Source organism: Argopecten irradians, chromosome 15, assembly GCF_041381155.1.
Source record: "Argopecten irradians isolate NY chromosome 15, Ai_NY, whole genome shotgun sequence".
Taxonomy (NCBI): Eukaryota; Metazoa; Mollusca; class Bivalvia; order Pectinida; family Pectinidae; genus Argopecten; species Argopecten irradians.
In genome coordinates this window covers 15263282-15335370 of record NC_091148.1, presented here as the reverse complement: position 1 = coordinate 15335370, position 72089 = coordinate 15263282, and the positions used below count along the sequence as shown (strand labels likewise).

General features: G+C 36.5%; 2 protein-coding genes and 1 long non-coding RNA gene across 3 annotated transcripts; 2 read left to right on the top strand and 1 right to left on the bottom strand.

Moving 5' to 3' along the window:
- The first annotated feature begins 20109 nt into the window (after positions 1 to 20109).
- LOC138309237 (uncharacterized) lies at positions 20110 to 24418 on the top strand. Its single transcript, XM_069250392.1, has 3 exons — positions 20110 to 20231; positions 21100 to 21158; positions 23886 to 24418. Exons 2-3 carry the CDS (start codon positions 21120 to 21122, stop codon positions 24294 to 24296), a joined length of 450 nt encoding a protein of 149 aa, XP_069106493.1. The 5' UTR covers positions 20110 to 20231; positions 21100 to 21119; the 3' UTR covers positions 24297 to 24418.
- A 17016-nt stretch (positions 24419 to 41434) lies between these two features.
- On the top strand, positions 41435 to 45567 carry LOC138309419 (uncharacterized). The gene is made up of 3 exons (XR_011206269.1): positions 41435 to 41603; positions 42064 to 42122; positions 45429 to 45567. It is a non-coding gene; the product is annotated as an uncharacterized lncRNA (long non-coding RNA).
- A 21077-nt stretch (positions 45568 to 66644) lies between these two features.
- On the bottom strand, positions 66645 to 70759 carry LOC138309222 (uncharacterized). Its single transcript, XM_069250377.1, has 3 exons — positions 70623 to 70759; positions 70061 to 70119; positions 66645 to 67179 (listed from the first exon to the last, which is right to left on the bottom strand). Exons 2-3 carry the CDS (start codon positions 70097 to 70099, stop codon positions 66769 to 66771), a joined length of 450 nt encoding a protein of 149 aa, XP_069106478.1. The 5' UTR covers positions 70100 to 70119; positions 70623 to 70759; the 3' UTR covers positions 66645 to 66768.
- Positions 70760 to 72089: the final 1330 nt, after the last annotated feature.

Here is a 72089-nt window from a genome sequence, read left to right as displayed (position 1 = left end):
GAAGGATCAAGGATTATACCAGGACATTCGCATACAGATAAGTAACACTTTAAATCATCGTATTACTCTTGTACCACCACCAATTACTTTAGATATTGTAAACCATCTCTGTATAATATTGTATATATAATTAAATTGTGTTTTGAATTTAGCTGCTGGTTTCTCATTTCTGTTATTCGTTCATGTAACAGGAATTGGGGGCTCTTGTCCGAGATCGATATTCAATTTGTGAAATCTAACTTTGAAAAATTAATTAAGAAATTTTCAAAATTTGTGTACAAACTTTGAGTTTACATTTGAAACCAACAGCTAGATAAATATGACTACTATGCAGGTAGAACAGTTTGTTAAAGCGCCATCCCTGGAAGTTCTTTTGCAAGTTAGTAAGAAGGATTTACTGTTATTGGGTAAACATTTAGGCCTTACTATCAAAACTAATTTGAGGAAAGCTGAAATTAGGAATGTAATTATAAGATATTTTGTTGACAATGGCAAATTTGACTCTAGTACATTAGATAGTATAGAGGAAACAGTCAGTTCAGAAATTCAAATTAGACAAATGGAACTTGAACATGAAATGAAACTAAGACAAATGGAAATAGATAAAGAGAAAGAAATGAGAGAAAGAGAAATAGAAAAGGAGTTAAGAGAAAAAGAAATAGACAAAGAAAGAGAGTTAAGAGAAAAAGAAATAGACAAAGAAAGAGAGTTAAGAGAAAAAGAAATAGACAAAGAAAGAGAGTTAAGAAAAAAGAAATTGAGAAAGAATTAAAAGAAAAAGAGAGAGATCAGATGTTAGAGCTAGAGAAGCAAAAAAATTCAAGCTGAAACAGAACTTAGAATGAAAGAATTAGAACTAGCTTCTCAAGACGGTTCAAGTAATCTAGCTTTTAGGGGTTTACAAGGAAACAGGTTTTGATGTCAGTAGAAATATTAGGTTAGTTCCTCCTTTTCAAGAGAAAGAAGTTGACAAGTATTTTCTGCATTTTGAGAAAATAGCTGATAGTATGAAATGGCCTGAAGATAAGCTTACAATGCTTCTTCGGAGTGTCCTGATTGGTAAAGCTAGAGACATTTATTCTTCTTTATCTGTAGATGAGATTTCAAATTACCAAGTAGTCAAGAAAGCTATTTTGAAAGCTTATGAGTTAGTTCCTGAGGCTTACCGCCAGAAATTTCGAAACTCGAGAAAGAGAGATGAACAAACTCATGTAGAATTTGCCAGAGAAAAGGAACAATTATTTAATAGGTGGTGTGATTCTAAAGAAATTGATGAGGATTTCGGTAAATTGAGGCAATTATTGTTGATAGAGGAGTTTAAACGTTGTGTCCACACAAACATAAAAACTCATTTAGATGAGAGAAAAGTTGAAACACTTAGTGAAGCAGCTACAATGGCTGATGATTACGCTCTCACCCACAAAGGCTCATTTGTTAAAAACAGTTCTCAAGACAAAAACAGTACCACAGGTACTAGTAAATTTGGTCAGCCTAGGAACCCAACCTTTAGTGGCCCTTCTAACGACAAACCTAAATTAGGTGATAAGACTAAGTCTGATTTTAAAACAGATCATAGGGCAGGTGTGGGGTCTCCTTCTGGTCCTGTTTGTAATTACTGCAAGAAAGTAGGGCATACTATGTCTGAATGTTATTCTCTCCAGCGTAAGGAGCAAAGGCGTAAACAGTCAGTTCCTTCTGTGTTAGCTATGTCAAAGCCTAGTCAGAAACTTAGTGATATTGTGGAAGATTCTAAAGTGTCTGTTGAAATTAAGAGCTCAGAGTCTGATAGTGTCTTGGAGAAGTACTCTCCCTTCATTTCTGAAGGTTTTTTTTTCACTTACTAGTGATATTACCAACTTGAAACCTGTGAAGATTTTGCGAGATACTGGGGCTTCTCATTCTTTGATATTAGATGGCGTAGTGCCTTTGTCTGAGGAGACCTCATGTGGTAGTAGTGTTTTGCTTCAAGGTGTAGAGTTAGGTTTTGTTAGTGTGCCTCTCCATTCTGTTTATTTAAAGTCAGACTTGGTTACTGGGCCTGTCACCATTGGTGTTAGACCGGAACTTCCCATAGAGGGCGTGTCGCTCATTTTAGGCAATGACTTGGATGGAGAGAAAGTTAGGGTAGATCCCTTAGTGTCCAGTATCCCTGATAAAACAGATGATGCTGAGACTATTCAACAGGAATTTCCTGGTATTTTCCCTTCTTGTGCTGTAACTCGTTCAATGAGTAAGAAGGTTTCTGATGTTGCAGTAGTTGAGGATCATTATAGTCCAGGGTTAGGTGACACTTTCTTGGCTCATGATATAGAGGATGTCGGGAGCAAGTGTGATCTTTTGAGCAATCCTGTAGACTTTGATAGTGATAGAGTTGTTCCTAACAAGGGTACTTCTTTGTCTGACATGATGAGCAAATCATCTTTGTCTAGAGAGGAGCTTATAGTAGAACAGGAAAAAGATCCTGAAATCTCCTTACTGTGTAATCGGGCTTTGAGTGAGGAAGAGGCTGAGAAAGTCCCAGTTTGTTACTTCCGTAAGTCAGGCGTGTTGATGCGCAAGTGGCGCCCCCCTGATGTGTCTCCCGAGGAAGACTGGAAGGTTGTCAATCAAATAGTTGTCCCACCGAGGTATAGGCAAGATATTCTAAGTTTGTCTCATGACGTACCTATGGCAGGGCATTTAGGTGTGACCAAGACTTATAACAGGATCTTAGATCACTTCTTTTGGCCCAAGTTGAAACGGGATGTGGCTGATTTTTGTAGGTCTTGTCATACGTGTCAGGTGGTAGGGAAACTTAATCAGAAAATCCCTGTGGTACCTTTGCATCCCATTCCAGCATTTGAGGAACCATTTAGTAGAGTCATTATAGACTGTGTAGGTCCTCTACCCAAAACTAAGTCTGGGAATGAGTATCTTTTAACTATTATGTGTGCTTCCACACGCTTTCCTGAAGCCATTCCACTCAGAAATATTAAGGCCCCTAACATAGTCATGGCTTTGGTTAAATTCTTTACATTGGGTGGTCTTCCAAAAGCTGTCCAATCGGACCAAGGTTCGAATTTCATGTCTGGTATTTTTCAACAAGTCATGTACCAGCTCCAGATCAAGCAGTATAAGTCTAGTGCTTATCATCCAGAGTCTCAGGGTGCTTTAGAACGTTTTCATCAGACTTTGAAGAATATGATGAGATCTTATTGTTTTGAAAACAAAAGAGATTGGGACGAAGGTATACACATGTTGTTGTTTGGCGTTAGAGAATCTGTACAAGAATCTCTTGGCTTTAGTCCCTTTGAACTTGTGTTTGGACATACTGTACGTGGTCCTTTGAAAATTTTGAAAGACAAAATTTTGGACGAAGATTCTAAAGTGAATCTCTTAGAGTATGTGTCTAACTTTAAGCAAAGGTTGACAAGGGCATGTGAACTGGCAAAAGAAAATTTGGCCGTTACTCAAACCAAAATGAAAACATGGTATGATAAAGATGCCCGTGCAAGAAGTTTTGATCCAGGTGACAAAATTTTGGCTTTATTACCAATACCGAGTCAGCCTTTGCAAGCTAGATATTTTGGACCTAATGTTGTTGAGAAAAAGGTCGATGATGTTAACTACATTGTACAAACTCCAGGGAGGCGCAAGAAAACTCAATTATGTCATGTTAATATGCTTAAGAAATATGTAGATAGAGAATAGAGCAAGACCTCTCAACCTATTGCTACTTTGGCCTCTGTACCATCACAAAGTGAAAGTACAGATGATATTTGTAAATTAGACTTAGATGGTGGTGTACAAGATGTAGGTTTAGACTGTGGTGTTAAGTTACGGAATTCAGATGTGCTCGCGAACTTGGACAAGAAACTGTGTCATCTATCAGAAAAGGAACGCAATGAACTGAAAGATTTGATACTTGAGTTTAAACATTTGTTTCCGGATACACCAGGCAAAACAGATGCTATCTATCATGACGTGGATGTAGGCGATGCGCCACCTGTCAAGCAACATCCTTACCGTGTCAATCCTTTGAAAGAAGAACACTTAAAGAAAGAAATTCAATACATGTTGGACAATGATATTATTGAACCAAGCAAAAGTGAATGGAGCTCTCCATGTGTTCTGGTGCCAAAGCCAGACAAGACATACCGATTCTGTACTGACTTCAGAAAGGTAAACTCTGTCAGTAAAACAGACTCTTATCCAATTCCAAGGATTGACTCATGTATTGACAAAGTTGGCAAAGCCAAGTACGTAAGCAAGTTTGACCTGTTGAAAGGATATTGGCAGGTGCCTTTAACAGAAAGAGCTAAAGAAGTGTCGGCATTTGTAACCTCGCAAGGTTTGTACCAGTACAAAGTTATGCCATTTGGTATGAAGAATGCCCCGGCAACATTTCAACGTCTTCTTAACAGCGTGATATCAGACCTGGAAGGCTGTGATGGATACATTGATGACGTCATCAACTACCACGACACGTGGGAAGACCATCTACGCGGGATTCGTGATTTCTTCGAAAGACTCACTACCATGAAATTGACTGTAAACTTATTGAAATGTGAATTTTGTCATGCAACTGTTGAATTTTTAGGCCATGTTGTAGGACAGGGGCAGGTTAAACCTGTTCAGGCCAAAGTAGAATCAATTATAGATTTTCCAGCTCCTGGAGGCAAGAGAGAGCTGATGAGGTTTCTTGGTATGGCTGGATACTACAGAAAATTTTGTCAAAATTTCTCTGTTATAGCAGCTCCACTTACTGCTTTGTTAAAGAAAAATGTCAAATTTGTCTGGTCAGACGAATGTAAGTCTGCCTTTGAGAAATTGAAAGCCATACTATCAAACTCACCAGTTCTGACTGCTCCAGATTTTAATAAACAGTATAAACTGTTTGTTGACGCCAGCGATGTAGGTGTTGGTGCTGTTTTGATGCAAGAAGGTACTGAACAAATTGACCATCCAATTTGTTACTTCTCGAAAAAATTTGACAAACACCAGAGAAATTATTCCACCATTGAGAAAGAATGTTTAGCGTTGATTTTGGCCTTGAACCAATTTGATGTGTATCTCTGCACTACAGTTGTGCCTGTGTTGGTCTTCACCGACCCCAACCCTTTGACATTCATTGGGAAAATGAAAAACAAAAATCAAAGAATTCTCAGGTGGAGTTTGACTTTGCAAGAGTACAATCTTGACATCAAACATATCAAAGGGAAAGACAATACAGTTGTGCCTGTGTTGGTCTTCACCGACCACAACCCTTTGACATTCATTGGGAAAATGAAAAACAAAAATCAAAGAATTCTCAGGTGGAGTTTGACTTTGCAAGAGTACAATCTTGACATCAAACATATCAAAGGGAAAGACAATACTCTAGCTGATGCTTTATCAAGGATTTAAATATTACTTGATATGTCAAGAAAGTTTCCTTTTCAAGAAAACTTTCTTTTCTTTAAGGAGGGGTGTGTTATGTATGACACTGAATACATGTAGTTATGAGATAAGGGAGATAACTCCTATAGCTTTTTTATCAATACATCCTATAAAGGTCATATCATTAATCTAGGTTATAGAACTTTCTAGAATATAATCATGTATAAACAAATATGTTTGTAAACATGTTGATTTTAAGTAGAGATCTAGAATGATCTATTTCCAGAAAGTTATGTGTGTTTACTTGTTTACTGTTTTTGGATAGATATTTCTAGAAGTAGAAGGTTCTCCAATATTCTTGAATTAGGGTTAAGCTATATATACTCCAGCTGCCCAAGGCTAATCAGAACTGTAATGAGACCTGTAATGAGACATATCAAGAATTGTACAGTGCCATATAAGATTCTATTGGGGGAGCTATTGTGACTTTATCTGTGGATTATTACAACACTTTGTGTGGATTTATTCATATTGCCTGGAACTTTACAAATCATCGGTGGACATTCAATTTCCTTGTGGATTTGTGATTATTGTTAATTTGAAACCTGGAAGGATCAAGGATTATACCAGGACATTCGCATACAGATAAGTAACACTTTAAATCATCGTATTACTCTTGTACCACCACCAATTACTTTAGATATTGTAAACCATCTCTGTATAATATTGTATATATAATTAAATTGTGTTTTGAATTTAGCTGCTGGTTTCTCATTTCTGTTATTCGTTCATGTAACACAGTAAACACATGAAACATGTGGATAAATAAGTCTGGTTCCATAGTGGCACCCGGCATCGAGGAAACCGAAACCATAGATACCATAAAATATTTCCTCAGTTTTGTAAATATAATCTGCCCATCAATTGTATATATTTTGTGTATTTTCCATATTAGTACTCGTCAAAAGTATATTTCCAAATTGCTGTGACCAGTGTTAACAGGGAATTCGTCACAATTTTCTACTATGGGATGCCAAGAAATAGGTCGGAGCGGTGGGCTTGACGAATAATTGTAGGTGGACATAAATTGAAACATTGACAAAAATCGACAACATAGAGATATGACGTAGTATATTGTGTTAAGAGGAAATCCGTCACCATATTTACTATGGGATGCCTAGAGATAGGTCGGGGCGGTGGACATGACCAATAGACGTAAGTGGACATAATTTGAAACAGCGACTTTGACAAAAAACGACAACACCGAGACATGACATAGTATACAGAGTGAACAAGAAATCCATCACCATTTCCTTACTATGGGATGCCTAGATATAGGTCGGGGTGGTGGAAATTACCAATAGACACAAGTAGACATAATTTGAAACAGCGACATTGAAAAAAACCGACAACATAAAGACATGACAGTATACAGTTTTAACAAGAAATCCGTCACCATTTCCTTACTATGGGATGCCTAGAGATAGGTCGGGGCGGTGGACATAGACAATAGACGTAAATGGGAATAATTTAGAGATGCTCCACCGCTGACAAATGTTTTTTTTTCACCATCAAAAACAGGAGTAGACGATTTAGTATTTTTCTTCAGTTACAAAAGTTATCTATTTTATACCATTTCCGCCATTGAAAAGCTTGAGCCTCCAATTTTACTTCAAGTTAAAGATATGAAAAATAATTAATTGCATCCCGAAAAAATTCCGTGTCACTATATCCTATATGGAACGAAGTACTGATTGCGCATGCACTAAAGGGGGAATACATCATTTTATATTATTTTTTGTGTTAATTAGACATAAATATACACGATTAAACACTAATCATTGTTCAAATGATGAATATCATTTATGCTCTGTCGGCAGTGGAGCATCTTTAAAACGGCGACATCGACAAAAAACGACAACACCGAGTACTGTGTGAACAAGAAATCCGTCACCATTTCCTTACTATGGGATGCCTAGATATAGGTCGGGGTGGTGGAAATTACCAATAGACACAAGTAGACATAATTTGAAACAGCGACATTGAAAAAAACCGACAACATAAAGACATGACAGTATACAGTTTTAACAAGAAATCCGTCACCATTTCCTTACTATGGGATGCCTAGAGATAGGTCGGGGCGGTGGACATAGACAATAGACGTAAATGGGAATAATTTAAAACGGTGACATCGACAAAAAAACGACAACACCGAGTCATGTGTGAACAAGAAATCCGTCACCATTTCTTTACTATGGGATGCCTAGAGATAGGTCGGGGCGGTGGACATAGACAATAGACGTAAATGGGAATAATTTAAAACGGCGACATCGACAAAAAACGACAACACCGAGTCATGTGTCAACAAGAAATCTGTCACCATTTCCTTACTATGGGATGCCTAGAGATAGGTCGGGGCGGTGGACATTAGCAATAGACGTAAATGGGAATAATTTATAAACGGCGACATCGACAAAAAACGACAACACCGAGTCATGTGTGAACAAGAAATCCGTTACCATTTCCTTACTATGGGATGCCTAGAGACAGGTCGGGGCGGTGGACATAGACAGTAGACGTAAATGGGAGTAATTTAAAATGGCGACATCGACAAAAAACGAGAACACTGAGTCATGTGTGAACAAGACATCCGTCACCATTTCCTTACTATGGGATGCCTAGAGACAGGTCGGGGCGGTGGACATAGACAGTAGACGTAAATGGGAGTAATTTAAAATGGCGACATCGACAAAAAACGAGAACACTGAGTCATGTGTGAACAAGACATCCGTCACCATTTCCTTACTATGGGATGCCTAGAGATACGTCGGGGCGGTGGACATTACCAATAGACGTAAATGGGAATAATTTAAAACGGTGACATCGACAAAAAACGACAATATAGAAACATCGCATAGTATAAGGTTTAAACAACATTTCATCAAATATTTCCTCGGTTTTGTACACATATAATGAATATATATGTACAACAATTGTATATCTCAAAAAGACATTGATATTCGTTTTTGATCACAATATTTCATTTCAGGAAAATAAAAAAGGATAAAAACTAGATATTTAGAAAATCTTTGGTTCCATAGTGGCGCTCGGGATCGAGTTGACCGAGCCAAAGATCAACCATTCTATACTGTTGTATATTAGATCTAGAGGAAACCGAAACTAAACATCTATCAGTAATAGAAAACTTCTTGTAGATACACGAGTCTTTGGTTCCATAGTGGCACTTCGGCATCGATGAGACCGAATCCAAAGATCTCATCGAATATTTCTTTATCCCATTCAGATTCAATCTATATCTTTTAAGATTGTCAAAATAACAATAATAACTTCCAGCGTTCTTTATCACCCTTAAGCATATAATATCTTTGGTTCCATAGTGGCACTCGGTATTGAGTTGACCGAGCCAAAGATCACATATTCTGTTTTGTTCTATTTTAGTTCGAAGGAAATGACAAATACATAACTATAACACATTAATCACATAAACCATATGGATAATTAAGTCTTTGGTTCCATAATGGCACTCGGCATCAAGGAGACCGAAACCAAAGATACCATAAAATATTTCCTCAGTTTTGTAAATATGACTACCGCATATTCGCTTTTACATTTTTTTTATTTCAGGGTTAGCTAAAATATTAGATGTTTTGATATATAAAAAATAAATATCATCTTTTTTAAATTTGCTAATGTTTTATATCTCTCAATATCAGATCTTTGCTTCCATATAGTGGCGCTCGGTATCTATAAACACAATAAATATATAGATAAATTTCAATGTTTTTACCACACTCAAGGAAATAAGATCTTTGGTTCCATAGTGGCGCTCGGGATCGAGTTGAGCGAGCCAAAATTCAACTATTGTATACTGTTATATATTAAAACTCGAGGAAACCGAAACTAAAATGTATATATCATATATAATTAATAGAAAACTCTTAGTGGCACTCTGCATTGAGGATACCGAATCCAAATATCTCTTCCAAGTATTTCCTTTTTTTAATCAGTTTTAATACCTCTTTTTTACATAAATAAATAAGGAGTAAATTTCAACTTTCTTGATCAACTTTTAGAATAAAAGTTCTTTGGTTCTTTAGCGTCACTCGGGATCGATCGCGAGTTGACCGAGCCAGAGGTCAAGTATTCTTTTATGTTCTATGTTGAACCTCGAGGAAACCGAAACCAATATATCAAACATGTATTATTAATTGAAAATTTCTTCCATAGAGGCACTCGGGATCGCGAGAACGAAATGAGTTCAAAAATAACTCTTGTTTTTACTGATATATGAAAAAAGTTCACTATCACCCTCTAAGATATTCTTATCATCACTACGTTTGATAAGGCAGTGATAATAATGACCTGTATTTTAATCAGATTGGCATGTATACTTCCGATTGAATCAACCACACCAAAGATTGGCTAAATGTAGGGGTCATGCTGAGTATGACTACAAACTGGGGATTGTTTGATCTTTTATTGGATCGTAACGTTGAGAAGTGGGCTGGAATTTGAAGTCCAATTTTAATTAGATTGAGTACAGATTAACCATTGACGATGTAAAAATCAACATGAACAGTGACACCGACGTTTATCGAAAGATTGACTGCTCAAGATATGTAGCTGGTCACTAAACCTAGTCGCCTGCCAGGATTATCTGCTGAATCTTAAAACAACACATTGCGATATCGACTAGGAAATTCTTGTTATGGAAGGAAACAAAATTGTTTTTTTTTGTTATTGGTGTATTGGTGCAGATATGGACCAGCGTAAATAAGAGAATGTATACGATGTCTCTGGGATGGAGTTATTTTAGTCAATTCCAGAAGAGTGACTATAAGGAAGCGGACAAGTAAGCACTCGTTAAAACACCTCACCTGTGGCTAGGATGTGAGCACAAAAGAACTAAGACGGACACTGACAGGGGCAAAGAGTAGGGTGCATATCAAATATATCATAATAATAAGAAATGTCAAAAAACTTCTGAGAGGTGACGAGTCAACAAGCACCATTGGACTAGCAGTAGATTCCCGTACAATAGAATATTTGGCAGTGCCAGGTACACAAATTGAATCCCGTTTCGTTTCAGTATCCCGGCTAGGCCGTGATCTGCACAACGAATGAACTGCTAATCACCCTGACAGTGCATGACCGAGTACGTTAAATACGGAAATAACATCGGAGACCATGAAAGAACCAAACCCCAGGTGGAGAGACTAGCTGACCCAACACATACACTGGCTGGTAGTGTCACATGTATCGTTATGGTCTTATCCAGTGTCATAAATGTAAGCACATCACCAATCGAGAGGCCGACCTAGGAGACGACAAAGTTACACAGACAACTATCATTACCACTAGCAACGAGGTAAGTGACTTGGCGTCTTGAAATTACATAGCCTTTTAACATGGCAGGCAGTGTCTTCTTGATCAGATAGGAGTTTTCGGATATTCTTTTCTTATATAAGGGACAGGAACCTTTTGATGGGGGAGATATTATTACTAGTTTGTAGTCACAATTGTAATATGATTTAATTAATTTTATAAATAAGACGATATAAAGAATGCAAAGATTTAAAGTATACCACATTGCCACATTAATATATTTTTTTATCAAACTTATTTTAGGTTAAGTCAAATTCAAGCCAAGCAGATTGTGGTTCTTAACAAAGCCGAGCTCTTCCCATTATTACCTCTTGCTTTATTACAATATCATAACATAGTTCCACAAATGTAAAAGTGATGCGACTCCATGTTTCCAAGTCGTACCCTACAGATGAGCTCACATGAACAGAAGACGTAAAAGCCAGAAGAAGACTTTTCAAATCATTTATTCAAAACACATACGGGTACCATTTCGAGCCTCTTATCTGTCGTGCTTACTGGTACTGTTAGTTACTTAACTGGTACATCGATAGGTTCAACACTTCCACTTCAAGGATCATCAGACGTTCGGAAGAAATGATATGAGAAGACTATATTCTGACGCTGAACAGTACAACAGACGGTAAAAAATTAGCAAAAATCAATGAACTCAATTTTGAGCGACAAACCACGGGCAGAAAAGAAGTCAACATGGAGCAAGCGAGAAATTCTGCTCGGAAGTCTGACTACAGGAGAGGTCAGCTAGATATAACCATTTACCAATGCGAGAAAGACATTTCACATTAAGGCCACTTTTATTTCAGAGGTACTTTGTCATAAAACGAAACAATCTGACTAAAAAATAGAGATAATCAATACCTATACCTTAGTGGTTAGAATGATCTGTAAATTCACTAAAATACACGAAACTTGTATAAAGTACAAAGTAGAAAATTCAAACGAGGAACCTTACGTGATATTTATGAGAAACTCGGCTGGTAATCTCCCTATAGGCATAATCGTAAAAAACGAAAAATGCTTGATGTGCGAACGCTCTATGAAAAAATTGCTCTGGAGTAAACGACCCACACTCGTCAGGAGAAGAACATGCTTGTACTCATTCCGTTACCATAGGACCCCGTATGTGAAGGAAATGCTGACCGAACACAACATGCAATTGCCATCATATCCGGCCACATGACTAACATCATACAACCTCCCCCCTCTCCCCCCGATCGTATCTTCGTATCTTATCATTGTTGGAAAGAATTAGCTCATGAAAGTCGCCCTACGTACAGCATGGACCGAGTTGATGATGGACAATGTCATGCACACCAAGGGGAAAGCAGCGAAAACCACAACTCACCGACACTGGATCAGCCTAAACCTTGAAATCATCAAACCTTCATTCCTGAAATGTTCGAGCTCCAATCAGCAAGAACGCGTACGGCATTCAGCTGATGGACGAGGCCGCTTCAACCAGTGAATGTGCAACCGTAGGAATAAGTATCTAAATATATAAGGACTGTGCAAGTGAATCGTGATGGTTCATAAACTTGTGACTGTGTGAAGCAGTGACATGGACTTCCGTGTTGCGATAATGGTCCAAATATAAACGTTTATTAATAATACGTTTTCGAGATCGATAGTTGGGGACATGTTGGAAAAATTAAACGCATGAAAGTCGCCATAGTACAGCATGCAACGAGTGGATAATGGACAATTCTAAGCACACGAAAGGGGAAAGCAGCGAAAACAAGTGTGATAGTGCTCCAAATATATACGTTTATTAATAGTTCGGGTTAACCTTGAGTACAAACGTTACATAATTAGTGCCTATGATCAAGATCAATATGCTTATTTACCATCGTGTTATGATCGTATTATAATATATAACGCACGTTAAAATATTCAAAAAGGTTATCTATTGTTTTTATTATTACTTGATTTTTTCTTATCTGTAAAGGGAGATCCTCCAAAATAGCGGACGAAAATAACAATATCTCAAACACCTTATTCTTGCGCACACCCTTTTTTGACATTCCATACTTTATCTAAAGAGTGCGCAAAAAATAAGGTACATACAATTTGATTGGCGTATACGTTTAGGTTCAGTTTAACAGACATGCAGTCTTCTCAGAAATTAGATCATTTTTATGAGCAACGTCAACAATACATGTAATTTGTCAGAATATCTCCTTTATTCTGCGAGTATTTATTGTAATAGTTATGAACGAGAACGTAAAACTATTTCTACAGTGACTTGTTCAAGATTCACCTCTGCTACAGTTTCATCGTTGATACAATGATTTAACCACATAAAAGTCTGATCGATTGTACCTTAGTATCATAGTTTAACATTATATTTGAGTATGATATCCAAGCAAATAGTGGTATTGTTTACTTTCTAAAATGTGTTTATTTTACATGTAAAAGTCGGTAGATGTTTTCTGAAATACTCCGTATATGACTGCCTAAAGAGGGAACCTCGACGTGGTGGCAGTCGGGCAATGTTGTGTCATCGGGCATAACAGCTAATACCCTCAAATCAAATCAAATCCATGACCTTCAAATGACCAAGGCATACAGACGAATATACACCATACTGTGTATTATTTTCAATATCGTGTCATTTGACCCTATTCTTAACAGTGTTTACACATAAACTATTATAACATAAGGCAGGGCAATCAGCATTCTTTTTAATTTTCAAATGTAACACAATCACTGCAAGCCTGTATGAATCTATCTTTAACCAACTTTCCCGTTCTTGATCAGTGATCCTTTCAAAATTCTGCACGGACAGCCGTCCAGGTACGAAAGCCGATTGGGTTCATTTTGATAAAAGGGAAAAAAAATTGCGTAAATACGCGAAACTAGTATCGAGCTTATTTATGGAGTCGGTAAACATATCCGTAAATCCGTATCTGTCAGGAAGATCCTTGATTTGACTTAACAAAAACAATATGTACTTATTATACCAACGCGTGATAATCCCATGTAAATCACCAATATAGGTAAGAGTCACTACATCAATAAAACCTTTTTTATATCTAGTGTAGCTTCTCTTTACCTTGGGGTGAAATCAAAGCAACCTCGCATCGGTAAAATTACGGATACACCTGTCCGGGGAAAAATAACCATGTATCCGGACCAGTATATAGTGTCCCCTGAACTGTTTCCCGTAACACACAATGTACCCGGTATCGTGTTACCATGCTATCCACCGACCATCCAATAAGCTAGTAGAGTTATCAGATGTCTAGTACGAAGGATGTCCCTCGTGGCGATAGCGTGATATCTGAAGCGTGATATAGGTAATTATCTGACCTTGGTGCTGTGTACATTGTTTTGTAGCGCACTCGTTACACTCTATACAAATATGGTTGGCAAGAGAGTTGAAAACGTAATTGAAATTAGGGCCTATATCAAAGGTAGGTCTCTACTTGGCCTAAAGCCGGTTGATATTCATCGTCAGGTGTGTGATATATATGGGAAGGGTCAAATGTCATATATGACTATTTGTAAGTGGGTTGCTCGATTTAAGTCGGGACACCAGCAGCTTAAAGATGCTGCCCACACAGGTCGCCCTGCAACAACACCAACAAAGCATAACATTGAACTAATTCGGCAAATCCTTGAAAAATATGCAAGGTACACTGTCCGGCAGTTAGCTAAAACGACAGGCTTGTCTTTAGCACGTATTCATTGCATTTTAAAGAAACATCTTAAGCTGGGCAAGATCAATGCCAGGTGAATACCCCATTTACTAACTGACAACCAAAAGAGGTCCCGGGTTGACATGGCCAAATCCTTATTGAATACTACCCAAAATACAGCAAAAAGGCTTTTGATAATTTGGTCACAGGTGATGAAACATGGGTTTTTTTCGAACCCAAAAGAAAATGCTCATATCGAATCTGGGCAAACAAAAACGCCAGGCGCCCTAGCATTGCTAAAAGAATACGCACCGTGAGGAAGGTTTTGTATGTCGTATTCTTTGATAACAATGGTCCAATCGTTCAAATCCCTGTTCCAAAAGGCAAAATTGTCACAGCGAAGTATTATAGAGACGTTGTACTTCGAAAACTTAAGAAAGTCTACAAATACCGCCGTCCACAGACAGGTTTGAAGTACCTCAGGCTCTTACATGATAATGCGACTGTCCTCCCCCACCCTGCATATTCACCAGACTTGGCCCCTTGTGACTTTTTCTTGTTCCACAAGCTAAAATTTCACCTGTCTGGAACAAAATATAAATCAAGAAATGCCCTTGGCATTTACCAGTATCTTATGAGTATACCAATACAAGAGTACGAAAACTGTTTCCAAAAGTGGATCGATCGGTTGAAACGATGCATAAATACAGAGGGGGGTACTTCGAGGGACAGTGCAAAGTAAAATGATCAGAATTACTTCTATCAAAGCGAAATCACCAAAGTAACAATAATTTTGGAACACCCCTCCTAGAACGTTAAATCTAAACATTCAACAATCCAATAAATTGCTTCCCATGCTATGGTTTACGATTAAACTGTTACCTTAACAAATACATTAACTATTATACTATATACATGTGAATAAAATGGTATTCGGAATACGAAATTCGTCCCCCAAATGTCAGTGATATTAAAGTAAATCATTGCTATCGTTTTGTTTACTATCAATCTGATTTAAGTACCGATATTTTATTATCACTCGGCTTCAAAAACCTTCAAAACGGACTACGAATAAATAAAAATGTATTATAGTTAAACAGTGTGATGTTATTACGATAGAGATGTCGCTCTTTACTGGTAAACCTTAAAGAACACAACAGTATGATAGTATGGAATCTCTATAGTGCAAGACCTATCAAATAAATCCATGTTATCTGTTTGCCAACTTCTATATGTAGTCTATATTAGATAAAATTGAAAATAATTATTGAAGGAAAACGAATACTTAGCCTAACATCAAAGTGCCAAGGCCACTCATAGATGCTGTGATTGAAGGATCCAAACCAAATAATAAAGAAATTGGTTTTTCATTTAAATATTGCATTTAGTACTTTAAGTGTGCAGTGTTGAATTTCGGAGTTTAACAAAATATATTTACAGTATACCGTATTTATTTTATGATATTTAAAGTTTTTCAAGATTAATAAGCTGAATAACTCATTTTCCTGAAATAACTGTAATAAAGTTTATATCTAGATTATTTCTGAAATGACAATTTCGACACCAATGAAACCGTTCATAATCTGAGCATCATTTTTTGTAATTCTTTTTAATTACTAAATTATCAATTTCGTCAATGTCTCTTCAATGACAAAAAATAATAAGTAAACATATCCGTATCTTAATATCCACTTAACATTGAAGAATATTTTCGGAAAAATATAACATTAGAAATATTACCATTTCCGGACATATTTTGGTTTCCTTTTTAGAAAACTTACATAGGTTGCTTTGACGGCTTTTGACTAATAAATCATGGCCAGATACTTTTGCCGAATAAAAGGTACATTATTTCATTACGTATATTACTCGGATTTCTTTTAAATTTACAAGATCGCTAGCCGTTAACATCAAGAAACTTCATGTAATGTACCGGACTTTAGCAAGTCTTCGTAAGCCTAACAGTAACTGGTTGTCGAGAAATTGACGTGCAGAACATTATACCGTGAGACGTGCTTTGCCGACTTTTGACTCATGGTGAAACACGGCGATATACTTTTGCCAAGTAAAAGGTACATTATTTGGTTACTTATAACACTAAAAATTCTTTTGAATTCATAAGAACGCTAACATCAAAAAAACTTCATACAATACATCAGACACGGCAATATAAGTTTATTTGTCACTTTAAAATGCTCGTACATATATAAATCTATATCATCCTTATATTTTGTAAGTTTATGTTGATAAATTTTGTACCTTTCCCCTTTCAATATTACGCAGTTGTCGATAAACAAAAAACATAACTCCCAGTGACAGACACATACTCAAAACTATTAACTTTTACTGCGCAATAATACAGTGTATCGTCGGATATAGTTCGTCAATGCAACCAACACAAAAAAACTTTATAAGCGTTATAAGAACTTTCTTTTGTAGTAACCTTCCAAACATTTGATTACAGTAATCGATCAGTAGCATGAATTACGTAAAATTTAAATAAACATACACAATCCATAATCCACCAAAAGCCTGCCGCGGAGGAAGTCAGCGAAGGCGTTGTTCGTGATTTTTGGGAGACTACTATCTCGGAGTAATACCAATATCATAGAGTCCCAACGGAACACTTAAAACACTCCATCCATGGTGTATATGTATGTACAAATTCAATGACTGTGGTTTTGAATATTGGGGTTTTATTTTTCATACCATCAAGTATTAAGTGAATTGAACAAAACAACTTTTAATTTTCATCGCGGAGTGGTTTCATTGTTGTGATGTGCACAGGCTCGCCGAGCGTACCTAAGAATGCTGTTTCACAGCATCAAAAAACTAAACAAGAAACACATTGACTATTTAACAACTTCACTTTTGCTTTATTTAACTTTTACTCTTGTTTAGCGACGCATTAAGTGAGTGGAACGATAGGCTCTCTCTCGTAGTCAGTATAATGTGACAGGGTGGAGTGTGTTGCTTGGTGTCTACGGTGGTATGTTTCAGTGATATAGCACTATAAAAATGGTCAAGAAGAACACGAACATACCGCAGTGTCCCAAAATAAGCACCACACACTTAACACACGCTACACACTGCATACATGAGAGGCCGTCCTCACGTGACCCTGGCTGTTTATGTTTATGGGACGTTAATTCAAACAAACAAACAAAACAATTTGATGATCATTTTCGCTTTATCGGCAATAGCCAAGAAAAGAAAGCACATGTCGGGAATACATTAATTTGGGAATCACTGCTTAACAAAGTTATTTTTTTTCAAGGAAAATTATGACATAACACATCCGCCTGTCGATCGTTTTTTGTGGATGGATGTTTCACCCTTCATGTTATGGTTGATGAAGAACTGATTTCCTCCGTGTCCACAAGTGATCTCTAGCGAGTTCCCCTTAATGTCGTAAATAGTTACTGTCGCATTTTTCCAAACACCTGGCTTTTCTTTTGGTAGGTAGTCGATTGCCTCCTGAAGCAATCTACGCATGCTCCCCTTTTCTTCATTGTCGATTGAACCTTCATTTCCACATTGCTTGAGAATGATGCGGCCCAACTCCCTTTTATTAAATTCCTTGATCTTGACTTTTTCGTCCTGAAATATAACAATGATTCCTTAATTTACCACTAAACTTGTCTAAAATCTGTCTTAAAGACCAACCAAATGACGATATTTGTATTGATATACAGTCGAGACTGTCTTATGTGGCTTTCCAAGAGACCATCACAATAAAGTCACATAAGACAGGGAGTCACTTAAGGCAGTCCAAGTTCATCCGCAACATCGCTGAACAAAAATCTCTTTAATTGTCTGAAAATTTATTCTTCATTATAGATATATCAATTACCTGATTTTTTTTAAAGAAAGAAATAAAAAATAATAACAATTTTTTTAAATGAGTTTTTTTTTCAATTGAAAATCATTTAGATCTAGTTATAAATTAAAAGCAGACATACATTGATGCTTGGTTTTAAACTTTGTTGAAGAAAAAAATTCTTTCTGGAGGGGTGCAATTTTGGGTTAAAAATCTCATTTTTTGCAATTAAAAACATATTTGTGTGTCATGGTTTTTCAGGCTTGAAAAAATAAATACAAAAATCACACTTGTCAGAAAACAACCAATGCAAAACAATTGCAGATGTTGTGTAAATTAAAAAACATTACTACTGTACAGTAGAGGTACCATTTTAAAAACCTGGGCTTTATTTTGCTGAATTTTACAAATCTAGGTTCAATAATCATTATTGCAAAGGGCAATACATCTGTAAATAAGTTAGAGTCGAATCAAGTTTGTTTTCGAACTTGTTAAAGATATATCCAATGTAAGTCTATATGCAACGTTTCATTAAGCTTAGATCATATTTACTCAAGTTATCATGTTCACAAGATTCAATAATTATTACGATCTAATCAGGTCGATTTTCGAACTCGCCCGAGATCTTTCCAACTTAGTCTTGATGCAAAGTTTCATGAAGCTGAGTGCATTTTATTCAAGTTATGGTATTCACAAGGTCCAATGATAATTATTAATGCAAAGGGCAATTTATTCCGTAAATTACTGTCGAATCAATTTTCGAATCGTTCAAGATCTTTCCAATGATAGTCTGCATATAAAGTTTCATTAAGCCCGGTGAATATCTACTTAAGTTACAAAAGACTATCGCAATAGGTCACTATGACCTATGGCCAGGTCACCAAAAATTCTACTGTCGTATAATCATTTTATCGTACAATCATAATATCATACAGTTCTTCTACCATATAGTGCTTCTACCATACAATCATTCTACAATACAATCCTCCAACGACACTACAGTCTTTCTAACAAAAGTCTTTTCACCATACTGTTCGTCTATCCTACCATCTTCTACCATACAATCTCTCTACCATACAGTCCTTCAACCATAAAATCCTTCTAATATACAGTCCCTTTACCACGCAGTCCTTCTACCATACAGTCCTTCTACGATCCAAACCTTTTACAATACTGTTCGTTTATCATACCATCTTTCTATTGTACAATTATTCTACTATACAATTCTTCTACTATACGATTCTTCTATCATACTGTTCGTCTATCATACTATCATTCTATCATTCAGTTTAATGTAACGGGAAGGGGTGTGTTGCTTGGAATCTTCGGTGCCATGATTCAGTGATACAGCATTGTAAAATTTATGCAAGACATAATACGAATAAACCACACTAGGGTAGCTGTCATTACATGACCCTGGTTTTTAAATGGTACGTTAACAAATCAGTCGGTAATTCTATCATTTAAGAAGCAGGTATATACAGTCAAACCTGCATAAATGGCCACATCCAAACACCACATGTTTGATAAAGACATCTGTATAAATAGGATAATTATATCAAATATTCAGACATTTAAAACGAGTCGTTTTTGATAAAATATATCAAAGCAATAAAACTCACCTTAAAAGACTTCTGGTCAGCGCTCTGGTCCATAGATTGTACATTTCTCGTTGACATTTTTTGTGTGTGAAATAATCGATCTTTGATGTATTTCCGATGACGATGTGATTAATACACCACTATATGGTTCCGGGTACAGGTTGTCATTGTTTATAGAGAAAAACATGTTACAAATTACATGTACCGTTTCTTGGAAGAGTTCCATATATAGCGATGCGTTAAAACTGCGCAGTTACTTTTCATTACTCACGTATTGCAATCTGCATTAGCAGGAATTTTCATATTCCAGGAATAGGTCCATGTAATATTGGAAATTTACAGACGTACTCACTATCCCGAAAGTCATTCCTTTCCGTGACTAAGGGTAGAGGTTTGGTGTTGTGAAAGGTGAGTGGACAAATGCTCATATTAAGGAATGAAGTTCAACAGAATAATTGTTTAAATATTTATTTATATCATTAGTTATCAAAGATGCTCCACCGCTGACAAATGGTATATTTTCACTGTCAAAAACAGGAGCAGATGATTTAGTATTTTTCTTCAGCTACAAAAGTTATTTACTTTACACCATTACCATCATTGAAAAGTTTAAACTTCTAATTTTACTTCAAGTTAAAAATATGAAAAACATTTAATTTGCATCCCGAAAAAATTCCATGTCACTATATCCTATATGGAATGAAGTTCTGATTCCGCATGCACCAAAGGCGAAATAAATTATTTTTTCATTATTTTTTGTGTTAATTAGACATATATATACACGATTAAACACCAATTATTGTTCAAATGAAGAATATCATTTATGCTCTATCGGCGGTGGAGCATCTTTAAGACAGTCTCGATATAAATCTAGTAATGCGTTCTTTTCATTGTTCATATGTAACTGTATATAAGTTATCATTATTTATCGCTGCTGTAAGAATGATCAATACATGACGAGTAAGCAACGCGGAAGTACGTGTACTGTTGATACCCAGAACACGATATTGATTTGATACCGTTGCTAATATAAACAATCGTAAACATGATGACTAATCATCTACATCTCCTATAGCAAAGAGCTGTTTTACTACATTTACATAATAGTTACATGTGTATTATTTTTCCCGAACTGAACTTCTAAGCTTTAGTGCTTTTATTTAAGTATTGGTGTCTCTAAGTTTGAGAGTATCAGGTATTAAAATGAAATAGTGTATATTGAAAGACAGATTGCATATGAAAACAATGAAGCATTGATTGTATCCTTTTCTTACAGAACATTAACCCAGAATAACAATGGGGAGCTCTAATTCACGATCCAGCCCTCCGACACAGGTAATTAACTTAACAAAAGTTAAATTATTTGAACATGTTTCTTGTGCAAGTTTTGTTTTGTTTTGTTTTCTTCAATCCCTCTAACCTCCGTCATCCATTGTCCTTCGAATTATGTCCCCTCAAAGCCAAATTCATGGTAAATTGATAAGTTCACCTAATTTCGCATAAGATCACCACTTTTAGACGAAAACATTATTTTAACTTTTATCTATGAAAATGTTTAAAATCGGTAACATAAATAGACGAAGCAATGTAAATCTTCAACATACGGTATAGATCCACTGGGTTAATCTTATTTCAACTTATTATTAAAAATAGACTTGATGGGACTTGATTTGACACCTGAATAAAAACATATTATGCTATTGAACGTGCACTCCTGGGTTTTAACACAGTCATGTATAACTTAAGTAAATCTTGTATATTTCTATGTTTGCACATGGCGTAATCTTTCACTGAAGTATGTGTGCACAACGATATGGTAATAACTAGTTCTCATATGTTTCTTTACAGAGTTAAGTGGTATGTAGGTAAACCAGTTCAGTTAAATCAGATACCCGTTTTTAATTATATCGAAACACGTTTGACACTGTGTTGAGACCTAAATGAGGAAGACTTGCCATATTGGTTTCTTTAGAAATTTGAATACAAAATTTTGAAATAATAGAAATAGTTAAGATGTATCGATTGATAAACAAAATATTTCTTTAATGCTATATAGCGGTTCTGGTTGACCCCCAGGGACAAGAGGGGCTAAAAAGTCAAATATCTTCTTCTGAATTCAGATTTGATGGAAACAAATTAAAATGTCAAATTGATATAATCCTTTATAGACTTCAAGAGCCTGTTATTGTTTATGCCTTTGTTTAATTCTGTATCCGAACTTTAATGCATAAAATTAGTAGTATTCAATGTCCCGCATTGAGCATATCATTGAAATCAGGGCATCCAGTAGGATCAAAATCTCAAAAGTCAGTGACCCTTGGCTCTGAAATCCCGAGGGTCCAGTCAAATTTCTGAGGGTCAAAATATTAAACTTGAGGGTCAATCATTAATCGCGTTAAAATTCAATTATATTAAATATTAAATTTTATAACCAATAACATTGATAATGTTTAAAAAAAGTACACTTATTATGTTTCTTTAGAATAAGTAAAGAAAAGATGATAATAATTCTGTAAAATATTGATTTAACTACAGTATTCATATTAATATTTTAATTATATTTAATTATCTAAATTCTTGAAAATTAAAAGAACATATTTGAGCTTCTGATCATGAATATATTATTTAATCAATATCATTATTTTATAAAAAAGATGAAGACAAACATGTGCTCCGAAATACGTCTAACTTTGCCACGAGGTACCACATACATCACACGTGGCAGCATACAGGATGTTGTTTTAGTCACTTAGTCTCATTCAGTCAGACTCTTGATGATAGAGACGTTCTGATTGTGAGTTATCTCCCCTCTAAAGATCCTTACGTCAAAACAAGTATACGAGTTATTTCCCTTGACGAAATCATGACATTAACTTGTACTAATATTATCTGTCTTTATTTTCAACAGTTATTAATTAAAGAGATTATAATCATAATTAATATAATATATTTATTGTAAGAATAAACATATGTATGAATGATTTGAATGTCAGTATGAGAGAATCAAATTTGCTGAAGTTATGTATTTATTTGTAAAATAATATACGTAATATGCATTTCTTGAATAAAATATATGTTAAAAAAAAAGATGATTTTTTTGCAAAAAAATGATGATTAGGCTGTTTTATAAATCATAATTACTACTGTTATTTTTTGTTTGAAATAGAAATGTTATTAATTCAGCTGTATTTCTAAAACGATCTTTTAAAAATAAATACAATGTTTTTATTTATTGTGTTTCTTTTCCACGACAATCCTCAATTCATATTTGCTGCCAAAAACAAATTTGACAGGGTAACAGGAACGATTTACGCTTCTCACACTCAAACACTGATGGTTTGTGGGTAATGTACATGTAGGGTACATGTTGAGCAGTGGTGGTAAAAATGTGAAGCGTCAGATTGACGCACGGCATGCAAAGATCGTGCGTCAAAATAAAATTTTGCTGCGTCCCCGAGGTCTCTAGTTACGAAAAATAAAAGATACTCCTCCGCCGGCAGATCATAAACAATATTCATCATCTTGACAATAATAAATAACAAATTGTTTCTAAGTTTTAAACACAGAACTATATATAAAATAATTTGCTTAGCTTTTGTTTTGGTAAGGCATATTGTCATGGACTTTTTGGGTGCGATTAACTACCTTTATTCTAAAGTAAAACAAGAAGCTCTAAATTTCAATGATGTTTGACGTTTTGTTATGATGGTAATGGTGTAAGTAAACTGAAGAAAAATACTAATTTGTCTGTTCCTGTTTTAATAATACAAATTACCATTCGTCTATGGTGTAGCATCTTTAGTGTTGCGAGCTCGTCCATTTCAAACTGAAACTGAAACCATTTCAGATTATTTTTATGATGATTTCCTGTTAATATCAGTAATCATTAATTTTAATTTTGACAAATTGCAGATCGGATTGCATTTGTATCAAGATAAGCATTTTTTTTATTGTTTTAGAATGTCAGAATAGAGCAAAAACAACATTTACTAATATCACTACCGGAATGTAAAGATTAAAACATGGTTTTATCAGTACGTTTATGTACATTATATTTTTCAGGAAACACAATCCTCAAGACGAAGTTTACGTTATACGTGCAGCATGATCGATGATCAATCCATTAATCATGTATTACGTGAGAACGCCCACAATTTAACGTGGGAGGAGCAAGCGATGGGACGGGAAGCCCAGAGTCTGGCTACACAGGAGCTGAGCAGGACCATGCGGAACTGTGAACTTGTCATGTATCTCGACCACACAACAATAACACTCTGCGCCGGTGATTGTGACAACAGAATTGTGATGCAGAAGAGATACAATGGTGAAATCGAGTGGAAGTTCACTCAGAGATCCTTCACTCAGACCGTGTACAGCGGCGTGAAGTGGCTTGGCAGTCGTTTGCTTAGCTTCTTCGGCCAGCTTCCTGGCATCGCAGCTGGTGCCGCGATGAAAAGTATTATGCCCTGGTGATATCGAACTGTATAGTAAAAGTTTGTATATATTGATTATACACAAACAAATAGACTGGGATCTCCATCCAAAAACATCTTGTATTAATTGTTATTTTAATAATATAAGAATAATTCACTGTATATATGTTTCTCGTTATTTGTTCTTAGTTATCAATTTTGCGTCTCAATATATGTTAAACTTACAAGCAGTATGTGTCTGTGTCCCCGAATTGACCTACATGTTGGCAAGCCTCTACAAACATACAGGTCAGTCATTTGAGCAACGTATGGAATGTTAGCGTTACAATTCAACTTCAATCCAATGGTTGTTATGGTATAAGAATTTTATCCCAGGACGGATGACAATAGAAACCTAGTTCAAGTTCACAGGGGCATGCTGCATGTTTTCATAAAATACATACATTTCTGCACGTGCACCCCCCCAACTTAACGAACCAATGTTTTTTCTGAAGCCTTATGACCCACTGATAACGAAATCGAGAGGTAACATTGCATCAACTGGGATGGACTTCCGGTTATGACGTCATCAAGATGGCCGCCATCTCGAATTTCACTAAAAATTGAAAAATAGTCATAACATTGACATCATCAAAATGACCACAATAGAACAATAAATACATATCAGGACCATATAATCCAATATATGTAGTTATTTCTATGCAGGAAATGAAAAAAATGGATTTTGAGCTCAAATGGTAATTTTTAAGCAAAGTTTTCATATTTGGCTTGACGCAGTAAAAATGTTTGCCAACAGCAAACAAATATTTCTAATAACCTATTTGACCTCTTATCAATAAGTAAAAACAACACCAACCAAAAAAACAATGTTTACAATGTATAAGCTTCGGTTATGACGTCATGAAGATGGCCGCCATCTTGAATTTCACTAACAATTGAAAAATAGTCATAACATTAACATTTTTCAACCGAAGTAGACAAATGAGGTATTAAAATGATCATAATAGAACAACAAATTCATATCGGGACCACATAATTCAATATATGTAGTGATTTCTAGGTAGGAAATGAAACAAGAGGCCCAAAGGGCCTTAACGGTCATCTGACTACCTTGGCAATAGTAAAATTAATTATATATGGTGTCACTTTGTCAGGACCATGTCAGGATCATTTTCAATTTCTTTCAACAAATTTTATTTCAAACAAGAGGCCCAAGGGCCTTAACATATAGGAAATTAATTAGATATAGTGTCATGGTAGCCATCTTCGATTTGGGATCACCAAAGATGTAACAATACCTTGTCGAGACCATGTCAGGATCATTTCATGCAAGTTTCAGCCAAATCCCACCGGTAGAACTTGAGAAGAAGTTCAAAATGCGTTTTCAAGATGGCGGCTGTGGTGGCCATCTTGGATTAAGGATCGACCCGAAAAATAACAACACTTTGTCAGGACCATGTCAGGATCATTTCATGCAAGTTTCTGCCAAATCGCATTGGTAGAACTTGAGAAAGAAGTTCAAAATGTGTTTTCAAGATGGCCGCTGTGGCAGCCATCTTGGATTTCGGATCGGATCGACCCGAAAAATAACAACACTTTGTCGGAACCATGTCAGGATCATTTCATGCAAGTTTCAGCAAATTCCACCAATTGCACCGGTAGAACTTGAGAAGAAGTTCAAAATGTGTTTTCAAGATGGCGGCCATCTTGGATTTCGGATCGACCCGAAAAATAACAACACTTTGTCGGAACCATGTCAGGATCATTTCATGCAAGTTTCAGCCAAATTGCACCGGTAGAACTTGAGAAGAAGTTCAAAATGTGTTTTCAAGATGGCGGCTGTGGCGGCCATCTTGGATTTCGGATCGACCCGAAAAATAACAACACTTTGTCGGGACCATGTCAGGATCATTTCATGTAAGTTTCAGCTAAATCGCACTGGTATAACTTGAGAAGAAGTTCAAAATGTGAAAAGTTAACGCACGGCGGACGGCGCACAGATGACCTAAAAAAAGAATTATTGTTATACCATCATTAAGTTTACAAAACATCACCGGGTGCGTATACTGGGTATATGCTATTTTTCTAACTCCAAACCGCTGACACTACAGTTTCCTGGTGTATTATAAGTTCCTTAAATAATTTTGAATATTGGCGATTTATAAGTAGGAAACATGAATGTAAAGTTGACAGAATATCTAGGTAGGACAAGTCACAGTTTTGTTTTTTTCCTAATCATAGTATAAGCAAAATGTCAGATGGTTACCACAATGTCACATATTTCTTTCACTGGTTCTCAATTTTAACCATTATCATTGTGCGTGCTTTCCCGCCTCACTGCACTATCCTCTGACGTGACTCGGCATGTCTGGTAGCTGGTACATGCAGTCCGAATCAGAGTAATCGAGATATCAGTATCCAATTCGTCGAAAGCCAGAGCGTCATCTTCGATGTCGATGAGCTGATGTGACACTTCAGTACCTGTGGTGTTCTAGCCTGTCATCTTTCATGACCCATCAATGGCCAGAGTTTATATCAGGAACAACAGGTTCAGGGATGTGGGATCTCCTTCAGATTCTAACATATCGTATATGCTGTTTGCAGACTTCTTAGGAAATTACACCAGATCCAGATTCTTCGAATGGTGGAATGATTCAATCACCATTAATCAACCTTGTGGACACCCGTGCGACTATAGATGGCACAGGTGATATCCTCGAGGTCTTTAATGAGGTCATAAATGTTAAATATTTTCCATTGGTCAGACTTTCCGGAGTCCCTTGAAGGTACTGGTTGTGTCGCATCTGGTGTATGCGTGGATACACCATTGAAGACTCTCCAGAAAAAGTTTTCTGCAGTGCTCTCCAGACTTGGCAAAGAGAGGAACTTCACTGTAGACCTCATTTATGACCTCAAGGAATTCACCTGTGCCATCTATGGTCACTAAGGGTTCACAAGAATGAGGAATTGTGCTTCATACGAAATAAGGAGAAGCAACTCAACCCTTCGCAGGATGTGGCTCTGGTGTCTTTTCCATCCTACCGCAGAAGTCTGGAACATCATATACGATATGTGAATCACTAGGTTGAAAACAGGATGAGCTCCCACATCCGCGAACCAGATATTCTTGATGTTACCCCTGGCCATGGAGAGTTGACAAGTTAGAACCACGATGGTTAGCCGGTAATGTAATGTCACATCAGCTCATCAGCTCATCGACACTCTGGCGAGCGAGAAAGCACGCACAACGATAATGCTTACCATTAAGAACTATTGAAAGAAATATGTGATACTGCAGTAACCATCTGACATTTCCTTACATTATACACAGAAAAATAAAGTTAACAGTAGATGTGCTATTTCTAAAAGAAACAAATTTCGGAAAGTGTCGTGGTATTAACGGAAACAAATGCTTTCTTCAGTTTTAATTCGACACCCTATTAGGTGACGTTAAGCTGTAAAAATTCATTTTGCGACGCTACTAGTCTACAAACTTTCGAACATGAAAATGGATTATGCTAGGAAATTGTCATGTCCCACTTAGATATTAAGCCAACTTAAAATTCAAATGTGGTAAGATATGAATCGTCAATTGCCAATATTATCTTCAGGAAATTCTAAGACATCCGGAAACTGTAGTGTTAGAGGTTTGGAAAAAACAGCAATCATATACCCTGTATACGCACCCGGTGATGTTTTGTAAACCAAATGATGGTGCAACAATAATTCTCTTATGAATTTCTATATATTTTTGTTGTTGTTTTACTAATTGATAAGAGGTCAAATAACTGATTACTAATAGTAGTTTCTTGTTGGGAAAGAATTATAGCTGCGTCAAGCCAAATAGGAAAAAATTGCTAAAATATTACCATTTTTGAGCTTAAAATCTTATTTTTTTATTTCCTGCGTACACATCACTATTTATATAGGATTATTTGGTCCTTATATGTATTTGTTGTTCTATTATGATCATTTTGATACCTCATTTGTCTACTTCGGTTGAAAAATGTTAATGTTATGACTATTTTTCAATTGTTAGTGAAATTCGAGATGGCGGCCATCTTGATGACGTCATAACCGGAGCTTATACAATGTAAACATTGTTTTCTTGGTTGGTGTTGTTTTTACTTATTGATAAGTAACTTATTAGAAATTTTTGTTTGCTGTTGGCAAACATTTTTGCTGCGTCAAGCCAAATATGAAAACTTTGCTTAAAAATTACCATTTTTGAGCTCAAAATCCGATTTTTTCATTTCCTGCTTAGAAATAACTACATATATTGGATTATATGGTCCTGATATGTATGTTTTGTTCTATTGTGGTCATTTTGATGCCTCGTTTGTCTTCTTCTGTTAAAAAATATCAATGTTATGACTATTTTCAATTTTTAGTGAAATTCGAGATGGCGGCCATCTTGATGACGTCATTACCGGAAGTCCATCCCAGTTGATGCAATGTTACCTCTCGATTTCGTTATCAGTGGGTCATAAGGCTTCAGAAAAACATTGGTTCGTTAAGTTGTGGGGGGAGGGGGGGGGGAGGGGTGCACGTGGACCCCCCTAGATCCCGGCCTAATACGATTAGCGATTAAATCAGCATCAAAGAGGTTCGTGGTAAGCACTTGTAAGATCGTTATAAGGTTGAGTTTGCTTGATTCGTTGCACGGTTTTCGATATGTTTTGTCATGTATTATATTGGTTTGTCATTTGCTGTTGGTTTGATAAATGCCATGTCACCCTCTGTGAGGATGGCCTTATTCATTCAATATGATTGTTGAGTTATTACTTTTGAGTGTGTTGATGCATAAGTATAATTACGTTAGTCTAATACTGATATTAATCATTTGTTTGTTTGTTTGTTTGATTAATTAACGTCCTATTAACAGCTATGGTCATGTAAGGACGGCCTCCCATGTATGCGGTGTGTTGCGTGTATGTTGTGCGAGGTGCGTGTTTCGGGAGACTGCGGTATATTCATGTTGTGTCTTCTTGTATAGTGGACCTTTTGCCCTTTTTATAGTGCTATATCACTTAAGCATGCCGCCGAAGACACCAAGCAACACACCCCACCCGGTCACATTATACTGACAACGGGTGAACCAGTCGTCCCACTCCCTTTTTGCTGAACGCTAAGCAGGAGCAGAAACTACCCACTTTTATAGACTTTGGTGTGTCTCGGCCAGGGGACTGAACCCAGAGCCTTCCTCACAGGGGCGAACGCTCAACTCAAGGCCAAAAGTGAGGCGGTGCCAAGGGAGGCATTAGGAAGGAGAAAGTCAGTTTAATCAATGTATGACATTTATTTGGTTATAGTTTAGTAACCTAAACAGGTAACATATGTGAGGTAGTGACCATAGAAACCTGTAGTTTACCACTCGGGCAATGTACAGGTGTGAGGTGTGAAGACAGTCGATCGCATCCGAATATACAGGGAGCCTCAAGCTCGGAATTTCAGAGACAGGAACAGTGGTGTGTGCTTTACAGAAGAAGGAATAGACATTACGTGGTGCGGTGCTAGTTGCGTTCAGTTACAGTGTGTGTCATAGGGTATGCGGTCTACTGTGTCACCTACTCTATATCAACAATACTAGCTTATATATATATATATATATGTGTGTGCTAATTTGTTACACTATTTAATTTTGTATCAGATATAGCCTTAATTTTAAAGAAATGTCGAATCAGTTTTATAATGTAAATGTATTTCCTATGATGATATTTCATACAAATACATACTTTTATACGGACATGCGGGTACGGGTACTTCATAAAACGATATATGTTTTGTAATTCTTATCATAAATTTAAACCTTGATATTCTTCATCATCATTTTCTTAATATATTTGCGGTCATTATATATTTCATCATTTATGTATTACGGGAGAAGACAGACTATAAGTTATTCAACTTGTGTCTGATCCCATTTGTATATATGCAAAAAAATATGTTTAAATCAATACAGCCTGTGATTACAACTCACAAATGTCTTGCTTATATAACACCTGTTGATTCAATAGCATTTCACAAGTAAGTCTTTAGCTATGATGGCTTCACAAAATACACCGAGCCACTTCTACCTACCAAAGGTTTTAAATGGAAAATTTAAGGCAAAGTGCAAGCATTGTGTAGCAGATTTTTCAGGAAGCCTGAAAGTAACTTGCAACTGTGTTACTCACATGAAGGTTAGACGATAACTTCATTTTGTTTCAAATTTTATGAAATAACTATAATGATAGTTGTACAAATCAATACAACACACTTCTTTATAATAATAATTTGAAGTACAGTGATCCAAATCCAATCCAAGTTTAATTTCTCAAAGTTTTGAGCAATCAATTATTTGTTTATAATGCTAATTATTGTTATTATTTTTTTTTGCTGAGAATTGTATTTTTATCTGACCATGTTCATGGTCTAAAAATGAACTAATTAAAAAATACAAACTGTAATATTTATAACCCTCAATATTTGATAAATGTATAATGCCATTAATTTCAGAGAAAACACAGAGAGAAATTGTTTAAATTGAGAGAAAACATATCCTTCTAAATCATCAGATCAAGACCATTGTGCCTGTTCACTTGATACATTTGTGACAAAAACCAAGAAATACTCCAATTCTGATTCACGACAACATCAAAGAACTGATGCCCTTCTCCATTTTGTAGCTAGAAGCTTACTTCCACTATTCACGATTGAAAGTGAAGAATTAAAAAAATAATAGAAAATGTGATTCCAGATATCAAGTGCCCAGCAGAAAACATTTAACACTGTTTGACCATAGACAAATGAGAGGATTTGTGGGTATCAATGGACATTGCATTTCAGATTAGACTATGAAACAGTCATGATTTGTTGTAAGCGAGTGCGTGGAAAACATTCAACAGAAAATATAAACAAGAGGCCCAAGGGCCCTAACGGTCATCTTACTACCATCGCAATAATCATATAGGAAATCAATTAGATATAGTATCATGGTAGCCATCTTCAATTTTGGATCAACCAGAGATGTAACAACACTTTGTAGGGACCATGTTAGGATCATTTCATGCAAGTTTCAGTCAAATCGTACCGGTAGAATTGAGAAGTTCAAAACGTGTTTTCAAGATGGCGGTTGTGGCGGCCATCTTAAATTTCAGATCTACCCGAAAAATACAGTAAAACCCCTATAACTCGAACAGCAGGGGACCAGGTCAATAGTTCGAGGAATACGGGGTATTTGACTCATCCAAGGTTGGTCACGATCGACAGTCAAAATGTCCGGTCTCAAACTATGTCAAACAATGCACGGCAATGACATTTTGATTAACGTATCCTTCTCTTTACTCAAGTGTTTTATTGATAGTAATATCAAGTTGAAAAAATATGTATAACATAAATTGAGCGTTTGAAAATGCTTACGAGAAAGCCCTAAATCAAATGCCATTCACAGCAGAGTAAGCGATCGTCATCTAGGTCAATGCACAATCCATATTGGTCAACAAGGGGTACATTTTCTATTATTTAATTAGCACAAATCATTTAGCACATTTACAAAATACATTCGCAAAATAATGTTAATAACCAGCATATTTACAGACATAAGAAATGATATCTATAGATGTCTATTTAGTAATATAAAAGCGTAACGTTAGGCCCTATGTTACATGTGTTTACGAGTAAATTTACAAAATACAATTTACGGGAAAAGATACGGAACGCACTGATAAAATATACTCTACATGTATCTTTTGATATCGTTTACATCTTTCGAATAATAATATTGTGCTAGCCTTTCGAATGAAACCAACAAAGAAATTTAAAAAAATAAACTTTTATAATTAGGCGGACGTCAGCGATATCTTCCGCCTCTTTTGGCATTTACAACGTGTACTTTCTATTTTCGTATTAGAAAAGATGGCGTGACGTCACAGAAAGTTTACATCCGGGTCCTCAAAGGTACAAACACAGTAGGGCGACTAATAAAAACAATAACAGATACGTACATCCCTCTACACAATCGATACTTTGACAAAAAGTATACACATTCATACTTGCAAATTCCGATTTTAAAATTGTTTCTTATTGTTTCAGAGGTTACAGACATTTACATTTTTTATATTTACAATTGTTTATTGCTAAATATATTTATGTAGATATAGTGTTGAAGCCAGCTTGCGAAGCGGTGTCGGGCCGTCACAGTACCCATTTTTTCTTCACAGGTAGAAATCCATGTTGTGAAAAATTTATGAATGGATAATTGATTTTATTGTGTAATGTTTCTGTTATGCATGAAAAAGCTGTTCACAACACTATTAAATATAACGAAATGTGAACCACCTTGCCAGACCACGGCCGCTCGTGCATGGTTTCGCTGGCAGATCACCTCAGGCCACAGCCCATAGTTAGGAATTTAATAATATAAATACGTAATTACCAACACATATCTCAATAAGTACTTGTAAAAGATATATGTTTCGTTCTTTACCATGTATATCTTGTTTTAAAGGAATGCTATAAACCACTGTGTTACACTTATATGCAGATCTACTATACGCAATGTACTTGATTACGTAAAGTATGGCTGCCGATCGCGATATCTCGAAAAATAAAATAGTGAAATCGTTCAGTTTTAATGCTGTAAAGTTTATTTTTTAAATTCATTCGCTTTTATTCCATGGGCTGTTAAGTGAAGTCTCAAATTCGAGTGATATTACTTTTAAATAATTCGAATACATGTTAGATAGACTACATTTAGATTTATGAATACAGATCGTAATAATGTTTCTAGACAAATGCCGACCACGACACATTGCGCACGGCTTCGAAAATCCTAAAAATACTAAAAGTTTTGTTTAAAAATATGATAAAAAGTAACTAAAGACTGATTCATTTGTATGTCATAAACTAAATTCCAAAATGTCTGACGAAAAAGTTATCCAGAATACGTAATTTTGTGACTCTGAAAAAGGACGGAATTCGAGATCTCGGCAGTACTGTGCGTAATGGCTGCCGTGCGCTTGGGGTGATCTACGAAAGCAAACTTGGTCATAATCACACATCTTACGGTGTTTTACCAAGTAAGACTAAGAAAACAGTAATCGCTTATTAAAAGTTCATTACGATATTTGCGGAACTTGGAATTTAATTTGTAATTTCAAGCTCATATTTGCAATATTCTGTCAATGTTATACATATGCCTAATAGCCGCCGTGTTTTTTCTCGTGTCGGTCGAAAATAGAGTATAAACATCGTAAAATATATGAATACCATATGTTTATATCTATAAAGTATTGTTACATATCTTTATTTACACCTTTTGTAATTAAGATAAAGCAACAATTCTCGGATTGTCGTACTATCAATTACAATAAAATGTAAACAAACATCGAAGCGGCTGTGTTCCCACCAGTACAGATATACGGAGTTGTACCTTTGAGCGCCCGGATGTACCTTTGTGTGACGTCATCGCCATCTTTTCTGAAATCTCCTATATACGAGAGAAACACCAATAACTTAATGTCTTTTCTGAAATAATCAAATAAAGTTAGCATCAAACAACAACTTGCGATCGTGTAGGTAGGTAATAATGACACCGTTAATCCCTTGATTAATGACCTAAAGGCTTGACACGCCAACTGTATAAACACAAGATTGTGAGCAGTTATCCATGTCGGTCGGTGCAGTCAGGTGTGACATAGGTAAAAAATCTCAAGGGCCGAACACCTGTTCGACGAATACATGGGTAAATACTATGTATTTGATGAAACGGGGACATATTTCTGTTCGAGGAATAAGGGGTATTCGACGAATAGCTGTTCGAGCTATCCGGGGTTTTGTTACATAGATTATATCGGGAGATGGTCGGGACCGTATGACCAGTTCGACGAATAGGGGGTATTCGAGGAATCCGGGGTCGAGTTAGAGGGGTTTTACTGTATCAACACTTTGTCGAAACTATGTATCATTTTTTGCAAGTTTCAGCCAAATCGCACCGGTAGAACTTGAGAAGAAGTTCAAAATGTGTTTTCAAGATTGCGGCTGTGGCGGCAATCTTGGATTTCGGATCGACCTGAAAAATAATAACACTTTGTTAGGACCATGTCAGGATCATTTCATGCAAGTTTCAGCCAAATCGCGCCGGTAGAACTTGAGAAGAAGTTCAGTGTGTTTTCAAGATGGCGGCTATTGCGGCCATCTTGGATTTCGGATCGACACGAAAAATAACTAGACTTCGTCGGGACCATGTCAGCATCGTTTCATGCAAGTTTCAGCCAAATCGCACTGGTAGAACCTTTTACGATCATGCAATAGGGACAGCAGATACAATTCTAACGTCCTATCTGCAGGGTCACAACAGTAACATACCGCAGTCTCCCAAAACACGCACCTACGACTTCACACACGCTACACACTGCTTACATTGGAGGCCGGCCTTACATGACCCTTGCTGTTAAAAGGACGTTAAATAATCAAACAAACAAAATTACATTGATGACGTTAAAAGTGGTAGTTTCTGTTTAGCGTTCAGCATACAGAAAGGGGAACGACTGGTTCGCCCGTTGTCAGTATAATGTGACCGGGTGGGGTGTGTTGCTTGGTGTCTTCGGCGGCATGCTTCAGTGATATAGCACTATAAAAAGGGCAACAGCTCCCCTTTAGAAGAAGACACAACCTGAAATACCGCAGTCTCCCTAAACACGCACCTCGCACAACATACACGCAAAACACCGCATACATGGGAGGCCGTCCTTAAAGGACCATGGCTGTTAATAGGACGTTAATTAATCAAACAAACAAACAAAACATAATTACAAGATGTTTTGTAAACCAAATGATGGTGCAACAATAATTCTCTTATGAATTTCTATATATTTTTGTTGTTGTTTTACTAATTGATAAGAGGTCAAATAACTGATTACTAAAAGTAGTTTCTTGTTGGGAAAGAATTATAGCTGCGTCAAGCCAAATAGGAAAAAATTGCTAAAATATTACCATTTTTGAGCTTAAAATTTTATTTTTTTATTTCCTGCGTACACATCACTATTTATATAGGATTATTTGGTCCTTATATGTATTTGTTGTTCTATTATGATCATTTTGATACCTCATTTGTCTACTTCGGTTGAAAAATGTTAATGTTATGACTATTTTTCAATTGTTAGTGAAATTCGAGATGGCGGCCATCTTGATGACATCATAACCGGAGCTTATACAATGTAAACATTGTTTTCTTGGTTGGTGTTGTTTTTACTTATTGATAAGTAACTTATTAGAAATATTTGTTTGCTGTTGGCAAACATTTTTGCTGCGTAAAGCCAAATATGAAAACTTTGCTTAAAAAATTACCATTTTTGAGCTCAAAATCCGATTTTTTTCATTTCCTGCTTAGAAATAACTACATATATTGGATTATATGGTCCTGATATGTATGTTTTTGTTCTATTGTGGTCATTTTGATGCCTCGTTTGTCTTCTTCTGTTAAAAAATATCAATGTTATGACTATTTTCAATTTTTAGTGAAATTCGAGATGGCGGCCATCTTGATGACGTCATTACCGGAAGTCAATCCCAGTTGATGCAATGTTACCTCTCGATTTCGTTATCAGTGGGTCATAAGGCTTCAGAAAAACATTGGTTCGTTAAGTTGTGGGGGGGGGGGGGGGGGGTGCACGTGGACCCCCCTAGATCCCGGCCTAATACGATTAGCGATTAAATCAGCATCAAAGAGGTTCGTGGTAAGCACTTGCAAGATCGTTAATAAGGTTGAGTTTGCTTGATTCGTTGCACGGTTTTCGATATGTTTTGTCATGTATTATATTGGTTTGTCATTTGCTGTTGGTTTGATAAATGCCATGTCACCCTCTGTGAGGATGGCCTTATTCATTCAATATGATTGTTGAGTTATTACTTTTAGTGTGTAGATGCATAAATATAATATGATTGTTGAGTTATTACTTTTAGTGTGTAGATGCATAAATATAATTACGTAAGTCTAATACTGATATTAATCAATGTATGGCATTTATTTGGTTATATTTAGTAACCTAAACAGGTAACATATGTGAGGTAGTAACCATAGAAACCTGTACTTTACCACTCGGGCAGTGTACAGGTGTGAGGTGTGAATACAGTCGATCGCATCCGAATATACAGGGAGCCTCAAGCTCGGAATTTCAGAGACAGGAACAGTGGTGTGTGCTTTACAGAAGAAGGAATAGACATTACGTGGTGCGGTGCTAGTTGCGTTCAGTTACAGTGGTGTGTCAAAGGGTATGCGGTCTACTGTGTCACCTACTCTATATCAACAATACTAGCTTATATATATATGTGTGTTATTTTGTTACACTATTTAATTTTGTATCAGATATAGCCTTAATTTTAAAGAAATGTCGAATCAGTTTTATAATGTAAATGTATTTCCTATGATGATATTTCATACAAATACATACTTTTATACGGACATGCGGGTACGGGTACTTCATCAAACGATATATGTTTTGTAATTCTTATCATAAATTTAAACCTTGATATTCTTTCCTCCCCCAAAAGGATGTTTGTGGTCAAATTTGGTTACAATCCATGCAGAACTCTAGGACAAGTAGCGATTTATAGGATTTACCTCTATTTCCCCTATTGGGCCCCGCCCCTCCTGCCCCGGGGGGGACAGAGCCAAAATTTATACAAGTTCTGTTTCCCCTCCCCCAAGGATGTTTGGCCAAATTTGGTTTACAATCCATGCAGAACTCTATGACTAGTAGCGATTTAAAGGAAATGTTGACGGACGGACGGACGGACGGACGGACGACGGACGGACGGACGGACGACGGACGCCGCGCCATGACATAAGCTCACCGGCCCTTCGGGCCAGGTGAGCTAAAAATGGTCAAGAGTTCCACAATACAAGAAGAACACGAACATTTAGCAGTGTCCCAAAATAAGCACCACACACTTAACACACGCTACACACTGCATACATGAGAGGCCGTCCTCACGTGACCCTGGCTGTTTATGTTTATGGGACGTTAATTCAAACAAACAAACAAAACAATTTGATGATCATTTTCGCTTTATCGGCAATAGCCAAGAATAGAAAGCACATGTCGGGAATACATTAATTTGGGAATCACTGTTTAACAAAGTCTTTTTTTTTCAAGGAAAATTATGACATTACACATCCGCCTGTCGATCGTTTTTTGTGGATGGATGTTTCACCCTTCATGTTATGGTTGATGAAGAACTGATTTCCTCCGTGTCCACTAGTGATCTCTAGAGAGTTCCCCTTAATGTCGTAAATAGTTAATGTCGCATTTTTTCCAAACACCTGGCTTTTCTTTTGGTAGGTAGTCGATTGCCTCCTGAAGCAATCTACGCATGCTCCCCTTTTCTTCATTGTCGATTGAACCTTCATTTCCACATTGCTTGAGAATGATGCGGCCCAACTCCCTTTTATTGAATTCCTTGATCTTGACTTTTTCGTCCTGAAATATAACAATGATTCCTTAATTTACCACTAAACTTGACTAAAATCTGTCTTAAAGACCAACCAAATGACGATATTTGTATTGATATACAGTTGAGACTGTCTTATGTGACTTTCCAAGGGACCATCGCAAAAAAGTCACATAAGACAGAAGTCACTTAAGGCAGTCCAAGTTCATCCGCAACATCACTGTACAAAAATCTGTCCTTAAATTGTCTGAAAATTCATTCTTCATTATAGATATATCAATTACCTGATTTTTTTTAAATAAAAAAAAAATAATAACAATTTTTTTTTAAATGAGTTTTTTTTTAATTAAAAATCATTTAGATCTAGTTATAAATTAAAAGCAGACATACATTGATGCTTGGTTTTAAACTTTGTTGAAGTAAAAAAATTCTATCTGGAGGGGTGCAATTTTGGGTTAAAAATCTCATTTTTTTTGCAATTAAAAACATATTTGTGTGTCATGGTTTTTCAGGCTTGAAAAAAAAAAACACACTTGTCAGAAAACAACCATTGCAGAACAATTGCAGATGTTGTGTAAATTAAAAAAAACATTACTACTGTACAGTAGAGGTACCATTTTAAAACCTGGGCTTTATTTTGCTAAATTTTACAAATCTACTGTACACTGCTACCAAATGGCGGCCATTACAGAAGCCCAAGTCGTGTGCATTTGTTTTTACAAGACTTTCTATGAGAAACTTTTGAAGAAAATATAGAGCTTCTTACTTTGGGATGGCAGTTATAATGACTGTTTACTCATATCAAAGAACGAAATTATGTTTGGTCGCAAATGCCATGTACAAAACAAGAAGAGAGTCACCCACGCCAAGCCGTAGGATGATACGGTAGGCAAAGTAAAACATGCCGATTTATTTAATGTGTTCCGTTTTTAATTTGTCAGTGTTTATCATTGTTTAGTATTGAGAGATATCTGAATGATAATAGCCTTTTTAATAGTTTAAGGCAAAATTTTGTGGAAAAAAAAACCGATCTGTCTCATGATCCGTTGGTTTGTTTTATTTACGTCCTATTAACAGCCATGGTCATGTAAGGACGGCCTCCCCATGTATGCGATTGTGTTGCGTGTATGTTTGTGGGAGGTGCGTGTTTTGGGAGTACTGCGGTATATTCATGTTGTGTCCCCTTGCATAGTGGAACTATTGCCCTTTCTATAGTGCTATAACACTGAAAGCATGCCGCCGAAGACACCCAAGCAACACACCCAACCCGGTCACATTATACTGACAACGGGCGAAACCAGTCGTCCCACTCCCGTTATGCTGAGGCGCTAAGCAGGAGCAGAAACTACCACATTTATAGACTTGGCCAGGGGACAGAACCCAGAGCCTTTTCTCACAGGGGCGAGCGCTCAACCAAAGGCCAAAAGTGAGGTGATGTCAAGGGAGACGTTAGGAAGAATTAAAGTAATTTAGGAAGAAAGAAAAGATAAGATCCTGACTTTAGTCGCCTTTTACGATCATGCAATAGGGGCAGCAGGTACAATTCTAATGCCCTACCTGCAGGGCCATCAAAACTGGTTACACAGTAATGTACTCTTATCGTAGTCAAAAGTCGATGTTTAGTTCGATGTTTCACACCTCTTTATCAATCATAATTAAGGCCAATGTAAAGTCGCTCAAGACAGACTTTTTATGATGTTTGGGTTGTAAAAACATGGTCGCTTGTCACGTAAGACAGGGGAGTAGCTGAAAACAGACCCATTATATAGCAAAATACGTTGGGGGGTCTCAAGTAAGGTCACATAAGACAGGGAGTCGCTACATACAGGGGGTCGCTCAGACAGTCTCGAGCAAACTGATATCTTTTGTTCACGAAATAGGAACATACATCTAATAGGTCTACGTTAAAGGTTTCATTAAGTTTGGTACATACTTACTCTGCTTTACAGAGTTCACAAGGTTCAATAATTATTACTGCAAAGGGCAATACATCTGTAAATAAGTTAGAGTCGAATCAAGTTTGTTTTCAAACTTGTTAAAGATATATCCAATGTAAGTCTATATCATGTTCACAAGATTCAATAATCATAATTGCAAAGGGCAATAACTCAGTCAGTTACGATCTAACCAGGTCGATTTTCGAACTCGCCCGAGGTCTTTCCAACTTTAGTCTTGATACAAAGTTTCATGAAGCTGAGTGCATTTTATTCAAGTTATGGTATTCACAAGGTCCAATGATAATTATTAATGCAAAGGGCAATTTATTCCGTAAATTACTGTCGAATCAATTTTCGAATCGTTCAAGATCTTTCCAATGATAGTCTACATATAAAGTTTCATTAAGCCCGGTGAATATCTACTGAAGTTATAGCGTTCACAAGGAAATGTTAATGGGCTACGCACGATGACGGACAAAAGACTATCGCAAAAGGTCACTATGACCTATGGCCAGGTCACCAAAAATTCTACTGTCGTATAATCATTTTATCGTACAATCATAATATCGTATAGTTCTTCTACCATATAGTGCTTCTACCATACAATCATTCTACAATACAATCCTCCAACGACACTATCCTTCTACCATACAATCAATCTACTATACAGTTCTTTTACATGTACCATACCATCCTTCTACCATACAGTTCTTCTCCATACAGTCCCTCTACCATACAGTCCTTCTACTATACAGCCCTACCATACAGTCTTTCTAACAAAAGTCCTTTCACCATACTGTTCGTCTATCCTACCATCTTCTACCATAAAATCTCTCTACCATACAGTCCTTCAACCATAAAATCCTTCTAATATACAGTCCCTTTACCACGCAGTCCTTCTACCATACAGTCCCTCTACCATACAGTCCTTCTACGATCCAATCCTTTTACCATACTGTTCGTTTATCATACCATCTTTCTACCATACAATTCTTCTATCATACTGTTCGTCTATCATACCATCATTCTATCAAACAATTGTAGTTCGTCCCTTTGAGGAACCATATGGGTTCTGTTCCCCGGCCGAGACTCACCAAAGCCAAAGTGGTACTTTCTGCAGCTGCTTAGCGCTCAACAGCAAGGAAGTAGGCCGTCTGGTTCGCCCGTTGTCAGTTTAATGTAACGGGAAGGGGTGTGTTGCTTGGAATCTTCGGTGCCATGATTCAGTGAAACAGCGTTGTAAAATTTATGCAAGAAATAATACGAATAAACCACAGTCTCTCGAAACTACATACACTAGGGGAGCTGTCATTACATGACCGCGGTTTTTAAATGGTACGTTAACAAATCAATCGATAATTCTATCCTATCATTTAAGAAGCAGGTATGTACAGTCAAATCTGCCTAATGGCCACCTATAAACACCACATGTTTGATAAAGACATCTTTCACAGGGACGCGAAAGGTCAAAATGTTTTCTTGGTCCATTAGAGAGGTTTCACAGTATGAAATGTTCACGTCGACGTGTAAATAGGATAATTATATCAAATATTCAGACATTAAATAAAATATATCAAAGCAATAAAACTCACCTTAAAAGACTTCTGGTCAGCGCTCTGGTCCATAGATTGTACATTTCTCGTTGACATTTTTTTTGTGAAATAATCGAACTTTGATGTATTTCCGATGACGATGTGATTAATACACCACTATATGGTTCCGGGTACATGTTGTCATTGTTTATAGAGAAAAACATGTTACAAATTACATGTACCGTTTCTTGGAAGAGTTCCATATATAGCGATGCGTTTAAAACTGCGAAGTTTACTTTTCATTACTCACGTATTGCAATCTTCATTAGCAGGAATTTTCATATTCCAGGAATAGGTCCATGTAATATTGGAAATTTACAGACGTACTCACTATCCCGAAAGTCATTCATTTCCGTGACTTAGGGTAGAGGTTTGGTGTTGTGAAAGGTGAGTTGCACAAATGCACAGATTAAAGAATGAAGTTTATATCATTAGTTATTAAGACAGTCTAGATATAAATCTAGTAATGCGTTCTCCTCATATGTAATTGCAGTTATCATTATTTATCGCTACTGTAAGAATGATCAATACATAACAAGTAAGCAACGCGGAAGAAACGTGTACTGTTGATACCCAGAACACGATATTGATTGAATCCGTTGCTAATATAAACAATCGTAAACATATTGACTAATCATCTACATCTCCTATAGCAAAGAGCTGTTTTTACTACATTTACATAATAATTACATGTGTATTATTTTTCCCGAACTGAACTTCTAAGCTTTAGTGCTTTTTATTTAAGTATTGGTTTGAGAGTATCAGGTATTAAAATGAAATAGTGTATATTGAAAGACAGATTGCATATGAAAACAATGAAGCATTGATTGTATCCTATTTCTTACAGAACATTAACCCAGAATAACAATGGGGAGCTCTAATTCACGATCCAGCCCTCCGACACAGGTAATTAACTTAACAAAAGTTAAATTATTTGAACATGTTTCTTGTGCAATTTTTTTTTGTTTTCTTCAATCCCTCTAACCTCCGTCATCCACTGTCCTTCGAATTATGTCCCCTCAAAGCCAAATTCATGGTAAATTGATAAGTTCACCTAATTTCGCATAAGATCACCACTTTTAGACGAAAACATTATTTTAACTTTTATCTATGAAAATGTTTAAAATCGGTAACATAAATAGACGAAGCAATGTTAATATACAAACCATGTATTTTCATACATCTTCAACATACGGTATAGATCCACTGTGGTTAATCTTATTTCAACTTATTATTAAAAATAGAGGGCCGAGATATAGTTTTTGTAATGGTACATTTTACACAAAATCAATGAAATCAAATTAAATAGCAACATCATTTAGTTTTCGCCCAAGGAAAAAAAGTTGTAGGCTATAACATAGTATTTGAAATCTTATACAGACTGAAACAATAGGTGTTTTATTAGTGGTATCAATAGCATCTTAAGAACTTCATTTCAAAGAGAAACATATCTACACGTCAAAGCATTTAAAAATACATTTTTAAATGTCCGTTAATTGTTACTGGGACTTGATTTGACACCTGAATAAAAACATATTATGCTATTGAACGTGCACTCCTGGGTTTTTTTAACACAGTCATGTATAACTTAAGTAAATCTTGTATATTTCTATGTTTGCACATGGCGTAATCTTTCACTGAAGTATGTGTGCACAACGATATGGTAATAACTAGTTTCTCATATGTTTCTTTACAGAGTTAAGTGGTCTGTAGGTAAAACCAGTTCAGTTAAATCAGATACCCGTTTTTAATTATATCGAAACACGTTTGACACTGTGTTGAGACCTAAATGAGGAAGACTTGCCATATTGGTTTCTTTAGAAATTTGAATACAAAATTTTGAAATAATAGAAATAGTTAAAGATGTATCGATTTATAAACAAAATATTTCTATAATGCTATATAGCGGTTCTGGTTGACCCCCAAGGACAAGAGGGGCTAAAAAGTCAAATATCTTCTGAATTCAGATTTGATGGAAACAAATTAAAATGTCAAATTGATAAAATCCTTTACAGACTTCAAGAGCCTGTTATTGTTTATGCCCTTGTTTAATTCTGTATCCGAACTTTAATGCATAAAATCAGCAGTATTCAATGTCCCGCATTGAGCATATCATTGAAGTCAGGGCATCCAGTAGGATCAAAATCTCAAAAGTCAGTGACCCCTTGGCTCTGAAAATCCTGAGGGTCCAGTCAAATTTCGGAGGGTCAAAATATTAAACATGAGGGTCAATCATTAATCGCGTATAAAATTCAATTCAATTCAAAATTCAATAATATTTAATATTAAATTTTATAATCAATAACATTGATAATGTTTAAAAAAAAATACACTTATTATGTTTCTTTAGAATAAGTAAAGAAAAGATGATAATAATTCTGTAAAATATTGATTTAACTACAGTATTCATATTAAAGATGCTCCACCGCCGACAGAGCATAAATGATGTTAATCATTTGAACAATAATTGGTGTTTAATCGTGTATATCTACGCCTAATTAACACAAAAATAATATAAAATAGTTTATTTCGTCTTTGGTGCATGCGCGATCAGTACTTCATTCCATATAGGATATAGTGTCACGGCATTTTTTCGGGATGCAAATTAATTATTTTTCATATTTTTTAACTTGAAGTAAAATTAGGAGCTCAAACTTTCCAATGGTGGTAATGGTGTAAAGTAAGTAATTTTTGTAACTGAAGAAAAATACTAAATCGTCTGCTCCTGTTTTTTATAGTGAAAAAATACCATTTGTCAGCGGTGGAGCATCTTTAATATTTTTAATTATATTTAATTATCTAAATTCCTTGAATATTTAAAGAACATATTTGAGCTTCTGATCATGAATATATATTATTTAATCAATATCATTATTTTATAAAAAAGGTGATTTTTTTTACAAAAAAAGATGATTAGGCTGTTTTATAAATCATAATTATTACTGTTATTTTTTGTTTGAAATAGAAATGTTATTAATTCAGCCGTATTTCTAAAACGATCTTTTAAAAATAAATGCAAAGTTTTTATTTATTGTGTTTCTTTTTCAACGACAATTCTCAAGTCATATTTGCCGAAAAAAAAACAAATTAGAAAGGGTAACAGGAACGATTTACGCTTCTCACACTCCAACACTAATGGTTTGTGGGTAATGTACATGTAGGGTTATTCAGGTTAACAACAAAATGGCTAATGCAGCATGCAACAAAGTAGGCCTATTTACGATCTCATCTCTGTTGTATGCCTGCTTACAAGATATGAAATATAAATTTAATGAAATGGGCATCTAATAAAGCTTTGATTAAAATGTGATTGCTGATAAGAATGTGCAGTTTTAGCGGACCAGAGGTAGGTAGGTACTCGTTAGAGGTGTGACTTCTTTACCCTGTGCTCCAATTAGCAGATTACGGTCGGACTATGTCACAGTTTGAGTGAATCTTTTAATTGGCGTGGGGTGTTCTATTAATTAGTGTCACTGACCCTAGCTAATATGCACCTTATTGGGGGTTGGGCATCACATAATACACACATACACAACTCTGATGAGCAGTTGTGGTAAAAAATGTGAAGCGTATGATCGACGCACGGCATGCAAAGATCGTGCCTCAAAAAAATTTTTGCTGCGTCCCCCGAGGTCTCTAGTTACGAAAAATAAAAGATACTCCTCCGCCGGCAGATCATTAACAATATTCATCATCTGGACAATAATTAGTAACAAATTGTTTCTAAGTTTTAAACACAGAACTATATATAAAATAATTCGCTTAGCTTTTGTTTTGGTAAGGCATATTGTCATGGACTTTTTGGGTGCGATTAACTACCTTTATTCTAAAGTAAAACAATAAGCTCAAAGTTTCAATGATGTTTGACGTTAAACTGAAGAAAAATACTAATTTGTCTGTTCCTGTTTTAATAATACAAATTACCATTCGTCTATGGTGTAGCATCTTTAGTGTTGCCAGCTCGTCCATTTCAAACTGAAACTGAAACCATTTCAGATTATCTTTATGATGATTTCCTGTTAATATCAGTAATCATTAATTTTAATTTTGACAAATTGCAGATCGGATTGCATTTCTATCAAGATAAGCATTTTTTAAAATTATTTTAGAATGTCAGAATAGAGCAAAAACAACATTTACTAATACCAATACCGCAATGTAAAGATTGAAACATGGTTTTATCAGTACGTTTATGTATATTATATTTTTCAGGAAACACAATCCTCAAGACGAAGTTTTACGTTATACGTGCAGCATGATCGATGATCAATCCATTAATCATGTATTACGTGAGAACGCCCACAATTTAACGTGGGAGGAGCAAGCGATGGGACGGGAAGCCCAGAGTCTGGCTACACAGGAGCTGAGCAGGACCATGCGGAACTGTGAACTTGTCATGTATCTCGACCACACAACAATAACACTCTGCGCCGGTGATTGTGACAACAGAATTGTGATGCAGAAGAGATACAATGGTGAAATCGAGTGGAAGTTCACTCAGAGATCCTTCACCTCAGACCGTGTACAGCGGCGTGAAGTGGCTTGGCAGTCGTTTGCTTAGCTTCTTCGGCCAGCTTCCTGGCATCGCAGCTGGTGCCGCGATGAAAAGTATTATGCCCTGGTGATATCGAACTGTATAGTAAAAGTTTGTATATATTGATTATACACAAACAAATAGACTGGGATCTCCATCCAAAAACATCTTGTATTAATTGTTATTTTAATAATAATATAAGAATAATACACTGTATATAGGTTTCTCGTTATTTGTTCTTAGTTATCAATTTTGCGTCTCAATATATGTTAAACTTACAAGCAGTATGTGTCTGGTGTCCCCGAATTGACCTACATGTTGGCAAGCCTCTACAAACATACAGGTCAGTCATTTGAGCAACGTATGGAAATGTTAGCGTTAACAATTCAACTTCAATCCAATGGTTGTTATGGTATAAGAATTTTATCCCAGGACGGATGACAATAGAAACCTAGTTCATGTTCACAGGGGCATGCTGCATGTTTTCATAAAATACATACATTTCTGCACGTGCACCCCCCCCCCCCAACTTAACGAACCAATGTTTTTTCTGAAGCCTTATGACCCACTGATAACGAAATCGAGAGGTAACATTGCATCAACTGGGATGGACCTTCCGGTTATGACGTCATCAAGATGGCCGCCATCTCGAATTTCACTAAAAATTGAAAAATAGTCATAACATTGACCACAATAGAACAATAAATACATATCAGGACCATATAATCCAATATATGTAGTTATTTCTATGCAGGAAATGAAAAAATTGGATTTTGAGCTCAAAAATGGTAATTTTTAAGCAAAGTTTTCATATTTGGCTTGACGCAGTAAAAAATGTTTGCCAACAGCAAACAAATATTTCTAATAAGCTATTTGACCTCTTATCAATAAGTAAAAACAACACCAACCAAAAAAACAATGTTTTACATTGTATAAGCTTCGTTATGACGTCATGAAGATGGCCGCCATCTTGAATTTCACTAACAAATTGAAAAATAGTCCATAACATTAACATTTTTCAACCGAAGTAGACAAATGAGGTATCAAAATGATCATAATAGAACAACAAATTCATATCGGGACCACATAATTCAATTTATGTAGTGATTTCTAGGTAGGAAATGAAACAAGAGGCCCAAAGGGCCTTAACGGTCATCTGACTACCTTGGCAATAGTAAAATTAATTATATATGGTGTCACTTTGTCAGGACCATGTCAGGATCATTTTCTTTCAACAAATTTTATATTTCAAACAAGAGGCCCAAGGGCCTTAACATATAGGAAATTAATTAGATATAGTGTCATGGTAGCCATCTTCGATTTGGGATCACCAAAGATGTAACAATACTTTGTCGAGACCATGTCAGGATCATTTCATGCAAGTTTTCAGCCAAATCCCACCGGTAAAACTTGAGAAGAAGTTCAAAATGTGTTTTCAAGATGGCGGCTGTGGTGCCATCTTGGATTACGGATCGACCCGAAAAATAACAACACTTTGTCAGGACCATGTCAGGATCATTTCATGCAAGTTTCTGCCAAATCGTACCAGTAGAACTTGAGAAGAAGTTCAAAATGTGTTTTTCAAGATGGCGGCCATCTTGGATTTCGGATCGACCCGAAAAATAACAACACTTTGTCGGAACCATGTCAGGATCATTTCATGCAAGTTTCAGCCAAATTGCACCGGTAGAACTTGAGAAGAAGTTCAAAATGTGTTTTCAAGATGGCGGCTGTGACAGCCATCTTGGATTTCGGATCGACCCGAAAAATAACAACACTTTGTCAGGACCATGTCAGATCATTTCATGCATGTTTCAGTCAAATCGTACCAGTAGAACTTGAGAAGAAGTTCAAAATGTGTTTTCAAGATGGCGGCCATCTTGGATTTCGGATCGACCCGAAAAATAACAACACTTTGTCGGAACCATGTCAGGATCATTTCATGCAAGTTTCAGCCAAATTGCACCGGTAGAACTTGATAAGAAGTTCAAAATGTGTTTTTCAAGATGGCGGCTGTGGCGGCCATCTTGGATTTCGGATCGACCCGAAAAATAACAACACTTTGTCCGGGACCATGTCAGGATCATTTCATGTAAGTTTCAGCTAAATCGCACTGTATAACTTGAGAAGAAGTTCAAAATGTGAAAAGTTAACGCACGGCGGACGGCGCACAGATGATCTAAAAAAGAATTATTGTTATACCATCATTAAGTTTACAAAACATCACCGGTGCGTATACTCGTTAATATGCTATTTTTTCTAACTCCAAACCGCTGACACTACAGTTTCCTGGTGTAATTATAAGTTCCTTAAATAATTTTGAATATTGGCGATTTATAAGTAGGAAACATGAATGTAAAGTTGACAGAATATCTAGGTAGGACAAGTCACAGTTTCGTTTTTTTCCTAATCATAGTATAAGCAAAATGTCAGATGGTTACCACAATGTCACATATTTCTTTCACTGGTTTTCTCAATTTTAAACCATTATCATTGTGCCCTGCTTTTCCCCGCCTCAACTGCACTATCCCGCTGAATTCTGTAGTGACTCGGCATGTGCCTGGTAGCTGGTAACATGCAGTCCGAATCAGAGTAATCGAGATAATCAGTATCCAATTCGTCGAAAGCCAGAGGCGTCATTCTTCGATGTCGATAACTGTATGTGACACTTCCATACATGTGGTGTTCTAGCCTGTCATCTTTCAATGCCCCATCCAATGGCCAGAGTTTATATCATGTACAGACAGGTATTCAATGGGGATGTGGGATCTCCTTCAGAATCTAACATATCGTATATGCTGTTTGCCAGAGCTTCTATATGGAAATTACACCAGATCCAGATTCATTCGAATGGTGGAATGATTCAATCACCCATAATCAACCTGTGGACACCCGTGCGACTATAGATGGCACAGGTTGATATCCTCGGAGGTCTTTTATGAGGTCATCAAATGTTTAAATAGTTTTCAATTTTCAGTACTTTCCCTAGTCCCATAAAGGTACTGGTGGGGTCGCATCTGGTGTATGCGTGGATACACCATTGAAGACTCGCCAGAAAAAAGTTTTCTGCAGTGCTCTCCAGACTTGGCAAAGAGAGGAACTTCACTGTAGACCTCATTTATGACCTCAAGGAATTCACCTGTGCCATCTATGGTCACTAAGGGTTTCACAAGAATGAGGAATTGTGCTTCATTACGAAATAAGGAGAAGCAACTCAACCCTTTCGCAGGATGTGGCTCTGGTGTCTTTTCCATCTTACCGCAGAAGTCTGGAACATCATATACGATATGTGAATCACTAGGTTGAAAACAGGATGGAGCTCCCACATCCGCGAACCAGATATTTCTTGATGTTACCCCTGGCCCATGGACAGTTGAAACAAGTTAATAACCACGATGGTTAGCCGTTAATGTAATGTCACACAAGCTCAGCTCATCGACACTCTGGCGAGAAGAGCACGCACAACGATAATGCATACCATTAAGAACTATGAAAGAAATATGTTATACTGCAGGTAACCAATCTGACTTTCCTTTACATTAATACACAGAAAAGGATAAAGTTAACAGTAGAATGTGCTATTTCTAAAAGAAACAAATTTCGGAACAGTGTCGTGGTATTAACGGAAACAAATGCTTTTCTTCAGTTTTTAATTCGACACCCTATTAGGTGACGTTATGCTGTACAAAATTCATTTAGCGACGCTACTAGTCTACAAACTTTCGAACATGAAAAATGAATATGCTAGGAAATTGTCAAGTCCCACGTAGATATTAAAGCCAACTTAAAATTTCAAATGTGGTAATATATGAATCGTCAATTGCCAATATTAATCTTCAGGAAATTCTAAGACATCCGGAAACTGTAGTGTTAGAGGTTTGGAAAAAACAGCAATCATATACCCTTGTATACGCACCCGGTGATGGTTTTGTAAACCAAATGATGGTGCAACAATAATTAATCTTTTGAATTTCTATATATTTTTGTTGTTGTTTTACTAATTGATAAGAGGTCAAATAACTGATTACTAATAGTAGTTTTCTTGTTGGGAAAGAATTATAGCTGCGTCAAGCCAAATAGGAAAAAAATTGCTAAAATATTACCATTTTTGAGCTTAAAATCTTATTTTTTCATTTCCTGCGTACACATCACTATTTATTATAGGATTATTTGGGTCCTTTTATGTATTTGTTGTTCCTATTAGGATCATTTTGAATACCTCATTTGTCCACTTCGGTTGAAAAATGTTAATGTTAATTAACTATTTTTCAATTGTTAGTGAAATTCGAGATGAGCGGCCATCTTGATGACGTCAGAACCGGAGCTTATACAATGTAAACATTGTTTTCTTGGTTGGTGTTGTTTTTACTTATGTGATAAGTAACGTATATAGAAATATTTGTTTGCTGTTGGCAAACATTTTTGCTGCGTCAAGCCAAATATGAAAAACTTTGCTTAAAAATTACCATTTTGAGCTCAAAAATCCGGATTTTTCATTTCCTTCTTAGAAATAACTACATTTATATGGATTATATGGTCCTGATATGTATGTTTTTGTTCTATTGTGGTCATTTTGATGCCTCGTTTGTCTTCTCGTCTGTTAAAAAATATCAATGTTATGACTATTTTCAATTTTTAGTGAAATTCGAGATGGCGGCCATCTTGATGACGTCATAACCGGAAGTCCATCCCAGTTGATGCAATGTTACCTCTCGATTTCGTTATCAGTGGGTCATAAGGCTTCAGAAAAACATTGGTTCGTTAAGTTGTGGGGGGGGGGGGGGGGGTGCACGTGGACCCCCCTAGATCCCGGCCTCATACGATTAGCGATTAAATCAGCATCAAAGAGGTTCGTGGTAAGCACTTGTAAGATCATTATAAGGTTGAGTTTGCTTGATTCGTTGCACGGTTTTCGATATGTTTTGTCATGTATTATATTGGTTTGTCATTTGCTGTTGGTTTGATAAATGCCATGTCACCCTCTGTGAGGATGGCCTTATTCATTCATTCAATATCATTCAATATGATTGTTGAGTTATTACTTTTGAGTGTGTTGATGCATAAGTATAATTACGTTAGTCTAATAATACTGATATTAATCAATGTATGGCATTTATTTGGTTATATTTAGTAACCTAAACAGGTAACATATGTGAGGTAGTAACCATAGAAACCTGTACTTTACCACTCAGGCAATGTACAGGTGTGAGGTGTGAATACAGTCGATCGCATCCGAATATACAGGGAGCCTCAAGCTCGGAATTTCAGAGACAGGAACAGTGGTGTGTGCTTTACAGAAGAAAGGAGTAGACATTACGTGGTGCGGTGCTAGTTGCGTTTAGTTACAGTGTGTGTCATAGGGTATGCGGTCTACTATGTCACCTACTCTATATCAACAATACTAGCTTATATATATATACATGTGTGTTATTTTGTTACACTATTTAATTTTTGTATCAGATATAGCCTTAATTTTAAAGAAATGTCGAATCAGTTTTATAATGTAAATGTATTTCCTATGATGATATTTCATACAAATACATACTTTTATACGGACATGCGGGTACGGGTACTTCATCAAACGATATATGTTTTGTAATTCTTATCATAAATTTATACCTTGATATTCTTCATCATCATTTTCCTAATATATTTGCGGTCATTATATATTTCATCATTTATGTATTACGGGAGAAGACAGACTATAAGTTATTCAACTTGTGTCTGATCCCATTTGTATATATGCAAAAAAAATATGTTTAAATCAATACAGCCTGTGATTACAACTCACAAATGTCTTGCTTATATAACACCTGTTGATTCAATAGCATTTCACAAGTAAGTCTATAGCTATGATGGCTTCACAAAATACACTGAGCCACTTCTACCTACCAAAGGTTTTAAATGGAAAAATTTCAGGCAAAGTGCAAGCATTGTGTAGCAGATTTTTCAGGAAGCCTGAAAGTAACTTGCAACTGTGTTACTCACATGAAGGTTAGACGATAACTTCATTTTGTTTCAAATTTTATGAAATAACTATAATGATAGTTGTACAAATCAATACAACACACTTCTTTATAATAATAATTTGAAGTACAGTGATCCAAATCCAATCCAAGTTTAATTTCTCAAAGTTTTGAGCAATCAATTATTTGTTTATAATGCTAATTATTGTTATTATTTTTTTTTGCTGAGAATTGTATTTTTATCTGACCATGTTCATGGTCTAAAAATGAACTAATTAAAAAATACAAACTGTAATATTTATAACCCTCAATATTTGATAAATGTATAATGCCATTAATTTCAGAGAAAACACAGAGAGAAATTGTTTAAATTGAGAGAAAACATATCCTTCTAAATCGTCAGATCAAGACCATTCTGCCTGTTCACTTGATACATTTGTGACAAAAACCAAGAAATACTCCAATGCTGATTCACGACAACATCAAAGAACTGATACCCTTCTCCATTTTGTAGCTAGAAGCTTACTTCCACTATTCACGATTGAAAGTGAAGAATTAAAAAAAAAATAGAAAATGTGATTCCAGATATCAAGTGCCCAGCAGAAAACATTTAACACTGTTTGACCATAGACAAATGAGAGGATTTATGGGTATCAATGAACATTGCATTTCAGATTAGACTATGAAACAGTCATGATTTGTTGTAAGGGAGTGCGTGGAAAACATTCAACAGAAAATATAAACAAGAGGCCCAAGGGCCCTAACGGTCATCTGACTACCATGACAATAATCATATAGGAAATCAATTATATAGTGATCAAAGATATGAAGATATAGTGTCATGGTAGCCATCTTCAATTTTGGTCAACCAGAGATGTAACAACACTTTGTCGGGACCATGTTAGGATCATTTCATGCAAGTTTCAGTCAAATCGTACCGGTAGAATTGAGAAGTTCAAAACGTGTTTTCAAGATGGCGGTTGTGGCGGCCATCTTAAATTTCAGATCTACCCGAAAAATATCAACACTTTGTCGAAACTATGTATCATTTTTTGCAAGTTTCAGCCAAATCGCACAGGTAGAACTTGAGAAGAAGTTCAAAATGTGTTTTCAAGATTGCGGCTGTGGCGGCAATCTTGGATGTTCGGATCGACCTGAAAAATAATAACACTTTGTTAGGACCATGTCAGGATCATTTCATGCAAGTTTCAGCCAAATCGCGCCGATAGAACTTCAGAAGAAGTTCAAAGTGTGTTTTCAAGATGGCGGCTGTTGCGGCCATCTTGGATTTCGGATCGACACGAAAAATAACTAGACTTCGTCGGGACCATGTCAGCATCGTTTCATGCAAGTTTCAGCCAAATCGCACTGGTAGAACTTTTACGATCATGCAATAGGGGCAGCAGATACAATTCTAACGCCCTACCTGCAGGGCTACAACAGTAACATACCGCAGTCTCCCAAAACACGCACCTACGACTTCACACACGCTACACACTGCTTACATTGGAGGCCGGCCTTACATGACCCTTGCTGTTAAAAGGATGTTAAATAATCAAATAAACAAAATTACATTGATGACGTTATAACATCTAATGATTATTAGTGTTGTGAATCGGAATGATTATGTTGGCAGGGTGGGGGTCATTGCAATTTAATTAATTACAAATTATAATTACTTGGTCAAAACTCAATAACATTTACTCAGTTTTGTAAAACATAAAAAAGGTAATTAATTACAATTCCTCATTACATTTTCTTGAATGCAGCTGTATCATTTACACATTTTTATAGCCATACAGTGAAGCATTTCGCACATGTATAAGTTACTATGAGTAAATTCTGTCTAATAATACACACGTTCACTTCACATAAAACGCAAGTTAAATTTGAGCACTTCATTTTATCATCGCCAAAGTCTGAAAATTATCATCAGATGATCTCTTTCTGTCTGGTCGGCAACATCAACACTAAGTAATCTCTCTACTGGAGCTGAAGTGGCTGGTATAGTTAAGTACTTGCCAGCTCAAATAGACAACTTTAGGACAGTGTTACTGTTGCTGACCAGACAGAAAGAGATTATCTGATGATATCTCAGAATTGTATCTGCTGCCCCTATTGCATAATCGTAAAAGACGACTAAATTTAGGATCTTATCTTTTCTCTTCTACCTAACGGACTGTATCTTTCCTAATGCCTCCCTTGGCACCGCCTCACTTTTGGCCTTGAGTTGAGCCTTCGCCCTTGTGAGGAAGGCTCTGTGTTCTATCCCCTGGCCGAGACACACCAAAGTCTATAAAAGTGGTAGTTTCTACTTAGCGTTCAGCATGCAGGAAGGGGAACGACTTGTTCGCCCGTTGTCAGTATAATGTGACCAGGTGGGATGTGTTTCTTGGTGTCTTCGGCGGCATGCTTCAGTGATATAGCACTATGAAAAGGGCAACAGCTCCACTATAGAAGAAGACAACATGAAATACCGCAGTCTCCCTAAACACAGCACCTCGCACAACATACACGCAACACACCCGCATACATGGGAGGCCCGTCTTAAATGACCATAGCTGTTAATAGGACGTTTATTAATCAAACAAACAAGCCGTCCTTAAATGACCATGGCTGTTAATATGACGTTAATTAATCAAACAAACAAACAAACACAAACATAATTACAAGATGTTTTATGGAAGAAGTTTTCAGTAAAATAGGTCTTAACAATATATCTGCTTGCTCAACATAAAACTCAAAGCCACATAATAAAGATCACAATTTATTAAAAACCATCATATTATTATATTCTTCAAAATTTAGCATGTGGAAAAACAACTTTTGCAAAATATATTACCAGCTTACATCGAGTGGTGGGGATTCCCCATAATTACGCCACACAGCGAACTAGATGAAAACCAGTTCGCTGCCCCACAAGATGTTTTCTCGCACCTCGGACAGGGAAATCTCACATGATACCCGGTGCTAGATTTTTCTATCTCGTCCGATCTGTCTGGTACCTTTACGCGAATGTTGGCGGAATCTCACGCCATTCATGTAACAGTGCTCGCGCATGTGGGGGGGGGGGGGGGGGGAACCGTCAAACTCTCGAACCCGGTGACGTCACCCAAGCGTCAGATATAATCAATATTATTAGATATATGCGCATTTAGTCTATTTACCATGCATGTTTGGTTGTTGGTTTTAATTTATGAAAAACAGTATGTTTCGATTGATCATCGTTTTACTCTTTGATTTACCGAACTATAGTTTATGCGGAATGACTGAATATCGAAGCGCAGATGAAATGGTTAATCGGCTTTGAACCGGAGCCCAAGACGGGATAGTTTTTTTTTTTTTTTTTTTTTTTTTTTTTTTTTTTTTTTTTTTTTTTTACACTCTGAACGCGTTTATAGATGGGTTTTGTTATATTTTAGAGGCGCGAGAAAAAATCTATTACCTTTAAGTGATCAAGATCACGTTTGGGGATTTATGTTACAAAATCCTAGCCCTCGACTGAGATAACCCGATCTCGTTCACTTACAGGTAGGCAGATTTTATTATTCTATACAGTTACTATGTCACCAACCGATAGCTTTCTTTCCAACACCAATTGCGAGGCCAGGAATCTTCCCGAAGAAGCTAAGTAGACAACTGCCAAGCCCACTCACCGTTACTGGACACGGTCTGAGTGGAGGATTTCCGGGCGAAAAAAAAAACAGAAACACAAAAAAACAAAAACTTAACAGCTACATAAAAATAAAAAAAAAAAAAACCATAACCAACCAACAAAAAAAAAGAAAAAAAAAAAACAAAAAAAAAAAAACTTTTCCCGCCTCCCTCCACTCTGATATACCTTTTGGTATCTCTTCTGCATCACAATTCTGTTGTCACAATCACAGGCTTCGGAGTGTTATTGTTTGTGGTTGTCGAGATACTCTGGCAAGTATTCACAGTCTCCGCATGGTAATGCCTCACACTCCTGTGTTAGCCAGACTTCTGGGTTTTCTCGTCCCATTCGCTTGCTCACTCCACATCGATTAAATTGTGGGCGTTCATTACGTATTACATTAATTAATGGATATGATCATCGATCAATGCTGACATCGTGTACTGGCATGCACAGGTGTGGATTTTGATGAATGTGTTTCATGATAAATATTTATGTTTACTAAAACGTTCTGATGGAAAAATGTTATTTGTTTTAGCATTAACGTTATTATTATTAGGAAATGTTTTCATATTTCATTCAAATTTTATATAGAGAATTGGTTCAGACCTGTAACAGTTGTTCTCCACTTTCGGTTGTAATGTGATATACTAAAACAATCACATGTTTTTTATGTTTACATTATCCGAAATAAAATCAAATATGCAATCAAAAATTTAATTAAGGTAGCTCCATACTTTTGGGAAAACCCATGTCATTTTTTTCCAACAGGTCTTATTTTCTTGCATTTTTCATGTAGATTTCAATTCTGTAAAGATAAATGGGTGTTCTCGAACTACTTTTTGAGATATTTGGGCTTGAAATATACCATCCATGCAAATTTGCCGGCCGAAAATAGAAGAATTCATAAAATTATGTTTTCTGTAATATTAGGGTGAACGTAGTCTCGATCCTGTTGATTTTTTTTGTCCATAAAGCTCTAACGATAGAACAATATACAAAACTCTTGTATTTTTACAAATGCTAACTAATTTTTATTATTTTCCAGGACCGTTTCTATACGTAATTATCATGTTTTGCCATATTTTCGCCCGTAAAAAATCAATGAATAGGCCAAAAAGGAAATGAAAACCCATGTCAATTTCACAATATTTGTATATGATATGCCCAATATAATATATTTTTCAAATATCATATAAAAACATGGGGTCCTCGATCAAAATTTAACAATTTTGTAAGCTTGAAGTTTGTAACTCACAACCCTATCCCCATTTCATCCAGTGCTAAGTGCTACAACCCTACCCCCATTTCATCCAGTGCTCATATTTGACTATTTTTAGCTCACCTGGTCCGAAGGGCCGGTGAGCTTATGTCATGGCGCGGGGCGTCCGTCGTCCGTCCGTCCGTCCGTCATTTTGTTTGTTTGTTTGTTTGATTAATTAAACGTCCTATTAACAGCTATGGTCATGTAAGGACGGCCTCCCATGTATGCGCTGTGTTGCGTGTATGTTGTGCGAGGTGCGTGTTTCGGGAAACTGCGGTATATTCATGTTGTGTCTTCTTGTATAGTGGAACTTTTGCCCTTTTTATAGTGCTATATCACTGGAGCATGCCGCCAAAGACACCAAGCAACACACCCCACCCGTCACATTATACTGACAACGGGCGAACCAGTCGTCCCACTCCCTTTTTGCTGAGCGCTAAGCAGGAGCAGAAACTACCACTTTTATAGACTTTGGTGTGTCTCGGCCAGGGGACACAACCCAGAGCCTTCCTCACAGGAGCGAACGCTCAACTCAAGGCCAAAAGTGAGGCGGTGCCAAGGGAGGCATTAGGAAGGATAAAGTCAGTTAGGAAGAATAGAAAAGATAAGATCCTAAATTTAGTCGCCTTTTACGATCATGCAATAGGAGCAGCAGGTACAATTCTTACGCCCTACCTGCAGGGCCACATTTCCTTTAAATCGCTACTAGTCATAGAGTTCTGCATGGATTGTAACCAAATTTGGCCACAAACATCCTTGGGGGAGGGGGAACAGAACTTGTATAAATTTTGGCTCTGTCCCCCCCGGGGCAGGAGGGGCGGGGCCCAATAGGGGAAATAGAGGTAAATCCTATAAATCGCTACTTGTAATAGAGCTCTGCATGGATTGTAACCAAATTTGACCACAAACATCCTTGGGGAAGGGGAAACAGAACTTGTATAAATTTTGGCTCTGGTCCCCCAGGGGCAGGAGGGGCGGGGCCCAATAGGGGTAATAGAGGTAAATCCTTTAAATCGCTACTTGTCCTAGAGTTCTGCATGGATTGTAACCAAAATTAGCCACAAACATCCTTGGGGGAAGGGGAACAGAACTTGTATAAATTTTGGCTCTGATCCCCCGGGGGCAGGAGGGGCGGAGCCCCTCAGGGGAAATAGAGGTAAATCCTTTAAATCGCTACTTGTAATAGAGTTCTACATGAATTGTAACCAAATTTGGCCACAAACATCCTTTGGGGAAGGGGAACAGAACTTGTATAAATTTTGGCTCTGGTCCCCCGGGGGCAGGAGGGGCGGGGCCCAATAGGGGAAATAGAGGTAAATCCTTTAAATCGCTACTAGTCATAGAGTTCTACATGAATTGTAACCAAATTTGGCCACAAACATCCTTGGGGGAAGGGGAACAGAACTTGTATAAATTTTGGCTCTGGTCCCCCGGGGGCAGGAGGGGCGGGGCCCAATAGGGGAGATAGAGGTAAATCCTTTAAATCGCTTCTCGTCATAGAGCTCTGAATGGAATGTAACCAAATTTGGCCACAAACATCCTTTGGGGAAGGGGAACAGAACTTGTTTAAATTTTGGCTCTGGTCCCCCGGGGCAGGATGGGCGGGGCCCAATAGGGGAAATAGAGGTAAATCCTTTATATCGCTACTTGTAATAGAGTTCTACATGAATTGTAACCAAATTCGGCCACAAACATCTTTGGGGGAAGGGGAACAGAACTTGTGTAAATTTTGACTCTGGTCCCCCGGTGGCAGGAGGGGCGGGCCCAATAGGGGAAATAGAGGTAAATCATTTAAATCTCTACTTGTCCTAGAGCTCTACATGAATTGTAACCAAATTTGGCCACAAACATCCTTGGGGGAAGGGGAACAGAACTTGTATAAATTTTGGCTCTGGTCCCCCGGGGGCAGGAGGGGTGGGGCCCAAAAGGGGTAATAGAGGTAAATCCTTTAAATCGCTACTAGTCATAGAGTTCTGAATGGAATGTAACCAAATTTGGCCACAAGCATCCTTTGGGGAAGGGGAACAGAACTTGTATAAATTTTGGCTCTGACCCCCCGGGGGCAGGAGGGGCGGGGCCCAATAGGGGAAATAGAGGTAAATCCTTTAAATCGCTACTAGTCATAGAGTTCTACATGGATTGTAACCAAATTTGGCCACAAACATCTTTTTTGGAAGGGGAACAGAACTTGTATAAATTTTGGCTCTGGCCCCCGGGGGCTGGAGGGGTGGGGCCCCAATAGGGGAAATAGAGGTAAATCCTTTAAATCGCTTTTAGTCATAGAGTTCTGCATGGAATGTAACCAAATTTGGCCAGAAATATCCTTGGGAGAATAAGAACTGAGTTTGTATAAATTTTGGTCCGGGGGGGCAGGAGGGGCGGGGCCCAATAGGGGAATTATAGGTAAATCCTATAAATCGCTACTTGTCCTAGAGTTTTGCTTGGATTGTGACCAAATTTGGCCATAAACATCCTTGGGGGAAGGGGAACAGAACTTGTATAAATTTTGGCTCTGACCCCCTGGGGGCAGGAGGGGTGGGGCCCAATAGGGGATTTAGAGGTTAATATTAAAATTCCTTTAAAAAAGAAACAATGAACCTGTATTCAGAACATTACTTGGCGTTTCAAACCAGGTGAGCGATACAGGCCCTCTGGGCCTCTTGTTTTGAAAATCATGCCGCAAAAGAAAATTCCACATCAGTTCATATGTTTTTTGTGATAGTATATCTGGTTTATGTCTGTTTGTTTTTATGATTTTCTCCAAATTTTGTGTTTAAAGAAAATCCGTATGCGATTTTTTTAGAATTCCGGAATTTCGGTCCGACGGGTCCCCTCTTATCATTTATAGCGACGAACGGCACTTCCGGTGTGTTTGAAAATCCATTCCCATTTACGACAGGGAATGCAAAAACCTCAGAGATAGCATATAATTTTCACTTCACTGCTTTTATTTGATTTATTTAATGATTATAAACATTCAATATTATATGTAGACAATTTTCACCTATTGAAAAAAAATATCCAAGTGGGATGTCGTGGCGTATCGGAAACCATTCTGGAATTCAAAACAACCTCCGCAACTTCCGGTAAAGCGTCATATGAATTGGCGCGGTTTTCAAAAGTATGGACCTAACTTAATGATAGTATCATAGAATGATTGTGAAAATAATCTAACGTGGAAATTGAAGTTCTGACAAAGATGAAATTGATAACATCAAAATTGATAATGATGACGTAACAAAAGCCAATGTTGTGGCAGGTGATTGCTTATATATATTAAAGGTGATACAATGCCGACGAATGTTTACTTATTCTATAATAGGAGAAGAGTTCCATTATACAAGAGGACACAACACGAATATACCGCAGTCTCCCAAAACACACACCACGCACTAAGTACACGCTACACACCGTATACATGGATTACCGCTGTTAATATGACGTTAATTGAACCTTTCAAAACATATTGTTTTTTTAAGTCATGACACTATACTTAAATGGAATAAATACTAATTACACAACAGAAGCAAAACAAATTATCTTATATGTATTTTTGTTTTACGTGGATAAATGTAAACAATGAAACATCAATTATTGTCCAAATGATGAATATTATTTATGCTGTGTCTACGGAGGAGCATCTTTTACTTTTTGTATCTACAATAATATACTGTACACAATGCTATCATTAAGGACAGAACACTCATACTATTAGTGGTACTAATTGCAGTCACAAACAAATACCGCTCAGAACAAATTCAAGAACTTGACACTGATAACGAATCCATCTTCATCAACATCTCCATGGCAAACTCGCACAACCTCACAATAGGATCGTACTACAGACCACCCTCAGACAAAGGACATTCACTTGACCAATTAGAAATCTCCATAAAAAGACTAGGACATAACAACAACACAATTATTTTCATTAGTGGAGATTTCAACTTACCACACATAGATTGGCAAAACAAAACAACAATTCCAGGTAAAACAGACACAAAACTTCACCAACAACTACTTGATATCATAGACGACAACTCTCTCACACAAATGACTACCAACACAACTAGAGGTGACCACATTCTTGACCTAACATTAACAAATCGCCCTTCAATTGTCAACAAGACTGAAACATCACCACCCATAGGGAAAGCTGATCATGACATCATATTCACTGAAATTGACGTGCGACTCAAGAAAATTAGGAAGCAGCCCAGGGACATCCCCCTATACGGTAAAGCTAACTGGGACAATATTAGAAATGACCTGACTCACATCCACACTAAACTGGACGAACCAACAAACCAAACAATAGACGACCTCTGGAACCTTTTTAAGAACACACTTAATGACTCAGTAGATAAAAACATACCAAAAAAACCACATCACATACAAATCTAAACTACCATGGATAACAAAACCCATCCGTCAACTCATGAAGAATTGTTAAAAAATTACACGTACAGAACAAAAACAAACAAGACCAAGAGCTCAAACAGAAATACAAAGCATGCAAATCAGAACTACAAAAAACTAGAAATGCATACATGTATCTAAACTACATAGAAAAAATGATAAAAGACCTACCAATAGATGAGCAACAACAGGAGTCACCACAAAAAAGAAGAAAATAAAACCCTAAAAAATTATTCTCATACATCAAAACAACAGGAAAAGAGAACACAGATAACACAGCACTAAGAAAGGATGGACACCTAATGACAGACACCACTTGTAAGGCAAACATATTAAATGAACAATTTAAATCAGCCTTCACAACAGAACAGGATCACCCCATACCAGATAAAGGACCATCACCACACCCAGTCATGCCTGAAATAAACATAACACAACAAGGATAACCTCCTTAAAGCTGACAATGCAAGTTAAAAACATGCAGTTGAAATTAAAAAAAAATATATTAACGAAATATTTTTTTTCAAAAATTGTTTCTGAGACATCCCCTAGTTATGACAGTGTGGTATCTAAGGAAGTGGCAGCCATTTTTCTTTTGCTCTGCTTAGTAACCTTCACTGGCCAACCCCCTATATAAAGCACGGGACACTTAACACACGTGTGTCATTCTAAACATGTCTTGTCTCAGATACACATGCCCCGATATTGCCAATAACAATGTCAAATTGAAAATAAACACTGCACTCACCTGACAATATTTCATTGAAGTAATAGATGAATGTGTTGTCAGCTATATCCCAACATATGTCCAATACGAACTAATAAAACACTTCAATATACACTAAGTTTTACACGTACATGTACAACGACACGTGTGTGTCCTTGATAGTTGTCGCTCGTTCGGGTCAGGTACGTAGTCATGTGTATATGTTCAGTTGAGTGCATCGGGTACGATGATATACGTGGAGATATGTGGACGGATTATTGTTTGGATTTCTATTCACTTGCGTTAGATGTTTATTTTGAGAAACATCTAAATGACAACTTAGAGGAGTTGACATGTTTTCACATCTTTTCCCATATAGTTTTACAGGTGAGGGTTTTGTTTACCTATTTGTAGGTGATATAACCTGTGGACTGCTAGGTGTATAGGTACATGAATGAGCGCACGTGTGTCGATTCACGCGCTTTATATAGGGGTCGGTGAGTCGTCGGGATGTAAAACAAAAATGGCTGTCCTCGACCGGGGAATGTCTCATAAACGATTCTTGAAAAAACGAGTATACTTATTTAAAAAAAAAACAACAACATTTTAATAATTTTAACTTGCATTGTCAGCTTTAAGAACATCAACCCACACAAAGCAAAAGGACCAGACAATATACACGGCAGACTACTAAAAGAACTTAGGGACATAACAGCACCCATACTTACCAAACTTTTCACTTACTCACATACAGACATTACCAACAGATTGTAAACACGCAAACGTTAACCCCATATACAAGAAAGGCGACAGATACATTGTTTGTTTGTTTGTTTGATTATCTAACGTCCTATTAACAGCTATGGTCATGTTCGGACGGCCTACCATGTATGCGGTGTGTTGCGTGTATGTTTTGCGAGGTGCGTGTTTTGGGAGACTGCGACAGATACAACCCCACTAACTACAGACCCATATCACTCACCTGTATCACATGCAAACTCATGTAACATATCATTACAAGCTCCACAATGTCACATCTGGAGAACAACAACCTACTATACAACTTACAACACGGCTTCAGATCATCCAGATCATGCGAGACACAACTTGCTACATTCATACACGAACTCGCAAACAATAATAACAGCAACAAACAGACAGACATTATTATCATGGACTTTGCCAAAGCCTTTGACAAAGTCCCACAAAAACGCCTAGAACACAAATTAAAATACTACGGTATAACAGGCAACACACACAAATGGATCACAGACTTTCTCTCACAACGCACCCAAACAGTAGTACATGAGGGGAAACAATCAAATAAAATACAAATAACTTCAGGAGTCCCTCAAGGAACATGTTTGGCCCAATTCTGTTTCTAATTTTCAGTGGGTTTTTTGTGCCGTGTGATCGATAAGTGACTTTCGGTACGTCAAGTACTTTTTTTCAAGAGCTCAACTCAATTCTTTTTAACTTTTTATGGAACAGCAAAGTAGACCAGACAGAAAGAGATTATCTGATGATAATTTTCAGACTCTGGCGATGATAAAATGAAATGCTCAATTTGAACTTGCGTTTTATGTGCAGTGAACATGTGTATTATTAGACAGAATTTACTCATAGTAACTTATACATATGTGAAATGCTTCACTGTATGGCTATAAAAATGTGTAAATGATACAGCTGCATTCAAGAAAATGTAATGAGGAATTGTAATTAATTACCTTTTTTATGTTTTACAAAACTGAGTAATTGTTATTGAGTTTTGACCAAGTAATTATAATTTGTAATTAATTAAATTGCAATGACCCCCACCCTGCCAACATAATCATTCCGATTCACTTTGATAAAACAACATAACACCAACACAACACTAATAATCATTACATGTAATTTTGTTTGTTTGATTATTTAACGTCCTTTTAACAGCAAGGGTCATGTAAGGCCGGCCTCCAATGTAAGCAGTGTGTAGCGTGTGTGAAGTCATAGGTGCGTGTTTTGGGAGACTGCGGTATGTTACTGTTGTGACCCTGCAGATAGGACGTTAGAATTGTATCTGCTGTCCCTATTGCATGATCGTAAAAGGTTCTACCAGTGCGATTTGGCTGAAACTTGCATGAAACGATGCTGACATGGTCCCGACGAAGTCTAGTTATTTTTCGTGTCGATCCGAAATCCAAGATGGTCGCAACAGCCGCCATCTTGAAAACACACTGAACTTCTTCTCAAGTTCTACCGGCGCGATTTGGCTGAAACTTGCATGAAATGATCCTGACATGGTCCTAACAAAGTGTTATTATTTTTCAGGTCGATCCGAAATCCAAGATTGCCGCCACAGCCGCAATCTTGAAAACACATTTTGAAATTCTTCTCAAGTTCTACCGGTGCGATTTGGCTGAAACTTGCAAAAAATGATACATAGTTTCGACAAAGTGTTGATATTTTTCGGGTAGATCTGAAATCTATTGAATCATTCCACCATTCGAAGAATCTGGATCTGGTGTAATTTCCTGAGAAGTTTGCAAACAGCATATACGATATGTTAGAATCTGAAGGAGATCCCATATCCCTGAACCTGTTGTTCCTGATATAAACTCTGGCCATGGATGGGTCATGAAAGATGACAGGCTAGAACACCACAGGTAATGAAGTGTCACATCAGCTCATCGACATCGAAGATGACGCTCTGGCTTTCGACGAATTGGATACTGATATCTCGATTACTCTGAATCGGACTGCATGTACCAGCTACCAGACATGCCGAGTCACGTCAGAGGAAAGTGCAGTGAGGCGGGAAAAAAACGCACAATGATAATGGTTATAATTGAGAACCAGTGAAAGAAATATGTAACATTGTGGTAACCATCTGACATTTTGCTTATACTATGATTAGGAAAAAAACGAAACTGTGACTTGTCCTTCCTAGATATTCTATCAACTTTACATTCATTACGTTCTACCGGTGCGATTTGACAAAGTGTTGTTATTTTTCGGGTCGATCTGAAATCCAAGATGGCCGCCACAGCCGCCATCTTGGAAACACATTTTGAACTTCTTCTCAAGTTCTACCAGTGCGATTTGGCTGAAACTTGCATGAAATGATCCTGACATGGTCCTGACAAAGTGTTGTTATTTTTCGGGTCGATCCGAAATCCAAGATGGCCGCTACAGCCGCCATCTTAAAAACACATTTTGAACTTCTTCTCAAGATCTTCTTGTGCGATTTGGCTGAAACTTGCATAAAATGATCCTGACATGGTCCCGACAAAGTGTTATTTTTCGAGTCGATCCGAAATCCAAGATGGCCGCAACAGCCACCATCTTGATAACACATTTTGAACTTCTCCTCAAGTTCTACCTGTGCGATTTGGCTGAAACTTGCATGAAATGATCCTGATATTGTCCTGACAAAGTGTTGTTATTTTTCGGGTCGATTCGAAATCCAAGATGGCTGCCACAGCCACCATCTTGAAAACACATTTTGAACTTCTTCTCAAGTTCTACCGGTGCGATTTGGCTGAAACATGCGTGAAAAGATCCTGACATGGTCCTGACAAAGTGTTGTTATTTTGCGGGTCGATCCGAATTCCAAGATGGCCGCCACAGCCGCCATCTTGAAAACACATTTTGAACTTCTTCTCAAGTTCTACCGGTGCGATTTGGCTGAAACTTGCATGAAATGATCCTGACATGGTCCCGACAAAGTATTGTTACATCTTTGGTTGATCCCAAATCAGAGTAGCTACCATGACACTATATCTAATTAAATTCCTATATGTTAGGGCCCTTGGGCCTTTTGTTTGAAATAAAATTTGTTGAAAGATATTGAAAATGATCCTGACATGGTCCTGACAAAGTGACACCTTATATAATTAATTTTACTATTGCCAAGGTAGTCAGATGACCGTTAAGGCCCTTTGGGCCTCTTGTTTCATTTCCTACCCAGATATCACTACATATATTGAATTATGTGGTCCCGATATGAATTTGTTGTTCTATTATGATAATTTTGATACCTCATTTGTCTACTTCGGTTGAAAAATGTTAATGTTATGACTATTTTTCAATTGTTAGTGAAATTCAAGATGGCGGCCATCTTGATGACGTCATAACCGAAGCTAATACAACGTAAACATTGTTTTTTTTGGTTGGTGTTGTTTTTACTTATTGATAAGAGGTCAAATAACTTATTAGAAATATTTGTTTGCTGTTGGCAAACATTTTTACTGCGTCAAGCCAAATATGAAAACTTTGCTTAAAAATTACCATTTTTGAGCTCAAAATCCAATTTTTTTATTTCCTGCGTAGAAATAACTACATATTTTGGATTATATGGTCCTGATATGTATTTATTGTTCTATTGTGGTCATTGTGATGCCTCGTTTGTCTTCTTCTGTTAAAAAAATGTCAATGTTATGACTATTTTTCAATTTTTAGTGAAATTCGAGATGGCGGCCATCTTGATGACGTCATAACCGGAAGTTCATCCCAGTTTATGCAATGTTACCTCTCGATTTCGGTATCAGTGGGTCATAAGGCTTCAGAAAAAAACATTGGTTCGTTAAGTTGTGGTGGGGGGGGGGGGGGGCACGTGCAGAAATGTATGTATTTTATGAAAACATGCAGCATGCCCTGTGAACTTGAACTAGGTTTCTATTGTCATCCGTCCTGGAATAAAATTCTTATACCATAACAACCATTGGATTGAAGTTGAATTGTAACGCTAACATTCCATACGTTGCTCAAATGACTGACCTGTATGTTTGTAGAGGCTTGCCAACATGTAGGTCAATTCGGGGACACAGGCACATACTGCTTGTAAGTTTAACATATATTGAGACGCAAAATTGATAACTAAGATCAAATAACGAGAAACCTATATACAGTGTATTATTCTTAAATTATTTAAAATATCAATTAATACAAGATGTTTTTTGGATGGAGATCCCAGTCTATTTGTTTGTGTATAATCAATATATACAAACTTTTACTATACAGTTCGATATCACCAGGGCATAATACTTTTCATCACGGCACCAGCTGCGATGCCAGGAAGCTGGCCGAAGAAGCTAAGCAGACGACTGCCAAGCCACTTCACGCCGCTGTACACGGTCTGAGTGAAGGATCTCTGAGTGAACTTCCACTCGATTTCACCATTGTATCTCTTCTGCATCACAATTCTATTGTCACAATCACCGGCGCGGAGTGTTATTGTTGTGTGTTTGAGATACACGACAAGTTCACAGTTCCGCATGGTCCTGCTCAGCTCCTGTGTAGCCAGAATCTGGGCTTCCCGTCCCATCGCTTGCTCCTCCCACGTTAAATTGTGGGCGTTCTCACGTATTACATAATTAATGGATTGATCATCGATCATGCTGCACGTGTACCGCAAGTGTGATTTTGATGAATGTGTTTCCTGAAAAATATTATGTTTACTTAAACGTACTGATAAAACCATGTTTTAATCTTTACATTGCGGTATTGGTATTAGTAAATGTTGTTTTTGCTCTGTTATGACATTCTAAAACAATAAAAAAATGCTTATCTTGATAGAAATGCAATACGATCTGCAATTTGTCAAAATTAAAATTAATGATTACTGATATTAACAGGAAATCATCATAAAAATAATCTGGAATGGTTTCAGTTTCAGTTTGAAATGGACGAGCTCGCAACACTAAAGATGCTACACCATAGACGAATGGTAATTTGTATTATTAAAACAGGAACAGACAAATTAGTATTTTTCTTCAGTTTACTTACACCATTACCATCATAACAAAACGTCAAACATCATTGAAACTTAGAGCTTCTTGTTTTACTTTAGAATAAAGGTAGTTAATCGCACCCAAAAAGTCCATGACAATATGCCTTACCAAAACAAAAGCTAAGCAAATTATTTTATATATAGTCCTGTGTTTAAAACTTAGAAACAATTTGTTACTAATTATTATCCAGATGATGAATATTGTTTATGATCTGCCGGCGGAGGAGTATCTTTTATTTTTCGTAACTAGAGACCTCGGGGACGCAGCAAAATTTTTTTGAGGCACGATCTTTGCATGCCGTGCGTCAATCATGCGCTTCACATTTTTACCACAACTGCTCATCAGAGTTGTGTATGTGTGTATTATGTGATGCCCAACCCCCAATAAGGTTCATATTAGCTAGGGTCAGTGACACTAATTAATAGAACACCCCACGCCAATTAAAAGATTCACTCAACTGTGACATAGTCCGACCGTAATCTGCTAATTGGAGCACAGGTAAAGAAGTCACACCTCTAACGAGTACCTTCCTAACTCTGGTCCGCTAAAACTGCACATTCTTATCAGCAATCACATTTTAATCAAAGCTTTATTAGATGCCCATTTCATTAAATTTATATTTCATATCTTGTAAGCAGGCATACAACAGAGATGAGATCGTAAATAGGCCTACTTTGTTGCATGCTGCAGTAGCCATTTTGTTGTTAACCTGAATAACCCTACATGCACATTACCCACAAACCATCAGTGTTGGAGAGTGAGAAGCGTAAATCGTTCCTGTTAACCTTTCTAATTTGTTTTTGGCGGCAAATGTGACTTGAGAATTGTCGTGGAAAAGAAACACAATAAATAAAAACATTGTATTTATTTTTAAAAGATCGTTTTAGAAATACGGCTGAATTAATAACATTTCTATTTCAAACAAAAAATAACAGTAATAATTATGATTTATAAAACAGCCTAATCATCTTTTTTTGTAAAAAAATTATCTTTTTCATAAAATAATGATATTGATTAAATAATATATTTACGATCAGAAGCTCAAATATGTCCTTTAAATTTCAAAAATTTAGATAATTAAATATAATTAAAATATTGATATGAATACTGTAGTTAAATCAATTTTACATAATTATTATCATCTTTTCTTTACTTATTCTAAAGAAACATAATAAGTGTACTTTTTTTAAACATTATCAATGTTATTGGTTATAAAATTTAATATTAAATATAATTGAAATTTAACGCGATTAATGATTGACCCTTAAGTTTAATATTTTGACCCTCAGAAATTTTATTGGACCCTCAGGATTTCAGAGCCAAGGGTCACCGACTTTTGAGATTTTGATCCTACTGGATGCCCTGACTTCAATGATATACTCAATGCGTGACATTGAATACTGTTAATTTTATGCATTAAAGTTCAGATACAGAATTAAACAAGGGCATAAACAATAACAGGCTCTTGAAGTCTGTAAAGGATTATATCAACTTGACATTTTAATTTGTTTCCATCAAATCTGAATTCAGAAGAAGATATTTGATTTTTTAGCCCCTCATGTCCCTGGGGGTCAGCCAGAACCGCTATATAACATTAAAGATATATTTTGTTTATCAATCGATACATCTTAACCATTTCTATTATTTCAAAATTTTTGTATTCAAATTTCTAAAGAAACCAATATGGCGAGTCTTCCTCATTTAGGTCTCAACACAGTGTCAAACGTGTTTCGCTCTGATTAAAAACGGGTATCTGATTTATCTGAACTGGTTTACCTACAGACCATTTAACTCTATAAAAACCATATGAGAACTAGTTATTACCATCTCGTTGTGCACACATACTTCAGTGAAAGATTACGCCATGTGCAAACATAGAAATATACTAGATTTACTTAAGTTATACATGACTGTGTTTAAACCCAGGAGTGCACGTTCAATAGCATAATATGTGTTTATTCAGGTGTCAAATCAAGCACCAGTAACAATTAACTGACATTTAAAAATGAAGTCTGTATAAGATTTCAAATACTATGTTGTAGCCTATGGTTACTGTAGCCTTCATTTGTTTTCGAACTTTATTTCCTTGAGCGAAAACTAAATGATGCTGTTATTAAATTTGATTTCATTGATTTAGTGCAAAATGTACCATTACAAAAACTATATCTCGGCCTCTATTTTTAATAATAAGTTGAAATAAGATTCACCAAGTGGATCTATACCGTATGTTGAAGATGTATGAAAATATATGGTTTGTATATTTACATCGCTTCGTCTATTTATATTACCGATTTTAAACATTTTCATCATTTTCGCAATTGATAAAAGTTAAAATAATGTTTTTGTCTAAAAGTGGTGATCTTATGCGAAATTAGGTGAACTTATCAATTTACCATGAATTTGGCTTTGAGGGGACATAATTCGAAGGGCAATGGATGACGGAGGTTAGAGGGATTGAAGAAAACAAAACAAAACAAAAATTGCACAAGAAAAATGTTCAAATAATTTAACTTTTGTTAAATTAATTACCTGTATCGGAGGACTGAAACGTGAATTAGAGCTTCCCATTGTTATTCTGGGTTAGTGTTCTGTAAGAAATATGATACAATCAATGCTTCATTGTTTTCATATGCAATCTGTCTTTAAATATACGCTATTTCATTTTAATACCTGATAATATCAAACTTAGAGACACCAATACTTAAATAAAAGCACTAAAGCTTAGAAGTTCAGTTCGGGAAATATAATACACATGTAATTATTATGTAAATGTAGTAAAACAGTTCTTTGCAATAGGAGATAAAGATGATTAGTCATTATGTTAACGATTGTTTATATTAGCAACGGATTCAATCAATATCGTGTTCTGGGTATCAACAGTACACGTACTTCCGCGTTGCTTACTCGTCATGTATTGATCATTCTTACAGCAGCGATAAATAATGATAACTTATATACAGTTACATATGAAGAATAAAAATAACGCATTACTAGATTTATATCGAGACTGTCTTAACTAATTATATAAATAAATATTTAAACAATTATTCTGTTGAACTCCATTCCTTAATCTGAGCATTTGTCCACTCACCTTTCACAACACCAAACCTCTACCCTAAGTCACGGAAAGGAATGACTTTCGGGATAGTGAGTACGTCTGTAAATTTCCAATATTACATGGACCTATTCCTGGAATATGAAAATTCCTGCTAATGCAGATTGCAATACGTGAGTAATGAAAAGTAACTGCGCAGTTTTAACGCATCGCTATATATGGAACTCTTCCAAGAAACGGTACATGTAATTTGTAACATGTTTTTCTCTATAAACAATGACAACCTGTACCCGGAACCATATAGTGGTGTATTAATCACATCGTCATCGGAAATACATCAAAGTTCGATTATTTCACACACAAAAAATGTCAACGAGAAATGTACAATCTATGGACCAGAGCGCTTACCAGAAGTCTTTTAAGGTGAGTTTTATTGCTTTGATATATTTTATCTGAAACGACTCGTTTTAAATGTCTGAATATTTGATATAATTATCCTATTTACACGTCGACGTGAACATTTCATACTGTGAAACCTCTCTAATGGACCAAGAAAACATTTTGACCTTTCGGGTCCCTGTTAAAGATGTCTTTATCAAACATGTGGTGTTTGGATGTGGCCATTTAGGCAGGTTTGACTGTATATACCTGCTTCTTAAATGATAGGATAGAATTACCGATTGATTTGTTAACGTACCATTTAAAAACCAGGGTCATGTAATGACAGCTACCCAAGTGTATGTAGTTTCGAGAGACTGTGGTTTATTCGTATTATGTCTTGCATAAATTTTACAATGCTGTATCACTGAATCATGGCACCGAAGATTCCAAGCAACACACCCCTTCCCGTTACATTAAACTGAATGATAGTATGATAGACAAACAGTATGATAGAAGAATTGTATAGTAGAAGAATTGTATAGTAGAATGATTGTATAGTAGAAAGATGGTATGATAAACGAACAGTATTGTAAAAGGATTGGATCGTAGAAGGACTGCGTGGTAAAGGGACTGTATATTAGAAGGATTTTATGGTTGAAGGACTGTATGGTAGAGAGATTTTATGGTAGAAGATGGTAGGATAGACGAACAGTATGGTGAAAAGACTTTTGTTAGAAAGACTGTAGTGTCGTTGGAGGATTGTATTGTAGAATGATTGTATGGTAGAAGCACTATATGGTAGAAGAACTATATGATATTATGATTGTACGATAACATGATTATACGACAGTAGAATTTTTGGTGACCTGGCCATAGGTCATAGTGACCTATTGCGATAGTCTTTTGTAATTTAAGTAGATATGCAGACTATCATTGGAAAGATCTTGAACGATTCGAAAATTGATTCGACAGTAATTTACGGAATAAATTGCCCTTTGCATTAATAATTATCATTGGACCTTGTGAATACCATAACTTGAATAAAATGCACTCAGCTTCATGAAACTTTGCATCAAGACTAAGTTGGAAAGATCTCGGGCGAGTTCGAAAATCGACCTGATT

Excerpts from the sequence above, each read along its gene's own strand:
- LOC138309237 (XM_069250392.1), top strand. The coding sequence starts at position 21,120 with ATGGGGAGCTCTAATTCACGATCCAGCCCTCCGACACAG. Across the intron at positions 21,159-23,885 it reads GATCCAGCCCTCCGACACAG|GAAACACAATCCTCAAGACG; the intron begins GTAATTAACTTA and ends TATATTTTTCAG.
- LOC138309222 (XM_069250377.1), bottom strand. The coding sequence starts at position 70,099 with ATGGGAAGCTCTAATTCACGTTTCAGTCCTCCGATACAG. Across the intron at positions 67,180-70,060 it reads GTTTCAGTCCTCCGATACAG|GAAACACATTCATCAAAATC; the intron begins GTAATTAATTTA and ends AATATTTTTCAG.